The following is a 72089-nucleotide window of genomic DNA, read 5'->3' on the forward strand; positions in this document are numbered from 1 at the left end:
AAAACAGTTTGATACAGAATGGTATGGATCAGAATGATACATATGAGACCTGATAAGTATGACAATTATAAATATAAGCAATGATTGCATTTACTGAATGTGATTAAAATCTGTATATGTACAGAGTGAGTAGAGTTTGCATGAGGGTCACAATTACTACCAAAATTTCTGGCTTTGAGTTAAAAAGCAGAAGCTTTACATTCTAATCCACAGATTGATGAAACATTAATGTGGGAAGTTAATGCCTTAAAATATATAAAAAGTGATACATTAGAGAGCTTTTTAAAAACAGCATTTCAAATGATCTAAATGTAAATTAACCAGATATATGTGGATTACATCATTTTTTATAATACAAATGAGTTTCAAATGAAGAGAACACTGCTTTACAATAGGAAGCAATTCCATACGGATATGCTCTGGGCTTTCAAACATATGTTCGAACATCTGAAAATGGTGTGGATGATTTCACAGACTCTAATTGTGTCCAGAGTCACACATTCATCAATTTTAGCAATTCTGAATTTTGGCCGTTTTCAAGTGATTGCACAGTAACCTTTCTGGATATTCATACATAATGCCTTTTTATCACTTTTACACAAAGTGAATTATAACTCAATTAAACATGAAAAGATGTACAGTTCTCAAGTATCTACCTAGAAAGGGAACAGAAAAATATTTAAACTCAGTGTGTGAGAAAAGAAACTCACCTTGGTTTTTTGCCTTCTTTTTTCTCTTGTTTTAATTCTTTATATTTTCCAAAATTTTAACTCTGTTCTGGTTCTTCCCAGAATACAGTTTTGGCACTGCTTGTGGTAATTTGAATGAGTAAGTTCAGTTTAAGTGGTTCTTTTGCATATTACGCCAGGAAAATGTCAGACGTGCTGCACATCAGAACCCACAGCAGTTAGGGCTCTTAGATACCTTCTTAAACCAGGTGTTAGAAAGTGGTGATAAAGCAAAAAACATTGTTACAGAAAAGCTCACACTATAGAAAAGGTAAGCAGTTTATTTTGTGCGGTCATTAAAGTGTATCGCTTTTTAGTCACCACTTTCCATCTTTCTTTTACGACAGTAGAAAGAAATATGAGGACATAACCATCCATAAAAGCATATATTCTACAGGATGTACTTACACGCGTTCCACAGTATATGCACATGAAGTACATAGTAATTTTACACAGGTTGAAGATGTGGCTAATTAAGTTGAACTATAATAAGGGAGGAAACCCTGGTGGTGTCGTGAGCCCTGGGGGTATAGTGGTTAAGAGCTACAGCTGCAGTTCCAATCCATCAGCTGCTCCTTGGAAACTCCATGGATCATTTCTCCTCTGTCCTACAGGGTCGCTATGAGTCAGAATTGACTGAATGGCAACAGGTTTTTTTTTTTTTTTACAGGGTAGCATAGTGGTTAAGAGTTTGGGTGCTAACCAAAAGGTCAGCAATTTGAATCCTCCAGCTGCTCCTTGGAAACCCTATGGATCAGTTCTTCTCTGTCTGTCCTATAGGGTTGCTATGAGTCAGAATCAACTCAACGGCAATAGATTTGGTTTTGGGGTATGATAAAAAGATCCTCCAAATACAATTGACAATCAGCATTGCAGAATGAGGCATATATGGTCAGAACATCTTTATAGGGGATTACGTTTTTGGCAAGGAATTCAGAATTTATTAATGAAAGAATATTGGCAACAATGTTAATAAGCCCTTGACTCTGGAGTGATATGGCATTTTATATGCATGTTATAAAACCCAAAACCAAACCCACTGCTGTCGAGTCACTTATGACTCATAGCAACCCTATAGGACAGAGTAGAACTATCCAAGGCTGTAAATCTTTACAGAAGCAGATTGCCACATAGTTCTTCCACGGAGTGCCTGGTGGGTTCGAACTGTGGACCATTCTTGATTAGCAGCTGAGACTTAACCACTGTACCACCAGGGCTTCTTCATGTACGTGATACATACAATTACACCAATCAGGTAGAATTAATAAGTAAAATTTCTCCAAAATAATTAGAAAATTTACATTGTTGGCTTCATACTTCCATTCCAGTTCAAAAGATTGCAAGTCATTTTATTTCTCTTTTTCCTAAAATTCTGTTATAGAAATCTCTACAGGCTAATCTTCAATGGTTTATGATAATCCACTTGAGCTCAGGATTTGGTTGAGTTGCACAGAGAGTAATAAATATTTATGAAAATTAAGGGTTTTTCCCATTTATTCAGGACGGAGATTTTAGCAAAGGTCCAGAGATGTAGCAGAACTATTTAGTCTAACTCTTATACTGCCGTGCTTTAAATGCTATGATAGCCACAGGGAAGCTTCTTAGGAAAATTTTATTAGTTTTCCTTCAAGTCCATTTGCAACTATCATAGTCCACATATTTTATACCTTCTCTATAAAATAAGAAAAGGGTAAATGTAAGTGTTATGTTGAGTGCTGTGATAAGTTGAAGTTAGGAGAACTGTGGAATATTCACAGCACAGATTGAAAAGAATATAAAATTTGAAAAAAAAGTTTAAATTTAGAACTAGTTTGGGTAGGGGAAAAAGAAATCGTGCCTTCAATTTGTAGTGGAGGGAGACAATCCTAATAAGTTTTCATTTCTTTCTGAATACCACGGTATTTACCAAATACACCTATATAACTAAATAGCTATTAAAAAATAGTTTTCTTATTTAACAAGCAGTATTTGATTTCCTTCTATATCCTAGGTGCTGTGCTAGATGCCAGGGTTAGAAAGATATGAGAGAAAAGTATTCTTTTCAACATTTTACCATCTAGAAAGGAGACAAAAGTAAATATATTATGAAAAAAAAGACAGTAAATACAACATTAAGAATTGCACAGGATGCTGTAGGATCATAGGGTAGAACACCAAAAGCAGCTTAGGATGTGGGTACCGAGAGGCAGCTTACCAGAGGAAATGATAACTGACCTTAAGGAAGAAAAGTAGTTTATCAGGCCAAGAATAATACCCCATATGGGAAGAACATGGAAAGATATCGAACATAAGATATGGAATGTTGGGGAGTTATAAATCACACTGTATACCTGGATTATACATTTATATGGAAGAGATCGGAGGAAAACAAAGCTTGCTAAGTAAGCAGGCAACAGATCATGAAGAGCATTGTGTGTTAGGTAAAGAAATTCATTTGGAAGAAGTATCAAGAAGAGGCCCTTTGGAAATGAAGTCTATGAGTGAAAATACCTGTGGGTTGATAAGGGAAGCCTCAGGTTATCATATGCAAGAATAAATCATGCCAGACATGGAGTTCCTCCATTAAGAATTAAAAAAAAAACAAAACAGGGAGAATATGAACTTCAGGATATAATCTACAACCCCAAACATCTTCATTTCTCCCAAAGTCCTTTGTTTTTCAGAAGTTGTTCTGTAAGTATGGTCAAAGAAACACGTCAGAGAAGCCAAACTAACTCAGATACATTTTCAAATTACCAGGCAAGAAAAAACTAGGACATCCTCTTGTTTAATCTAAGAAAACACAAAACCGAAAACCAAACCCATTGCAGTCAAGTCGATTCCAACTCAGCAACCTGATAGGGCAGAAGAGAATTTCCCCATAGGGTTTCCAAGGAGTAGTTGGTGGATTTGAACTGCCAGCCTTTGGTTAGCAGCTATAGCTCGCCATAGCTCTTAACCACTGTACCACCAGGGCTCCAAGAAAACACAGGGAGTATATATATTGGTGTGGTAGATGCTTTAAGCAAGCAAATCCCAACCCTGCTGCCTTTCCTTCCGCTATGTGTGTTGATCTTGAGAGCACTCTCTAATAAATTTCCTGCAATACGAAATTTTCTGCCTCATATTCTGTTTCTCAGGGAAGCCAGCCGGCAACATTTGGGTAACAAAGTAAGACAAGAATCTGCCTTGCAAGCTTTCCTGGCAAGGTGAAGAGGCACCCTCATAGGTGAACCATAGCTTCATAGGTTGTTCACTCAGTCCAAAGTTCAGAGCAATGGCATGAATAGAACCTAAAAGGTTTCATGTTAGGAGACTCAACCTGAGCGTCAACAAATTTCAGAGATGAAATGTACTCTCAAATTGATTAAGTCCAACTCTACCACTTCAAAGACAGAGGAACCAAAGGTCAAAAAAGTCATGATTTCCTCAAAGCTACAAAGCTATTTAAGGCACGGACTGAGACTGAATTTCATATCTTCTCACTCCCAACCCACAGCTTTTTCCAGTAAATCCGTGCTTCTCAAATAGATGTATCCTTAGATCCACATTAGTATGTCAGATTTGCTTAGAGTCACAGCAGAAATCATCCTTCAAAATGATTCCAGTCACTGTTTACATTACAACATACATGTCGTAAAACGTAAAGAGTACGTGATTTTTAAGATTAAAAAAAAGGAAGCTCTCAAGATCTCTGGAATTCAGTTTTGTCTTTAGAGCCCTTTAGGTATGGTTGAATCTCTTCTGCCACTAGGGATATAGCAGTATAAATGTTTGAAAAGAACTGCAGGAGGAATACAATTACTCCTGGGTATCAAATTCATTTCCATCTTGAGTAAAACATATTCTAGTTTTCGGAATATGCTAACAGCATCTGTAGGAAGACCTTTTCTGTTTTCTCCAAATGTTAATTAAAATAGCTAAACAGCAGACAATGGGGGATAATTACCCATCTTCTAAAGAAAGGTATTAAGTATATCTAGGCATGCTAAGAGGAGACCAATTGGTCCAGTTACCATCACCCCAAAAATCTTTATGCAGAGAAAGCTAGAAATTTATCATAGAGGGGGATTCTTTGGAGGGAATTTAGAGGAATAAAAACATGTGGCAATTCTTGCCCTTATCCCAAATCAAGTGAGGAAGTCCCAAATAATACCACTAAGAAATTGAGGATACCTGGATACATGCCAGCTGAGCTGAAGCAATTTGTAGTAACCTCTTTAATCCTTTCTGTTCAGTGAGAGGAATTCATGGGAGAACATGGCATGTGTTCCTAGATTTGGGGGTAAGGAAATGGTTACTGGCCTCTGCCTCTTGCCGGGAGAATCCGGAAGACCATCAACTGGCCAAAGCAGCATGTGAAGACAGTAAGAAGAGGGAGAATTCACCCACGGTTTACCTGCATTTCTATTAGTTGTCAGGACAGTGATGTTTGAGATTTTCTAAGGTCCAATTGATGGTAAGGAAGGTAGCAAGTAAGCTGAAGCCATCTAGAAAGTACCTTGTCTAAGAAGGTGCCTATTGGGTCAGGTGTACCAGTCAAAAGAGGTTAGAGATACACTACCCCTGACAGCTAAAGGGAATTTGCAAGAAATCAGAGAAAAGTGCACATCCCACAGGAGGCAAAATTATTATGGGAAATCATTACCAAACCACTGATGCATCTGCAATGCCAGAAGGCACTTACTGCCAGACAGAATTAAATCAGCACTTGCTAAGGAACAAGACTTTAGATGTTTTCCTTCTGATTCTTACTATTTCTGATCAGACTGTAAAGACTAGTAGTGCTGGGGAGGAGTGGGAGCAAGGAGAGGGATAGAAGGATGCAGACAGCTTCAATTCGGGTGTGAGAGTTTTAAATTGGACTAGACTTTGTAGTACCTGCAAGTAACAAGCTAAGAGGTATGCCCAGGTTGTAAAAAGGCAAGGGAATAAGAAATCTGATGGAATATATCTAAAGTCAGTGCTGAGAGAAAATAATTCTTGAGTGTAACACACCAAGTCAGGCTGTTTAATAAACTAAATGCATTACTATGACAGTATAGATGGTATTGTCTCCATATCTATAATCTTGTTGTTGTTGTCATTTTTAAAGGGAGACTTTTTAATTGGAAACTATAGTGATTAAAAGAACGCCTTTTCACATCAAACACACCTTGGTTTGAGTTCTGCCTTTGCCAATCACTGAATCACTCGAGTAAATCACTTCCTCTATGGCCTAGTTTCCTCATCCGTAGAATGGGGATATTAGTAGTTGTAGTTCACACGTTTTGTGGTCTATTCCCAGCCCTCCATAATTCCGCCTCTTCTTGGGCAACTTTATCCTGATCCACAGATCAGAGAACAGTTGGTGTGAGGATGGGAAGAAAATATGCATAAAAAGATCTTAGCACTGTGTGTATCCTATGTGAAATGCTCAGTAATTACTACCTGTTAATATCTGTTGCTTTCTTAGTTACCACACCTGATGTTGCTCTACAGAAACATTGAGGCTACACCAAACCTTCATTCACCACTTTTAATCTACAGGCATCAATGGAATCTGCAGGCAAAGGATAACATACATGTGTGTAAAGACTGTTTTAAATTTTCATATCTCTTCATATTTATTCATATCCATATCTATGATCCTGGGGCAGGATAAAGAGACATCCACAGAGATATCCTAACAAAAAGAATTAACACAATTGAAATCATTTTAATATTTCAAAGATAGCTCAAAGAATAAATTTGCTTGCTCAGGTGGTTCTTCATTAATAAGATTGTATTTACAAATAAGGACATGATGTTGCCTTTTAAATACAAGTTCTGTTTTTTTCTTTTCTCCCAAAAGCTCATCACATGCTGAGAGAAATACTTGTCAGAAAATCAATTTCTAAGAGGCCACACATTTTGCCTTAATTAGCTCTGTTCATTACAGTTCTTTTGTTTTGCCATTGTGTAATTACATTATTGGACAGGTTAACATTAGCCTTATTTTCACTGTTGGTTTAGTCTCAGATCACCCAAAGTTATAGCCATCAACTGCTTGTACTGAATTCTTCTAGTTCACTGGAAAACAGTATTTAAAAAAAATTTTTTCTTGCCATTCTTTAACAAATAATTCAATATAAGTGTACTAGTGTAGCTTCTCTACCATTATTTAAAATGTTAAATGATATTAAGATAGAATTTAACCAAATCCAATTGATTCAATTATCTGGTAAGATATTATAATATGGAAAAGCTTAAAATTTTCTGAGAGTATGGGCTGTAGCAACAGAAAAATAGCCATTATATTTAACATTTGGACATAAAACTAATGTATTTCTTGAGACCAGAAACAATGGGTTCATTATAAATAGAAATAAATATCTTAGAGGATTTGTTTTTCTCTTTATTAGTTTATCTTAATCCCAAAATTAGTCTAAGAAAATTATTAGTAATTATAGTTTTCCATTAAAAGAGAACTTATTACAAAAAGTCTTTATTACATATTCATGTTCTTGGTAACATACTGTTCTCTTTGCCTGGAACGTACTCTCTTCTGCTTTTCAAAAGCCGAGTACCTTTTCAAAAGACTGGTTTTTGCTTAAATGGCATTTCCTCAGAGTGGATTTGTAAATAGGTCTCTTTTTGCCCAAATGCACCTGTTCTTCATTACAGTATCTTATTTGTTTCAGAGCTTGCTTACCAGTTTGAATTATATACTTGAGGATTTACATCTTTATTGGTTTATACCTCTTGTAAATGACAAAGGGCATGGAGAATGTCCATATTATTCTTCAATGTAGGCCCAGTGTTTAAGGTAACACTAAGCATATAGTAAGTGTGCAATGAATTCTTGGCAGATATACCAATGAATAACTCCATCTAATTTAATTTATAAATGAGTTAATATACTAATGTAAGAATGAGGGAGAATTTCCACAGAAGATTCACAACGCATTTTTGTTTGAAAGGCCCTGTTTAATACACAAGTGTAATACGCACGTGTGGCATGCAGCAAAATGTTAGGACTGGTTATATAAATTTAGCATTGCCAGGACTGGAAAAAATCAGCATATGGATGGTTCTTAAAGCTGCAAGATTGGATTGGATCACATCATATAATAGTTGTTTTTGTTGTTGTTTTGTGCCGTTGAGTCAATTCCAACTCAAGCAACCCTGTATGACAGAATAGAATTGCCCATAGAATTTTCTAGGCTGTAATCTTTATAGGAGGTCTTTTCTCCCATGGAGCTTCTGGGTGGGTTTGAACTGCTGACCTTTCAGTTAGCAGCTGAGTGCTTAACCATTGTGACATGAAGTCTCCTTCACCAAATAGTAGACAGATAAAATAAGCATGGATAGAAAAGAGAAGAGGAGAGAGATCAAAATGATCTCTCTAGGTTTTGCTAAATAAACTATTTTTTAATGCTCAGTATTTGTCTTAGAGTTCTCCAGAGAAACAGAACCAATTACACACACACACACACACACACACACACACACACGCACATTGGCTTATGCAACTGTAGATGGGCTAGCAAGTCCAAAATCTATAGGTCAGGTGATGATAGGCTGAAGACTCATGAAGGCTTGCATCCCCAAAATCCACAAAATCAAGCAAGGGAATAGTGAAGAATAAAAGTGTTCTGGCAAAGTGTCTATTTAATTTATAGTACGGAGGTAGAATACCCCTAGGGAAACCCTCCTTTTGTTCCTCAGAACTTCAAATAATTTGTTGAGGCCCATTCACATTATGGAAGATAATCTACTTTACTTAACGTCAACTGATTTAATCACACGTAACTACTTCATTGGTAGCCCAGTGGTAGAATTCCTGACTTCTATGCTGGAGACCTGGGTTCAATTACCAGCCAATGTACCTCCTGGGTAGTCATAACTTGTCAGTCAGTGGAGGCTTGTATGTTGCTATGATGCTTGTCTAAGGTTGGGTTCTCTAGAGTAGCAAAACCAGTAAAATGTATAAATACTTATAGAGATTTATATCAAGGAAATGGCTCCCACAGTTGTAAAGGCTGGAACACCCCAAGACTGTGGGTCAGGCTGGAGACTTCTCTTGAGTCACATAGCTGTGAAATGAGATTGGAAGGTCAGACAGCAGGGTTCTGGCTCACAGGCTGCAAAGACGAATGAATCCCAAGGTTGGCAGGCAAGATGGCAGACAAGCTGCTAGCTCAAGTCCCAAGAACTGGAGGTCAGATGAACAGGAGCCAGCTTCAGGATCCAGAGTGAGCAAAAGCCCTCCAGCCTTGCCAGAAAGTCTACCTATATTGGATGCAGGCCACACCCCCAAGGAAACATCTTTTCAACTGATTTTCATCTACTCACGGTAGATGCCATCATTATAACAAAGTCCTAGCATTAGAAGAATTTAGCACTGAAGTGAGAAATGTAAGATAAAGTACACTTTCCAGTGTGCACATATACATCAATTTACAAATGTTTAGCCAGCTGGTCATCCTGGCTTTGCTTGTAACCTCTTGTGGAATAAGTCTACATCTTTTGCTTTGGTAGCTATAATGTTTATTCCATGGTAAAGTTTTACTGCGAATGATCCTGCTTTTCTGTGGATAAGGGGGGCAGAAGGTGGTGCAAGAAAGGGTAGAGAAAGGCACATTTTGTGTGACTTGTATTTTATAACCACATCCCATGCTGCAATTTTTCTTTTTCACAAAATAATATACTAAGTGACATAAGCCTTGTAAATGTTTAATAAAAAATCTGTATAATACTACAACCGATGACTGCCCTGACAGGGAACACAACAGAGAACCCCTGAGGGAGCAGGAGAGCAGTGGGATACAGACTTCAAATTCTCATAGAAAGACCAGACAAAGCGGTCTGACTGAGACTGGAAGGACCCCGGTCGGTGGTCATGGCCCCCAGACCTTCTGTTGGCCCGGTACAGGAACCATTCCCGAAGCCAACTCTTCAAACATGGATTGGACTGGACAATGGATTGGAGAGAGATGCTGGCGAGTAGTGAGCTTCTTGGATCTGGTGGACATTTGAGACTATGTTGGCATCTCCCTCCTGGAGGGGAGTTTAGAAGGTAGAGGGGGTTAGAAGCTGGTGAAATGGACACAAAAAGAGAGAGTGGAGGGAGGGAGCAGGCTGTCTCATTAAGGGGAGAGTAACTGGGATTATGTAGCAAGGTGTATATAAGTTTTTGTGTGAGAGACTAACTTGATTTGTAAACTTCCACTTAAAACACAATAAAAATTATTTTTAAAAAATCTGTACAATATTCTGTCCAGAGAACACAAATATTTGCTATGCTTCCAAATTCTTAGGAAACATTGGGCTTAAAACAGTTTTCATCCTATTTTCTAACCTGTTGCAATTACTTCCCAATTGTTTTCCTTACTTCCTCCTCATTGTAATTCTTTCTGTATTCTTCTCTCAGATCCATCATTCTCACACACAACTCTGACCATTATGCCTTTCGCCTGACTGAAAGACATTGCTAATGAATTTAATATTTTTAATCTGTCATTTGAGGCTCTCTGTAGTATGTGTGGAGCTCCAGAGGCATAGTGGTTAAGCGCTTGGCTGCTAACCAAAAGACCAATGGTTCCAATCCACTAGCCACTCCTTGGAAACCCTGTGGGACAGTTCTATTCTGTACTATGGGGTTGCTATATGTTGGAACCGACTTGACAGCAATGTGTTTTGGGTAGTACGTGTGTTTCTTGAATTTCTAGCTGTACCTCACAACCCATGTATGCTCCTCTTAAGTCAAATGAGACAACTCTTTTCCTTCAAGTATTTGCTCATGCTAGTCCCCCAGACTCATCCTTTAAGTACCACCTTTGGCACTGCTTCATCTATCGGATGTTTTTCTTAATTGCCTCAATTGAATATAAGAGAGAAGACAGTACTTGTTTCTGAAAATATTTTGATAAGCTATTTAGAGTATGTTAGCAGAAGAAAAGGCAACAAGAGATTTTGCCAAACTACTCTGCAATCTAAATGAATAAAAACATCAGGAATTCAGGGAGAAAACAGAACAGGGGAGTGATGAGAAGAGAAAAACAGGTCCCTAGGAAGATCAGAAAATACCAGACAGATTTTAAGGAAAGGACTAATATTCACTTTTAAGGTTTGTATGGATGTTTGAACATCTGCATGCTGTGAAAGCCTTGTGCAAATGATTATTTTGTGTGGAAGTAAAAAAAAAAAAGGCCCATTGTGTGAAATCTTGGTAGTTTGCACGATCTCGTTGCTATTTTAGAAGCCTGAGGTAAAAGATGGCCCTCTTTTGTCCATCTCTTTCCACTCTTGCACAGACTGTATATAGTTGAGGTTTTGCCAATCAATGCCAATCAAGTGTCACTTGGAACTCTGAATCTTGAGCAAGAAACCCTGAACTTAGGGACATTTTGAACTCATGTTCAATGGTAGTAGTGCACGGAACAACACACTCCCAGATGAGCTTTGCTGCGGTCGCTGTTGCCTGGCCCTCTGGAGTACCTTTCAGAGTCCATTTTCCAAGCTGGTTCCATTTGCTTCCTTCAATTCTTTGAGTACCAGATATTTATGCGATAAATTTTCTCTTTTTTTTTTATGTGAACATATAATTCCCTTGAAAACTGACCAGAGGTCTGTGCCAGGCAGAATAATGACCTCCAAAGATGTGTATGTCCTAATCCCTGATACTTGTGGAGACTTTAGGTTACACGGCAAAAGGGGAATTGCAGTTGTGGACGAAATTAAGGTTGCTAATCAGCTGACCTTGAGAGAGGGAGATTTTTCTGGATTATCTAGGTGGGTTCTGTGTAATCACCAAGGTCCTTAAAAGTGGCAGAAGGAAGCAGGAGAGTAGGTCAGAGTTATGCGATGTGAGGAACGCTGGATCTGCCATTCATTGTTTGCTCTGAAAATACATGAAAGGGGCCATGAGCCAAGGAATGTGAAAACACCTAGAAGCTGGAAAAGGTAGGAAAATAGATCCTTTTCTACTGTCTACAGAAAGGAATGCACCATGCTGCCACCTTGATTTTTAATCCGGTGAGATACATGTCAGGCTTCTGATGACAACACTGTAAGATCATAAACATATTTGTATTGTTTAAGACACTAAGCTTGTGAAAATTTAATTAGTGAAACTGCAGAAAACTAATGCAGTCTTAAGTAAGGCATTGCTGGGTATCGTGGATTGAACTGTGTCCCCCCCAAACTGTGTCAACTCGACTAGGCTGTGACTCCCAGTGTTGTGTGACTGGCCATCATTTTGTCATCTGATGTGATTTTCCTATGTAGTGTAAATCCTATCTCTGTGATTTAATGAGGCAGGTTAGAGGCAGTTATGTTAATGAGGAAGAACTCAGTCTACAGGATTAGGTTGTATTTTAAATCAATCTCTTTTGAGATATAAAACAGAGAAGCAAGCAGTAGACAAAGGGACCTCATGCCACCAAGAATGAAGAACCAGGAGAGAAGAGTGTCCTTTGAACTGGAGTCCCTGCACTGAGAAGCTCCTAAGCCAGGTGAAGTTGATGACAAGGACCTTCTCCTGAGCCAATAGAGAGAGAAAGCCTTCTCCTGGAGCTGGAAACCTGAATTCGGACTTTTAGCCTCCTAGACTGTGAGAGAATCAATTTCTGTTTGTTAAAGCCACCCACTTGTGGCATTTCTGTTATACAACACTAGATAACTAAGACAGCGGAGGAGGATGTTGAGCTGAGATTACGTAGTTTTAAAGAGGCAAGTGGGAAACGGCATCTGATTTTTGTGTTATAGTTGTCTCCCCCTTTTTGTGTACCCGCCCCCAATAACTACTTGCAAGCTTCTAAGGATAAAGAAAAGCTTTATTCATCTCTGTACCACCTCTGGTACCAACCCTGGTGGCTTAGTGGTTAAGTGTTATGGCTGGTAACGAAGGGCCGGCAGTTCGAATCTGCCAGGCCCTCCTTGGAAACCCTGTGGGGCAGTTCTACTCTGTCTTAGAGGGTCGCTATGAGTCGGAATCGACTCGACGGCACTGGGTTTCTGGGCTGGGTACCACCTCTAATGATTAACTCCATGTGTTGTACATACTAGGTGCTCAACTGTTTACTTAATAGAATGTGTTGAATTATAGGCGACTAAAGGGATGTCAATTAAAGTAATAAAAAAGGGATGTCAATTAAAGAAATAAAGAAGGAAAATAAAATGAATGATACTTTTTTGGGGGGGACAGGGCTATATAATTTTTTTCTCTTTCTATGTGGAAATGTCAGGATTATTAACAATGTAAGTAGAGGGATCGATGGCCAACTAGTTTTTAGATACAAGTGCTGGGATGGGGAGGAGCTGTCATTTTCTATCAGCTGAACAGAGTGCTCCCTGCTGGAGAATAGCAGAGGAGGTTAGAACCCTCCAGCCTGCCCCTGCTGTCAAAAATAAAATCCTCTGTCTTTGATTATAGGTCATCTTTTCTCCTTTCAGCCTCTGTCCTTGACTTCAGTCCCCATTTATTTTCAATTTAACATCTTAATATTTCAGCAGTAGCCTTTTACTGATAAATGTGCAGCATTGCTATTCGATTTGAGAGACCGATTTTCAGACCCAAGTATTATGTTTGAAAAACAGACACCCATTTCTTGGTCCTTTTCTGATGATGTAGACCATCAGTTTTCAGGAGAGGAGATGAATCATTGTTTTAACAACCTAACTCTCTGTTTTTCTGTCTTCATAGTCCTGGGATGTCTGATATTCAGCCACCTAATCTTAAATTAACAAATAAATTCAGACTATTCTAATATGCCCTTAAAATGCATTCCAGTTATGGTGAAAGTAAAGGCAGACATCGCAGCAAGTCTTTTTTTTTTAAACAAGAAAAAATACCTAATAAAAATCTCTCATTTTTATCTTTAGGTTTGCAATTTACTCAGTACAGTTGACCTTTAAACATATATGGAATATACACACACAGGATATCAAATAAAATAAAAGATTTCTTGGTTTTAATGTATGGCATTTAAATACTCTTTTATTGCACTATTTATAAAATCATTTTATAGAACACTAAAAAGTATGGGGCTGTTAAAAATGTTAATCTTATAATTAATAGTCAGAGGCATACGCTTTCCCCCAGCACAAGGCACTGATATTCTAAATCTGTCATTCTGAACTTTACAGTAGGAGACAGCCATCTGCCTGCATGCAGCCATCTAAAACAAAGCAAGAATATATGCTCTTATGTTTTCCCTGGTGAGATGCAGAATCATTATGATAAAGTGGGCAGCAGGGTTTAGCTAATATGAATTAAGAGAATACATCTTAAGGAAAACAAAAAGAACATTAAATCAAGCTGATTATATAAGGCGGTGTTATTAGGTGATTGGATATGAATGATTTGATAAAGTAGATCATATGATGTAATGGCAAACAGACAGAAAATATGTGTATGGGTGACCCATTACTAAGTTCCATAGCCCTAAAAGCCCTTCCTCCGTGTTATTGAGCCGAGTGTTATTTTAGCTAAGACCTATGCTTTAATTTATACCTCCGTTTTATTGTGAAACATCAAAGTTGTTAAAATAAAATAACACTCTCTCACAGGTTAAGAATATTAACTGGAAGTAAAAGAAAAGAGCAAGGCTTGTGAATAAAAATCAATTTCCAGAATATCTTTATGTATCCTTATATCTTCCAGAATATCCAGAAAATCTCCACACATTTTTTTTTTCCAAGAATGATGTGCTTTAATCAACTATGTCTAGATTTTTTCTGAAATTTAAATCTTTTTCCATCTACTTTCTATATTTTAGTTTAGCTGAAGTCGTTATGGGACAATACTACTGTTCAGGTAGATTTCTTTTCAGGTTCCCAGTTATGCCTGCCAGGAGTCCCTAAGTGGCAAAAATGGTTAAGCACCTGGCTACTTATCAAAAGGTTGGCAGATTTGAATATACCCATAGGTGCCTCAGGAGAAAGGCCTGGCAATCCCCTTCCAAAAGGTCACAGCCATTGAGAACCCTAGGGAGCACAGCTCTACTCTGAAACATAAGGTGTCTCCATGAGGCAGAATTGACATGACACCAACTGTTTTTATGGATTTTGCCCTCCAGTTTAATTAACTGCCCCATAGAGTTTCCAAGGAGCGCCTGGCAGATTCGAACTGCCTACCCTTTGGTTAGCAGCCGTAGCACTTAACCACTATGCCACCAGGGCTTCCAGTTTAATTACTAGGTGGATAATTATAATTCTTTCTTTATTAAAATTTTATTAGATCATCATTAACTTCTTTTGGTTTTCTGATTTTCAGAAATTTTAATTTTCAGAGAAAAGTCTGTTTTCTTCCTAAAAAAAAAAGCCTCTTATAAACAGATAAAACAGTGTGACAACTAAAAATTCAACATCATGCCGTTTGTTAATTTTGAATTTCTAACTAGTGTGGCAATACAGTATGGTGGTTAAATGTGGAGTCTGAAGTCAACCAAAACTACTTCTAAGTCCATCTGTACCATGTGCAAGCTGTGTGACCTTGAGTGAGTAATGGAACTCTAGGCTTCAGATCGCTCATCTGTGAAAGGAGGTAATGTAGGGAATCCACTTCAGCGGGGCTGTCCTAAGGGCGAAGTGAAATCAGATGCAGGAACCACTCGGAGCGGTGTCTGATAAAATCTGATAAATCACAACTCTCAGCAATAATACTACGCAAATTTCAGGCCTGAAGCAAAAGTCCTCGTATTTTAAATGTTGCTTGTACTCAGTAGGGACTCCTTTAAGAAATTATTTTCCTAACAATCTGTCTATTCTATAGTCAATTACTTAGTATTTAATGGAGCATTATTATCGATTGATTATCCCTTAAACCATTATAGATTCCTAAGTGTTAGAATACTGAGAACATTTCTAAGAAATAAATCTTAAGAATATACAGAGATAGTATATTTAAAAAAAAAAAAATTTAGGGACTGTTTATTCAAACTAGGTTTGTATCGGTAATCCCCCTCCTCACCTCCCCTTAAAATATAGTTAAAGTATTTTAAAGCTGGTAAAAATCTTGTTTATTGAGATCTACATTTAAAAATTGTGGTTATCTGGCCAACTTGAATTATGCTATAAGAAGGTCACAGCATGGTACCAGATTCCTGAATCATGGCCCTTAGGTGGTAGTTATCAATCTGGATTCTAAAGCACATACTGTTCCAAATTGTATTAATTATATTCTGAATTAGAGCATTAAGTTGAAAATACAAACTTACTTTTGACCTTCTTCATGACAGAAAGTGTAAAGGTACTTTATTCAAATTTAGGTGGAAAATAGAAAAAAAAAATGGTTCAAAATATCATCTTTACATTTAGGAATAATATTCCCAATTTTGAAAATGCATATCTCATAACACTTTAAATGTTATATTGAAATATTTTGCCAAAAAATGAGGTAACAATAGGAACAAAAAAATTACAAGTGATGTCTATGATATCTAATAATCTAAATATGATATCTACTAATCTAAAAACAGTTTTATTGCATGAGTTTTATTCAGCATCTCAGATATTACAGACTAAAGGATTTTTACTAAAAATGAAATTCCTTAACTGATGATAATTCCTTACTCACAGTTTAATTTCTGAATATTAAGCACTCAGAAAGAAATATTCTATAGCAGATTATCTAGTGTTTAGAAAAGCATTGCCAACTGATTGAATAGCTTTTAAAATACTACAAATTCAACAGGAAAGACAGTTACAAATACAGAAGGTAGAAAGTGATTAATAATGTTGGCAAAAAATAAAATATTTTCAACTATGAATATAGGACCAAAAAAACCAAAACCAAACCCAGTGCTGTTGAGTTGATTCCGACTCATAGCGACCCTATAGAACAGAGTAGAACTGCCCCATAGAGTTTCCAAGGAGCACCTGGCAGATTTGAACTGCTGACCCTTTGGTTAGCAGCCGTAGCACTTAACCACTACACCACCAGGGTTTCCTGAGTACAGGGCAGTGAGCCCTAATTCTTTTCTTGAGGTCAATTTCCTACAAAACACCAAATATGATTAAACTTCAGTCAAGCCTTGGAGGTTTAACTCTAAATAAACCTGGATTTCTTTCTTTTTTTTTTTCTGGAGGGAAGTATACGTAACTATATGAAGTGTGAAAGCTAACAGATAAGGAGTTAAAGAAGAGAAAATTGGGGATAAAGCAGGGGCGAGAGAAGTGACGTCATAGGGGGTCATTTCTGGTCTAATATGTGTGTTGGACAGAGATAAACTTAATAACTAAGGAATCCTCATTTTACAACATCAATTTCACCATGGTCAGTAAATTTGGTATTTTATCTTAATTTTAAAATATCAAAGTATGTTTATAGGGTATGGTAAGGAAGATGTTCTTCTAAGACTCCACCTAGCACAAAATTAAAGAAAACTTTCTCTGCACTCATACTGCTCTCAATTAGAATTACAAATGATTGTGAATTTAAAAGATCTTTATAACCCAAATAACGTCCCTATACCTATATTTGCAGAAAGTAACATAAACTGTCTTAAAGTGTATCAGAAGAAAGCAAACCTCATGATATTTTGCAGACAAACAAAATATCCATCCAAAAATCAAGCCATAGTGATGTCTTCAAAAGTATTTTACAGCTTAAAAGTTACTCTTTGAAAGAAACTTACATGCTGTTTTATAATAAACATGCAAATAGACTGTGCTTCCATTTCTGTGCTTTTTATTTGTTTACTTAGTTGGCTGCATATTAAGACACTCATAGCAGTCTCATAAGGTCATTTGGGAAGAAAAGCTGAACAACATATGATTAAGGTGTGTCTCAGTGGTTTGTCAGTTTGAACCCACCCAGCTACTGCACAGGAGAAAGCCCTGGTGATCTGCTTCTGTAAAGATCCCTGCCAAGAACATTCTAGGAAGCAGTTCTATCCTGTAAAACATGGAGTCGCCACGAGACCTTTCTGACATTTTCTGACCTTTCAGAAGCAGAGTGCCAAGGCTTTCTTCTAAGGTGAGTCTGGGTAAGTTCAAACACTAATGACAACCTTTCGGTTGGTAGTTGAGTGTTAGTTAATAACTGTTTGCCCCAGTTGGAATTGACTAGAGGGCAACCGTTTTTTGGTTTTTCGGAAGGTGCATCTGACCCAAGCCATGGAATTTTCAGTCACCTCATATGTATGTGAAAGTTGGATATCAAACAGTAAAGCAGAAGAAGAAATGATGCGTTAGAACTGTGGTGTTCACAAAGAATATCGAATATTTCATGGACTGTCAAAAGAACAAACAAATCAGTCTTAGAAGAAACACAGGCAGAATGTTCATTAGAAGCAAATATGGCAAGACTGACTCACTTACTTTAGACATGTCATCAGGAAAGACCAATCGTTAGAAAATGACATCATGTTTCATAAAGTAGAGGGCCAAAAAAAATGAGAGAAACCCTCGATGAAGTGGAGTGACACAGTGGACACAACAATAGACTCACGCGTACCCAGGATCAGGAAGAGAGCTCGGGACTGGGCAATGCTTTGTTTTGTTTTGCATAAGGACACCATGAGTTGGAGCAGACTCTACGGCGACTAACAACAACCTCTGAATTAACTTTAAGAGGCTCTAAATGTTGGCACTGAAAAAAGGAATTATTTAAAACAATCCGGTAAATAATGGAAATTGTGTCCTCTTAATCTGAATCATTATCCAATAGTAACCTCCATCCCCAACTCCCTAATTTAGAACCAGTGATCAGTCTTATATAGACAAGAATGACACTTTCCAACGATTAGTATAGGCACATGCATTCAGTTTTGTGATGACCGAAGATGTCTGTAAACTGGCCAATGCATTTCTGGCTCTAGTTTCTACCCAGCACTGCCTTAATTAACTGAAAACCTCTTAGGAGGCTATTAGATGTTGACAATAGCAGAATGTTTGTTGATTCATAAATAGCTCTGTTAATGCTAAAATCATATTCTTAAGCATCAAAAAAGAATGTATTCTTCTTAAATGCCAAAGTAATTCATATATGGGCATCTACAAGTGAAATATGAAAATGTACTAATTCAATTAGCAATTAAGCAATAAAAATAGTATTAATAAGAATCTAATTGCAACTATGGTGACAAAGGATAAAAAAATAGCTTCATCATAATTTTAGAGGTAACTACATAAGTAACACTCCATTTCAATTTTAATTCCGATTTTATGTGGTAATTGAAAATATATTTTGAATAGTTATCTTAACGCAGAAGACAAAAAACTTAAGTTTGCTTCTACAATACTGAGCTGAAAGAGTTCTATCTGAATTCATTTAAAAAAATTATACAGATGTTTCTTACTTGTGCTAGTATTCATCAAAACGTTTACAATATGTTTCATTTCTCTTCTTCCTCTGGAGAATTTAAAAAAAGAGAGAGAAATACAGAGGGTAATGAAGATTAATTACCTTTCTCACAGAAATGGCCAGTGAAATGCAGGGGACAGTCACACCGAAACGAGGCTGTACCACTTGAGAGGAAGATGGGATGACAGGTGCCTCCATTGTGGCACACATCCTCCTGGCACAGGGATGGGGCTGGAGGAGAGGGGCTGTGGGAAGTCCACAGAGAGTCAGCCCCTTCTGTCACACCAGAAGGAGCAAGGAAGGAGGCTGTCGGAGACAGAGTAGAATCCTGGGATCTGTGATTTGTAAACGCAACAGAAAACAAAATATAAGTAACAGTATCAGGAACGCTAATAAAAATAATAGAAATTTTTGTTTAAAATAAGGGGGAATAAAAATACTATAATCCAAGGCTTAACGGAGGGCAAATAGAATTATAATGTTTGTTTTGCATTTTGGGGATTTTTAAATACTAAAAATGTCTAGCCACGTATTGTGACCCTTGGTGAATCATGAAGTGTAGTCAATCTACATGGCTCAGAAAAACTAAATCAATTTTTTGAAAGTAGTATGAAGCTTGGATGAATTAGCCTTTATGACTCTAAAAGTCAGTTCTCTTATGTAAAGGTATTAAAATGTTGGCGTAACATAGTTCTGCTTTGGTTATTTTAAACCTCATGAGCCTAAGACCAAGAAATCAGACTGTAACATTTAATGGTAAAACTGCTTGCACTTGAATTATTTCTTGACTGAATGCTTGAAATATGCACTCAGAGTGACTTGCATCCATTTCTAGTAGTTTTCCAAGAGATAACTTAGCAATGCCCACAAAAGACTTCTTAAATTTTTTGACACTTTTTTACTACCAGTTGAATTTTTTTCTTCTTTAATAAATAATGAATGAAGAAATTCTCTCTGAATTAAGTTGAAATTCTTTACTCTGGCATTTAAAGGTGCTTGACAATGTAATTTCTCCCCGCTTTTCCAGTCTATTCTATCATTATCCTAATAAAAAAAAATAAGGGCCTTAAATTCTCTCAAACCAAATGAGTTTACTCTTCTCTAAGAACCCAGAGCTTTCCAAACTTTGGAAGCTTGTTCAAGCCACTTTCTATGCATTTTTGTTCTTCTCTTACTTCTGAATTTTATGTATAGTGCCAAGTTCTTGCTGATATTACTTCCTCCACGTAGCCTTTTTTGTTTCCCCTAGACCATGAAGATCTTTCTCTCATATATAAAATTCCATCATATGTCATGTATAGAATATTTATGATATAGTACAGATATTATTTTATGTGCAATCTCCCCTTAGTAAGCTCTTCAGAGATCCTTGTTTTCCCATACTCCTTCATACACAGATTCCTCACGTTGGCAGAATTCCTTTTTCGGATTAAACACGTTGTAAATATTTGTTGAACAAATGTCTTCGGTGTACTCCAGAGTATTCAATACTGATTGGGAAGCAGTACTATTGAAATTTTATGTACTATAATCATGAGATAACTACTTTTTAGAAAATTATCTTATTTTTGTTGTTGTTGAGAATATAAAAAGAAAAAAAATAACACAGCAAAAAATATATACCAATTCAAGTTTCTACATGTGCATTTCAGTGATGCTGATTACATTCTTCAAGTTATACAACCATTCTCATGCTCTTTTTCTGAGTTGTTCACCTCTCGTTAACATAACCTCACTTCCCCCTAAGGTTCATATCTAATCTTTTGAGTTTCTGCTGTCAATTTGATCCTATATAGATAGATCATAAAAGAACATAATACTCAAGGCATACATTCTTTACTAATTAAGCTAAAGTATTGTTTGGGTTGAAGAAGCCTTCAGTGGGTAATTTTGGTTTAAGGTTTAAAGATTATCTTTGGCAATAGTTTAGGGGAGAGATAATTACCTTTTTAGTGTAAAAAAAAAATGCTGCAATAAAAAAATCTAACAATTTAACCATTAAGTAAGTTTTAATTCTGTATTTGGTCATAAAGATAAAACTTTGGCGAAAGGAGTCAGTTCCAAGATATTTTTTGACTGTCCTTAGAAGCTTGAGTACCTATCTTTGTATCTACTATGTATAAAAACTAATACCAAACCCAATGCCGTCGAGTCGATTCTGACTCATAGCGACCCTATAGGACAGAGTAGAACTGCCCCATAGAGTTTCCAAGGAGCGCCTGGTGGATTCGAACTGCCGACCCTTTGGTTAGCAGCGGTAACACTTAACCACTACGTCACCAGGGTTTCCTCTATGTATATTGATGTCAATTTATTAGAAGAAGAGGTGAAGAAAGTGAGAAATGTAATAATTTATGGAAACACTTCACCCTCAAAATATTAATGTTCAGTTCATTCTTTTTGTTTTACGGTCCTTTTATAACTTGAAATTATTTTTTATCATGTTACTTACAAGTTGTTACCATATATATATATATTTTTTTACCATATATACATATATCTTTATGATTGTTTAAATTTGACTTCCTTCTCTCTCCTCTGGGCTGCAATCTCCATATAGGGAAGATTATGTCTGTTCTTTTTTCATTGTGTCCCTAACAACAATGTTTGGCCCTAGTAGGTTTTCCAATTAATATGTTACATATGAATTTGAATTGTTTGTGTAAACATGCAACATACCACACTACTAACAAGAAAAGAGCCAATAAAAATAATATTGTTACCCCAAGGTCAATTTCATATCTCAATTATATAGTTCTTTAACTTAATAAATAATAAAAAAAAATAACACTTGATGCAATCTTAACTTTCTCTGATTTTCTGCTATTAGATTAGCTTAGTTTTTCGCATTTGTACTCGTAACACAAGTTTGTTCTTTATAATAACTTTCATCAAATTAAATGATAATACAAATCTGAATTGCATGGAATTTATTACTCAGCATTCTGTATTCTAATTTAATTTTTAGTTTTGGTATTTCTGAATGATTTCACCATTTCATTTAACACTTGCCATGGACTTCATGAACTGCAGTCAACCACTTTTTTCCTCAGGAATAAATTAGACTGAACTAAATGTCACTACCTCTTTCTCCTACTGTAGCTGCTAAGGACACCTACGTCTTATCTGAAAAAATCAATATGTTACACATTTTAGATGCTGATTATGCAAAAATAATTACTATCAACTGATTCATCATTTAAAACATCAGGATCATAAACCAAATTTTGAAAACAGCATTAATTAGATATATTCCAAGTTAAGGAAGATCAAATTTTTTAACTGATGTGTAATTAATAACACTTTACTTTCAATATTTGCATATTTACTCATTACAAACTATGTGTTATGAATTTACCTATTTTAGAATTTGGAATTAAGATAAACAAAAGTTATTCAGTTTGCTATATATTTAGAAAGAAATAGGAATTACTCTGGAATGCTAAAATTTTCTTTTCTTTTCATATAAAATGTTAAAAATATCAAGTGAATATGTACATTTGTTAAATACAACTAAATGATGGTCATATTAATACATTAACAATGTAAAAACAGAGCGTTAAAGTTACAATTCCTTTTTCTTCTAAAAAATAGTGAATTATGAGCTTAGAAAGGAAGGCTCACAGTTTTCAAAATTGTTTTTCAAAACAACATTATAAAAAGTAGACCTCTTTGCTTTTTTATATAAATGCTTGATTTACTATCTGCTCAAAGGACAAAATAATAAGAGTGGAGAATCTACTTGATGCTGCTTGGGTAACCTTGTACAAGGATACAGTGATGAACCAGCCACTCTTACAGTAAGTAGTAAGCCCTCAAAACTTTGTCTTAATGAATCAATTACTAAATAACATATGCTAATTTTATTCAAAAGACAAGCCTAGTCCTTAGAGAAAGACACTCTAACATGACAGTGATTTCCAGTTACGTGGGACACACTCTAGGTGCAACAGGAAAAGGAGGAAACGCATTGTCTATTTCCAGCCACTATCCCTCCAAGCACTTAACCACTACGCCACCTGGGTTTCTTTTTTTTTTTTTTTTTGTATCCCTCCAGGGAGTCCTAAAGAGTCTGTGGGGATGTAGCCAACAAGTGGTATGAAAATCAAACTATCAAGCTAAGATTTCACATTGCTACTCTCTGAGGGTTTTGCTTTTTGTCTGTTGACTTAATCAAGGTTCAAAGGCACTCGTCTGTCCTCACCATCTTAGAAGGAGGAGTGGCTCACTCAGATGTGTGGATCCTGGAAACACAGCTGCACAAGCAGAGAAGTTAGAAATTTTTAGGATGATGCTGAAGGTTTAAAAAGAAATGAAGAAACACTGGTAAAGGAATCTTGACTCTGGCTTCTTAATAGTGTAGGAGAAGAAAAGTTTCAAAAATCTTTGCAATTAGATTAAAAAGAAAGAAGTAACATAAATGTGTTATAATCTAGGTATCAAAAACATGTATTCCATGGGCAAGTAACATGTAGATATGTTATTTTTTATTTAAAAATTATTTATTGTATACTATATACTATGGAATAGTATATACTAAAATATATGTGCTAGATATAATATATATAGTATATATAATATTAATACAAATTCTCCATTCTATGTTTGCCTACTAAAATATGCTGTTCTGCTCTTTGTTTTTTCATTTAAAAATAGTTCTTAGCAGGCTACACACATGGGTAAGTGGAGTTCTTCATCTTTTTAAACACTAATGTTTTATTGTTTGAATATACCGCTATTGATTCTATCAGTTCTCAATTAATTATCTTCAATCTGTACCAAGGTTTTTTTTTTTTTTCCCCCATTATCTGGATCTTGAATTCATTTGTAATAGCTATATTGAGATATAATTTACATACATATAGGTCACTCATTTGAAATGCACAATTCAATAATTTTTAGTGTATCACGGGGTCATACAACCATCACCACGATCCAATTTGATAATATTTTTGTTAGTCCCAAAAAAACCCTGTACCCATGAGTAGTCACTCCCTGTCCCTGCCTCCTGCCCTAGACAACCACTAATTTACTTCTTGTCTCTATAGATTGGCCTGTCTGGGGCACTTCATGTAAATGGAATCATACAGTCTGAGATCTTTTGTAACTGAATTTTTTCACTTAGCATAATGATTTCAAGGCTCATCTATGTTGCAGCATGTATCAGCACTTCATTCCTTTTTTATTGCCAATAATATTCTATGAGTAATTTTATGGATGCACCATACTGTATTTATCCATTCCACAGCTGATGGACGTTTATATTGTTCCTACTTTTTGTATTCACTTAATGTGAATAATGCTGCTACAAACAATGATGCACAAGTTTTTGTGTGGACATATGTTTTTTTCTTTTCCCTTCTGCCCCTTTTATGTACTGCCATTTCATTGGCCAAACACAACTGGGAGTCAGAGGTCAAGGGTAGCTGGGGAGCTGTGGCCTATATTGGTTAGCCTCCCAGCGCACCAATCAAGATGGAGAAGGATGGAATGTGGGTCTGGAGGTGAAACAGAATATCCAGCCCAGGGAGAAGGAGAGAAAAGAGTAGGTGATTCTCAGCTTTGGATTTGGACAAATGGATAAACTGTTGATGTGGAAGACATAAATCTCAGGCTAGGCAAAAATTCTCTCAATCTGCTCCTGACTGGATGATATTACAAAAATCCCTATAAAAACCCCAAAAAGTCATGTCAATAGTACCCATTCCTTTTTCCAGAAACCATTTTTAATATATATTTATATAAATATATATTTAATAATTTAGTAATATATTTAAACATATTTAAAACAAAAATATTTCTTAAGTAATCTGGAAGAGAAGAAACTTGAACAGCTGCACTTACATCAACACCTTGCATGAGAAGTCAGTAAAATGTATCTTTTATAAATAAACAGTGATCCACTTTAATAATATCTTGCTCAGTTGAGTCATAAAATCTCAACCCTGCACATCATCATTCACCTGGGGTCAGCTAGCAGAATTGCAGGCAACCGTGGCCAGGGGAAATAATCATTTCCCCAAAGAAAAAGAACATGCAGTTTTTACAAATGTCTACTGAATCAGGAGAATGATTTAAAAAGCTTTATTTTCACAGATTAAGCCTAACAAAATAGAGCCACAAATAGCTAAGGCTTTGATGAAGAAAATGTTCACTTCAAAATTCAAAAGATTAAAGAAAAATATTAGACATAGTAGTTTTGCTTTCAAAATATGATAGCTTACATTGAAGAACAGTCATTGGTTCTGACTACTGTAAGGAACCTGATAAATTAGTTTGGGATCTTAGAAAAGTATGCACACAGAAAAGTAAACTAAAAAATGCAAAATCATGACATAAAATTCTATTACAAAGAGCAAACTCTGGCATTCACTGCATTAAATCAATTTCCATGTATTTTCTTAGGAAAGATCCAAATATAGCTATATATTTCTTTAAATTTATAAATGTTTGGCATACTATTTTTCCTTTATACATATCTTGGAGTAGAAGAGAACTTTAAGTTATTTGTGTAGATTAATCTTTTTTAAGAATACATTAATCTGAGAAAACAAAGAAGTAGATCAAAAGGTGCCGAAGCAAGGGATAACCAAGGACATTAAAGCAGTGTTATCTATCTTGACTTGCTCCGAAACACCCAATATTACATTACTAAAGCAATGGATTTTGCTTTGTTTGATATGAGCATCTATTGTAGGTCTGCCTGTAAGAAACTGGGCAATTGGCCTTAACCGCCATGTCCTGAAAACAGTAGAGACAGTGTGTATACTCTCACTTTCTATGCATTAAGTAGTGATGTCTTAAAACAGCCTTTATAAACTTTCAGCTTATGTCAAGAAAAGTAGATTTGTTTAATAGCCTTTTCAATGGCTCAACTTCAGAATGTCTGTGAATTTTATCATATTTCAGAGAACTACCAAGCAAGAATAAATTGACCCCAGAGAATTCGTCTGTAGCACTATTCAATAACCAAAAAGAAGCAAGGGTTGTCTGTGATATCTATACAAGCTATTTTATTTTATTGAGTGCATTAAAGTATCTTTGTGAATATCAAGGGAAATCCATCTAAAGGAGGACAAGTGACATCAGCCCAGTGGCACTATGCAAGAGATTACAGAAAACGAAACTCTCAGTCATTACTTCTAGTCAAGAAAGAAAGCAGTTATGTAGTTCAAGCCCAGTAAAACTGTTAGTCATTTCCTTTATTTGTTCTTTCTGTATAACTCTCTGGAAACCCTGGTGGCGTAGTGCTTAAGTGCTATGGCTGCTAATTGAGAGGTCAGCAGTTTGAATCTGCCAGGCGCTCCTTGGAAACTCTACGGGGCAGTTCTACTCTGTCCTATAGGGTCGCTATGAGTCGGAATCGACTCGACAACAGTGGGTTTTTTGGTATATAACTCTCTAAGGGTATGTTTTGAAGAAATAGTAATGTTTTCTCATCAATTCCATTTATTCAATAAATATTGAGTGCCTACTATGTGCCAGGTAGTGAGTATGCAAAAATTACTAAATTTGGTTAAGAAGCCAGGTGAGCTGAGTCAGACCTATCGACAAATATGTTAGGATTAGCTTCAAAATGGGAGAGGTGCTATGCCAACATTCAGAGGAAGAAATTAAGTCTGCATGAGAAGATCTTAAGAAGGTCTCACAGAGAGGTCAACTGATGTAAGTCCTGAAGAAGAGAGATTTCCGAGTGGCAAAGGTTATCATGAGCTGAAGAAACAGCATGTGAAAAAGTGGGAAACATTTCCAATTATTTGATCTAGTTGGAGAATTTTATGCATTTTAAAGAATGGATTTGGGAGTCATAAGTAGAAATTCAGATAGAATTATACTTTGGATATTCTTACTTTTTTATTGTGCTTTAAGTGAAAGATTACAAGACAGTTCCTCATACAAAAACTTAAACTCACATTTTTATGTGATCCTAGTTGCTCTCCCCTCAATTTGACAGCATTCGCCTTTTCTCCACTCTGTATTCCCCATGTCCATTCAACCAGCAGCTATTGCCCTCTGCCTTCTCATCTCACCTCCAGACACGAGCTGGCCACATAGTCTCATTTGTCTACTTGAGCTAAGAAGCATACTCCTCACCACTATCATTTTATTTTATGTATTATAGTCCAGTCTAATCTTTGAAAAGTTGGCCTTAGGAATGGTTTTAGTTTTGGGCTAACAGAGATTTTGGGGGCCATGACCCCTGGTGTCCCTCCAGTCTCAGTCAGACCATTAAGTCTGATCTTTTTACTAGAATATGAGACCTGCATCCCACTTTTCTCCTACTCTATCAGGGATTCTCGGTTGTGTTCCCTGCCATGGCAGTCATTCATGGTAGTCAGGTACCATCTAGTTCTCCCGGTCTCAGGCTGATGGAGTCTCCGGTTTATGTGGCCCTTTCTGTATCTTTGGTTCATATTTTCTATGTGTTCGTGGTGTTCTTCATTCTCCTTTGCTCCACGTGGGTTGAGACCAATTGATGCATCTTTAGATGGCTGCTTGATAGCGTTTAAGAACCCAGACACCACTCACCAAAGTGGGATACAAAATGTTTTCTTAATACACTTTGTTATGCCAGTTGGCCTAGATGTCCCCTGAAACCATGGTCCCCAGACCTCTGGGCCCTGCCACTCTGTCATTCAAAGTGTTTGGTTGTATTCAGGAAACAGCTTTTGGTTTAATCCAGTTGAGTTCCCCTGTATTGTGTGTTGACCTTTCCTTCACCTAAAATAATTCTTGTCTACTAATTAGTAAATACCCCTCTCCCTCCCTCCCCACTCTCATAACCATCAAAGAATGTTTTCGTCTGTGTTTAAACCTTTTCTTGAGTTCCTATAATAGCGGGATCATACAATATTTGTCCTTTTGCAACTAACTTCCAGGTTCATTTATGTTATGAGATGTTTCACAGATTCATTGTTGTTCTTTACCGTTATGTAGTATTCCATTAGGTGAATATACCATAATTTGTTTATCCATTCATCTGTTGATGGGCATCTTGGTTGTTTCCATCTTTTGGCTATTGTAAATAGTGCTGCAATCAACATGGTTCTATTTCTAGCTTTTTAAGGAAGCCTCAAATCGATTTTCAAAGTGGTTGTATCATTTTACATTCCCACCAGCAGTATATAAATGTTCCAGTCTCTCCACAACCTCTCCATCATTTACTATTTTGTGTTTTCTGGATTAATGCCAGCCTTGTTGGGGTGAAATCGTATCTCATTGTATCTTTGATTTGCATTTCTCTAATGGCTGATGATTGTGAGTATTTCTTCAAGTATCTGTTAGCTACCTGAATGTCTTCTTTTGTGAAGTGCCTGTTCATATCCTTTGCCCACTTTTTAATTGAGTTACTTGTCCTTTTGTTGTTGAGGTTTTGCAGTATCTTGTAGATTTTAGAGATTAGATGCTGATTGGATTTGTTGTAGCCAAAGATTTTTTTCCCAGTCTATAGGTTGCCTTTTTACTCTTTTGGTGAAGCCTTGGATGAGCATAAGTGTTTGATTTTTAGAAGCCGCCAGTTTCCCTTCTGGTGTTTGTGCACTGTTAGTAATATTTTATATACTGTTTATGCCACACATTAGGGCTCTTAGCACTGTCCCTATTTTTTCTTCCATGATCTTCATCATTTTAGAATTAATATTTAGGTCTTTGATCTATTTTTAGTTCATTTTTGTGCATGGTGTGAGGGATGGGTCTTGTTTCATTTTTTTTGCAGATGGATATCCAGTTATGCCAGCACCATTTCTTAAAAAGACTGCCTTTTCCCCATGTAACGGACTTTGGGCCTTTGTTAAATATCAGTTGCTCATAAGTGGATGAATTTACATTTGGATTCTCAATTCTGTTCCATTGGTCTATGTATCTGTTGTACAAGTGTACAAGTACCAGGCTGTTTTGATTACTGTGGTGGTATAATAGGTTCTAAAATCAGGTAGTGTGAGGCCTCCCACTTTGTTCTTCTTCAATAATGCTGGAGAATTGGAACAGAATTGAGAATCTGAATGTAAATTCATCCACTTATGAGCAACTGATATTTAACAAAGGCCCAAAGTCCATTAAATGGGGAAATGACAATCTGGATAAGTATATCCAGGGCCTCTTCCCTTTCCATTCGAAGTTGGTGATTTGTTTCTCCATCTCATTAAAAAATGCCACTGGAATTTGGATCAGGATTGCATTGTATCTATAGATTGCTTTGGGTAGAATAGACATTTTCACAAAGCTGAGTCTTCCTATCCATGAGCAAGGCATGTTCTTCCACTTATGTAGGTCTATTTTAGTTTCTTGCAGTAGTGTCTTGTAGTTTTCTTTTTACAGGTCTTTTACGCCTCTGGTTAGATTTGTTCCTAAGTATTTTATCGTCTTGGGGCTATTGTAAATGGTATTGATTTGATGATTTCATCTTCGACATTCTCTTTTTTGTTGCAGAGGAATCCAACTGATTTTTGTATATTTATCTTGTATGCTAATACTGTGCTGAACTCTTCTACTAGTTTCAGTCATTTTCTTGAGGATTCTTTAAGGTTTTCTGTGTATAAGATCATGTCATCTGCAAATAGCGATATTTTACTTCTTCCTTACCAATCTGGATGCCCTTTATTTCTTTTTCTAGCCTAATTGCGCTGGCTAGAACCTCCAGCACAATGTTGAATAAGAGTGGTGATAAAGGGCATCCTTGTTTGGTTCCCCTTCTCAAGGGGAATCTTTCAGGCTCTCTCCATTGAGGATGATGTTGGCTGTTGGCTTTGTATAAGTGCCCTTTATTACGTTGAGGAATTTCCCTTTTATTCCTATTTTGTTGGAAGTGTGTATCATGAACGGGTGTTAGACTTCGTCAAATGCCGTTTCTTCATCAATTGATAAGATCATGTGTTTCTTGTCTTTTGTTTAATTTATGTGATGGATTACAGTGATTGTTTTTCTAATGTTAAACCATCCCTGGAAACCCAATATGAATCCTACTTGGCCTTGGTGAATAATTTTTTGATATGTTGTTGAATTCTATTGGCTAGAATTTAGTTGCAGATGTTTGCGTCTAACTTCGTGAGGGATATTGGTTTGTAATTTTCTTTTTTTGTGGTGTCTACCTGGTTTGGGTATCAGGGTTATACTAGCTTCATAGAATGAGTTTGGGAGTATTCCATTCTTTTCTGTGCTCTGAAATACCTTTAATAGTGGTGGTGTTAACTCTTCTCTGAATCTTTGGTGGGATTCTCCAGAGAAGCTGTCAAGGCCAGGGATTTTTGCTGTTGTTGGAGTTTTTTAAATTATCTTTTCAATCTCTTCTTTTGTTATAGGTTTATTTTGTTGTTCTACCTCTGTTTGTGTTAGCTTAGGTAGGTAGTGTGTTTCTAGAGATTTGTTCCTTTCCTCTAGGTTTTCAAATTTGTTCGAGTATACTATTTCATAGTATTCTGTTATGATTCTTTTAGTTTCAGTTGGGTCTGTTGTGACATCTCCCATCTCATTTCTTATTCAGGTTATTTGCTTCCTCTCCTGTTTTCCTTTTGTCAGTTTGGCTAATGGCTTATCAATTTTATTGCTGTTTTCAAAGAACCAGCTAATGGACTTGTTAACTCTTTCAATTGTTTTCCTGTTCTCTGTTTCATTTAATTCTGCTCTTATTTTTATTACTTGCTTTCTTCTGGTGCCCGAGGACTTCTTTTGCTGTTCTCTTTCTATTTTTTCAAGTTGTAGGGTTAATTCTTTGATTTTGGCCCTTTCTTCTTTTCAGATGTCTGTATTTATTCACAGAAATTCACCTCTGAGCACTGCTTTTGCTGTGTCCTAAAGGTTCTGATAGAAAGTGTTTTCATTCTCACTGGATTCTACGAATTTCTTTATTCCATCCTTAATGTCTTCTATAACCCAGTAGTTTTTGAGCAAGGTGTTGTTTGGTTTCCATGTGTTTGATTTTTTTTTCCTTGCTTTTTCTGTTACTGATTTCTACTTTTATGGCTTTACGATCAGAAAAGATGCTTTATAATATTTCAATGTTTTGGATTCTGTTAAGGCTTGCTTTATGACCTAATACGTGGTCTATTCTAGAGAATGTCTATGCGTGTTGGAAAAGAAAGTATACTTGGCTGCTGTTGGGTGGAGGGCTTTATATACGTCTAAGAGGTCGAGTTGGTTGATTTAGACCTTCCATGTCTTTATTAAGCTTCTTTCTGTATGATCTGTCCTTCACCAAAAGTGGTGTGTGGAAGACTCCTGGTATTTCTTTGGAGCTGTCTATCTCACTTTTCTTTAGGGTCTCTGTGAGTTGGAATCGATTTGACGGTAATGAATTTATCTCACTTTTCAATTTGGTTAGAGTTTGTTTTATGTATTTTGGATCCCTGTCATTGGGTGCATAAATATTTATTATGGTTACATTCTCCCGGTATATTGACCGTTTAATCGTTATATAGTATCCTTTCTTATCCTTTGTGGTAGATTTTACTTTAAAGACTATTTTGTCAGAAATTAATATTGCTACTTCTGCTTTTTTTTGATTGTTGTTTGCTTAATATTTTTTTTTTTCATCCTTTGAGTTTTACTTTGTTTTTAATCTTTAAGTCTAAGGTGTGTCTCTTGTAGGCAGAATATAGACAGGTTGTGTTTTTTTATCCATTCTGCCACTCTCTGTCTCTTTACTGGTGCATTTAGTCCATTTAAATTCAGCGTAATTATTTATAGGTATGCATTTAGTGCTGTCATTGTGATGTCTTTTTGTGTGTGTGTGTGTTGTCGATAGTTTCTTTTTTCCACTTAATTTTCTGTGCTGAATAGCTTTTCTTTATATATTGCCTTCCTCTTTTTCATTATTGTTGTTTTTGTATTTGCTGAGTCTTTATGTTTTTCTTGTTTTTTTATTTCGATGTGTAGGATAGTTAGTTTCCTTTGTGATTACCTTAACATTTACCCCTATTTTTCTAAGTTTAAACCAAACTTTTATTTCTTTGTATCGCTTTGACATCCTCTCCATATGAAAGATCTATGACTACATTATTTTTTGTTCCCTCTTTCTTGATTTAATGTTGTCCTCTTTTACATAATGACATCGCTATTTCCCTGTTTTGAGCATTTTAGCTTTATTTTTGTAATTTCCCTGCCTGGGTTGATATCTGGTTGCTCTGTGCTGTGTGTTACTCTTGGGTTTTTATCTGATTTTCTAACCAGAGGACTCCCTTTAGTATTTCTTGTAATTTTGGTTTGTTTTTTGCAAATTCCCTAAACTTCTGTTTATTTGGAAATGTCGTAATTCTGCCTTCAGATTTGAAAGACCGTTTTTTTTGGATATATAATTCTTCACTGGCAATTTTTTTCCTTCAAGGCTTTTTATATGTTGTCCCATTGCCTTCTTGCCTGCGTGGTTTCTGCTGAGTAGTCCAAGCTTAGTCTTATTGACTCTTCTTTGTAGGCGACTTTTCATTTATCCCTAAAAAAATCCCTAGCTGCTCTTAAAATCCTCTTTTTATCTTTGGTTTTGGCAAGTTTGATTATAATATGTCTTGGTGACTTTTCTTTTGGATCTACCTTGTGTGGGATTCAATGAGCATCTTAGATAGATATCTTCTCAACTTTCATGATATCAGGGAAATTTTCTGCGAACAGATATTCAACAATTCTCTCTGTATTTTCTGTTATCCACGCCTGTTCTGGTGCTCCAATCACTCATCGGTTGTTTCTCTTGATAGGGTCTCACATAATTCTTAGGGTTCCTTCATTTTTTTAAATTCTTTTATCTGATTCTTCTTAAAATATGTTTGTGTCAAGTGCTTTATCATCGATCTCACCACTTCTGAACTTCCGTTTCCTCAATTTTGCTCCTCTTTTTACTGGGTTGTTTAATTCTGAAATTTTATTATTAATCTTCTGAATTTCTCTTTGCTGTCTCTCTATAGGTTCTTGCAGCCTATTAAATTTGTCATTGTGTTCCTCTCTAACCTGCTTAAGTTCCTCTAGTGCTATGTCTGTGTGTTCCTTGGCTTGTTCTGCATTTTGCCTGATCTCTTGAAGAGTTCTGTACATTAATCTTTTGCATTCTACCTCTGGTAGTTCATGAAGTTATCTTCATCTGGAAGATTTCTTGATTCTTTGTTTTGGTAACTTGCTGATGCCATTGTGGCCTGCCTCTTTATGTGATTTTATATTGACCATTGTCTCCGAGCCATCAATAAGTTATTGTATTTATTTTATGTTTGCTTACTGTGCCCTAGGTTATTGTTTTATTTTGTTTTGATATGCCCAAATAGGCTGCTTCAGTGAGTTAGTTTGATTACTGGCACCTTTGACTCTCTAACTTCCTGTCATCAGGTGGTTAGAGCTGTTACTAGGTATATGAGCCCAAGAGTTTGTTTACTTTTCTTGTATGAATTTAGCTCAGGTGTCCAGGTAGTTAGTCACCAAGTATGTGGTGTAGGCTCTCAACTACACTCCTAGATGAGCAGGGGCGATTGGTTTAGGCACAGGTATCTGGCAGCAGTAGGGGGTCACGCACTGAGCAAGGCAAGGGGCTTACAACTGCCCCTGAGAGTGTGTGAAGAAAGCATTCCCTTCTTCTCTACAACATGTAGGTGGGTGGTTTTTGCAGCTGGACTATGAGCATCCAGTACTGTTGGCTGTAAAGACTGGGAGGCACCACTTATCCTTGGATCCCTGTCAAGGGTGGCTAGGTGATGTGGGTGAAGGCACCAGTTCTCAGGCCCCTGATATGGGTAGGTGAGGACGCTGCTTAATAGGCAGAGCAGTGTCAAACTTCATGAACCTGCCTCTCCACCATACAGTTGAAACAGTTGAAGTTAGACTTAAGGTATATACCCTGTTGTACTGTGCTAATGAGGGCCTATGCTGCTGAAATGGGCCCACACAGGTCTATGCAGGGGTGAAATGCATTCAAAGTCCGTGGACCACTTATGCCTGTGCCGAGGCAAAGGAACTGTTTCCACCCTGAGTTCCCAGCTTAGGGGAGCCAGCAGGTTATTTTTTTCCCCTGTTTGTTAATTTATTCCTTCTCTGAAGCTGTGAGGATGGCTCAGGGCCAGCAACGTGTCCTACTTCCAGCTCAGGAAAAGAGGCTGTCACTAAAGCTGGCTTGGGACCTGGTGCAGAGTAGCAAGAGGTCAGTTAAATGGAAGAGATTTTTTTTCTAAAGGGGTGTTTTTCAGGCCATGCAGTAGATTAAATGCAAATACTTATCTTTTGCCAAGAGGGCCACTTTTCACTGATTCTGGAGGCATGCATGAACTCTCAGCTGCTCGGTCTCTCCCAATGTGGAAAACACACCCTGAACACCACTGATTGCTTCACTGGGCTCGCACCAGCGGATCTGACCTGTGGGCTCCTGTTCCTTCTGAGTCAGGTCTGGCAACTCCTCACTGCTTCTGAACCATCTCTCACTACCCCTGCTGCTCAGTTCAATCCCTCAAGTTTGCATTTGATGTTCAGGGCTCCTAGATTTTCGTATGTAATTGATTCATTTGTTTTTTCAGGTCTTTGTTGTAAGGAGGACAACCAGAAGTGTCTGCCTTGCCCTGCCTCCCAGTTTGAATATTCTTAAATCCAATTTTTAAATGTTTTATCATACGTTGTTGTTGTTGTTGTTAGGTGCCATCCAGTTGGTTTTAACTCATGGCCACCCTATGTACAACAGAACATTGCCTGGTCCTGCGCTGTTCTCACAGCCATTGCTGTTTGAGCTCAGTGTTGTAGCCATTGTCCTCTAGGGGTTGAAAACCCCCAATTTCTCTTTAGAGTTTCAGGTCAGGTTCTTACATGCAATTCTACAACTCCTTTTGGATGTCCCATTGACAACTGAGCTCTCCTCTCTACCCTCTCCATCCCCAAAACCTCATTTTCTTTCGTGGATGGCTCTGACCAAAAGCTCAAATTAGGAAATGGAACATAACCCTTTTTCCTCCTTCTGCCTAAGGTCACACATCTACTCCATATATCTAGATGCAACTCATGTTTTACCATCACCTCTTCTTTCCTCGATGATTGCAAAAACAATCTAATCGGTCTTCTTACCTCCAGCCTTGATCCTGTTAATCTATTTCTCAAAGAGCAGTCAGAGTGATCATGTTAAAATGTTAGTCTGGTCATATTAATTCCCTTCTTGAACATTCAGAGACTCCCTGTTGCTCTTAGTATCAAGTTTAAACTCCCTACCATGGCTTTCAAAACCAATCACAAGCTGGTTCTATCTCCTGAGGTGTCTAATCACCAATCTCCCAGCCTTCAAACAATGTTCTCCTTTGCTTTGTTCTACTTTCCCTGATTGATGCCTATTCATACTTCATTCTTAACCTAGAAGATAGTTCTTCTAGGAAGACTTGCCTGACACTCTTCAAATCTGAGCTAGACACACATCCTATAAATTTAGTCCATTGTACTTCCATTAGAAGTCTTATCACTCTTACTGAAATAGCCTTTTTTATCTGTATCTTCCCTCTAGAGTCTAAGCTGTAACTTGAGGGGTTTTGTCTATTTCTTCCCTCCTCATTCTATTACAAGCATCTAACACAGTCCCTTAAACTATGATAAAAAAAAAAAAATAGGACTCAATAAATAGTTGAGGAGTAGTTGAATAAATGAATAATATGTGGGGTCTTGATCAGAAAGGCCATTATATCCCATGTTGAGGAGCTTGGACTGAATTCTATAAACCAGTGTTTTTAAATATATGCCAGAAAGTACTGGAATCTTAGGACAAATATGGGGCAGTTTCTAAGACCATCAATATTCCACAAAGTTGATTAATGTATCATTTAGATATTTTAATTAAGTTAATATTTAATATTTGCATGGCTTAATAAAATAAAACATAACATTTCCATGAAATTTTGTTTGCACTCTGCTACTAGGGTAGGACACAAGATATCTGTATTTGTTTACTCTCGATAGCTATTAATTACACGTAGGGGAAACTCTTGAGAAACACTGTTGTAGGTGTTGGTGAGTTTTGTGTAAAGTGGAATGATATACCTACATTTAAATGTAAGTGTTTGAAAGTCATATTTGGTGAGTAATAAAAACACAAAACCATTGCTGCTGAGTCAATTCTGACTCATGGTGAACCCATGTGTTACAGACTAGAATTGCTCCATAGTGTTTTCTCGGCTGTAATCTTTATGAAAGCAGATTGCCAGGTCTTTCTTCTGTGGTGCTGCTGGGTGGATTGGAATCACCAACCTTTAGGTTAGCAGCGCAGCACAAACCAATTATTCCACTTATACTTTTTGCAGAGTAGCTTTCTTGTGATTCCGCCCCTCTCCCCCAGGCACATCTACCTAAGAAGAACCACTGTACATGCACCCTGAACCAGCTTTAGCTCTGGCTTCCTCAGGGTTCGACTACAGAGGACAGTGAGGCAACTTGTCAGTGCAGGGGAGTTAATTTCATGGGGACAGTCTTTATCCAGCAGAAGTCAGGGACTAGAAGACGGCCAGTACATAAATTCCCCTCTTCCTCCCCAGGAATAGTGCATCAGCTTCTCTTAAGATGCCTCATGAAGCTAAGCAATCAGTTGAGATTGTCTGATTGTGTGTGTGTGTGTGTTGTTTGTCTGTGTGGTTAAAAAGCAGAAATATAACAAAAAGGGCAAATGATGGTTGTTCTTATATATCAGCTTTGCTAGGCTATAGTGTTCAGTTCTTTGGGTCAAACATTAGTCTAGTAATGGCTATGAATGTATTTTGTAGATGTTATTAACAGATATAACCAGCTGACTTTACTTAAAAGAGATTATACTCAATAATGTGGGTGGGGTTTATCCTGTCATTTTAAGGCCTTAAGTACAAAAACTGAGGTTTCCCAGAAGAGAAGGAATTTTGCATGAAGCCTGCAGTATAAAATCCTAATTTCCAGGCTGCAGACCTGACCTATAGATTTTGGACTCAAGACTGCAATGACAATTCTTGTCTCAGTTTCCAGCATGCTGGTTTGCCCTGTAGATTTTGGATTTACTAGACCCCAAAATCACAAGAGCCAATTCCTTAAAATCTCTCTCTCTATGTTTATAACCCTAACTGGTACAGGGCATTCTGTTTTCAATCTAAGTTAGTATACCAGCTATTTCAGTTAGTTTGCCCTTCCAGACCACTCTGCAACTTGCTCTACCATGATGTATACCCAGGAAGCTGATTTATAAGGCTACATCAGCAAGGCTCCTGTAGATCCCCTCTAGCTTTCAGTTTATTTTGCCCAGTTGGGAGCCCCAGAAGGAGTTGAGAAGGAGGTAGGACACTGCGTTCTGAGTGATACTTATTTCTCTACTTTCCTGTTATGGATTGAACTCTGTCCCCCCAAAATGTGTATCACCTTGGCTAGGCCATGATTCCCAGTATTGAGTGGTTGTCCACCACTTTGTGATCTGATGTGATTATTCGATATGTTTTATGCAAATCCTAAATTCTATGATGTTATTGAGGCAGGACTAGAGGCAGTTATGTTAATGAGGTTGTATCTTGAGTCAATCTCTTTTGAGATATAAAAGAGAATTGAACAGAGAGGAGTGGGACCTCATTACCACCAACTAAGAAGAGCCAGGAGCATGTGCATCCTTTGGATGCAGAGCTCTTGTGCTGAGGAGCTCTTAGATCAGGGGAAGGTTGATGACAAAGACCTTCCCCAAGAGTCCACAGTGAGAGAGCTCACAGGTCCCGTGGAGCTGGCACCTGAGTTTAGGCTTCTAGCCTCCTAACCTGTGAGAGAATAAATTTCTCTTTGTTGAAGCCATCCACCTGTAGTATTTCTGTTACAGCAGCACTAGATAACTAAGACAATTCCTTTCTCTAAAATCATATCAAACTGACTGTGTTCCTTGATGGAAGCCACTGCTTCCCCATAGCCTTCTCCTACCCTGTCCGTTTGGGCATGGGGTAGTAATAGTTTGTTAGCTCCTTGCTTGGGTTTCCTGCACTGTCTGTCCTTGGGGTTCTACCACACTCCATGGCTCCTGAGTTATTAGACTCTCATAAATAAACCCTGCTTGAATTATTGTAATTTTTTGTGCCTCTGTTTAGTACATGGATCTTGACTGATACACTTGACAATAGCATTTGAAAAAATGACTTTGCAGAAGTCATGTAAGGCATAGGAATTTATGAGATTACATATAGGAAGCAAAAGGAAAAGGGACTAAGGGTAAAGTTTGGGAACTACAAGATTTAAAGAAAAATTGTTGTAAAAGATGACTTGACCAAGACAGAGAAGAAATGGCAAAAAAGCAGGGTAAAACTTGGAGAGGATTAAATCAAGAGTAAAGTATTGACAGACAAAAAAATATATATATATATATTTTTTGGCTGTTAAATGCTACAGAGATGGAAGGAATTGAGGCTTGAAAAGTGTTCACTGGATTTTTAGCATTTAGCTCATCATCGTTCACCACGATGATGGCAATTTCAGTAGAGGTGGTTGAGCCAAAACCAGTCAGTCATAGACTGTGTTGTGAGCAGGAGGTGTGGAAGTTAACAGAAACAGAGGAATACGCTCCTGCCAAAAGCCTAAACATCTATAAGAAGTAAAAAAAAATTCATGAAATTATTAGGACACTCAGATTCTTGCTAGAAACACCCCCAGCTGAAATGATGCGTACCCAGTTTGTCTTTTATCATTTTCTTTCTCCATCTGCCTAATTTTATTTTTGTAATTTTTCTAACTTTTCTATTAAATGTTGTTGTTAGGTACCTTCGAATCAGTTCCGACTCATAGCAACTCTACGTACAACAGAATGAAACACTGCCCAATCCTCAGCCATTCTCACAATCCTTGTTATGCTTAAACCCATTGTTTCAGTCACTGTGTCAGTTCATCTCGTTAAGGGTCTCCCTCCAATTCAATGACCCTCTACTTTACCAAACATGATGTCCTTCTCCAGGGACTGATCCCTCCTGATAACAGGTCCAAAGTATGTGATATGTAGTCTCACCATTCTTGATTCTAAGAAGCATTCTCGTTTTACTTCCTGCAAGACAGGTTTGTTCCTTCTTTGCAGTCTGTCGTATAATCAATATTCTTCACCAACACCGTAATTTAAAGGCGTCAGTTCTTCTTCGGGTTACTTATTCATCATCCAGCTTTTGCATGCATATGAGGCAATTGAAAACACCATGGCTTGGGTCAGGCTCATCTTAGTCTTCAAGGTGACATATTTGCTTTTCAACACTTGAAAGAGGTCTTTTGCCGCAGATTTGCCCAATGCAATGCGTCTTTTGATTTCTTGACTGCTGCTTCTGTGGGTGCTGATCGTGGATCCAAGTAAAATGAAATCCTTGACAACTTTAATCTTTCCTCCATTTATCATGATGTGGCTTTTTGGTCCAGTTGTAAGAATTTTTGTTTTCTTTATGTTGAAGTGTAATCCATACAGAAGGCTGTGGTCTTTGATCTTCATCAGTATGTGCTTTCTCTTTCACTTTCATCAAGCAAGGTTGTGTCATCTGCATCACACAGGTTATCGATGAGTCTTCCTCCAATCCTGATGCCCTGTTCTTCTTCGTGTAGTCCAGCTTCTTGGATTATCTGCTCAGATTGAATGGGTATGGTGAAAGGATACTACACTGACGCACACCTTTCCTGACTTTAAACCACGTGGTATCCCCTTGTTCTGTTTGGACAACTTTCTCTTGATCTATGTACCAGTTCCTCATGAGCACAATTATATGTTCCGGAAATTCCTTTCTTCACAATGTTATCCATAATTTGTTATGATCCACACAGTAAAATGCCTTTGCATACTCAATAAAATACAGGTATTCTCTGCTTTTAGCCAAGATCTACCTGACATTCACAATGATATCCCTGCCTCCATGTCCTCTTCTGAATCTGGATTGAATTTCTTGTAGTTCCCTGTCAATATCCTGCTGTAGCCTCTTTTGAATGATCTTATTGTTCAGTAATTGGTTGGATTACCTTTCTCGGGACTAGGCATAAAAGTGGATCTCTTCCAGTTGGTTGGCCAGGTAGCTCTCTTCCAAATTTCGTGGCATAGATGAGTGAGCACTTCTAATGCTGCATCCATTTGTGGAAACATCTCAATTGGTATTCTGTCAATACCTGGAGCCCTGTTTTTCGCCAATACCTTTAGTGCACCTTGGACTTCTTTCTTCAGTACCATTGGCTCCTAATCATATGCTATCACCTGAAATGGTCTGAACGTCGACCAATTCTTTTTGGTGCAGTGACTCTATGTATTCCTTCCATCTTTTGATGCTTCCTGGGTCGTTTAACATTTTCTCCTTAGAATCCTTCAACATTGCAACTTGAGGCTCGAATTTTTTCTTCAGTTCTTTTAGCTTGAGAAATGCCGAGCATGTTCTTCTCTTTTAGTTTTCTAACTCCAGGTCTTTGCATATGTCATTATAATATTTTACTTTGTCTTCTCAAGCTGCCCTTTGAAATTTTCTGTTCAACAATTTCACTTCATCATTTCTTCTTTCTGCTTTAGGAACTCTATGTTTAAGAGCAAGTTTCGGAGTCTCTCCTAACATCCATTTTGGTCTTTTCTTTCTTTTCTGTCTTTTTAATGACCTCTCGCTTTCTTCATGTATGATGTCCTTCATGTCATTCCACAATTCATCTGGTCTTCCATCATTTGTATTTTATGCATCAAATCTATACTTGAGATGGTCTCTAAATTCAGGTGTGATGTACGCAAGGTTGACTTTGGCTCTTGTGGACTTGTTCTAATTTTCTTCAGTTTTAGCTTGAGCAATTGATGGTCTGTTCTGCAGTAAGCCCCTGGCCTTGTTCTGACTGATGATATTGAGCTTTTCCATTGCCTCTTTCCACAGATGTAGTTTATTTGATCCCTGTGTATTCCACCTGGTGAGATCCATGTGTACAGTCACTATTTATGTTGTTGAAAAAAGGTATTTGCAATGAAGAAGTCGTTGGTCTTGCAAAATTCTATCATGCAATCTCTGGCATCGTTTCTATCACCAATGCCATATTTTCCAACTACCAATCCTTCTTCTTTGTTTCCAGCTTTCCCAAACCAATCACCAGTGATTATCAATGCATCCTGTTTGCATGTTCTACCAACTTCAGACTGCAGAAGTTGGTAAAAATCTTCATTTCTTCATCTTTGACCTTAGTGATTGGTGGTAAATTTCAATAATAGTAATTGGTGTTCCTTGTAGGCATATGGGTATTCTCCTGTCACTGACAGTGTTGTATTTCAGGATATTTTGAAATGTTCTTTTTGATGATGAATGAAATGATCTTCCTCTTCAAGTTGTCATTTCCAGCATAGTAGGCCACATTATTGTCTGATTCAAAATAGCCAATAGCTTACTAATGCCTAGGATATTGATGTTTAAGCATTCCATTTCATTTTTTAAGATTTCCAATTTTCCTAGATTTATACTTCGTACATTCCGGGTTCCAATTATTAATGGATGTTTGCAGCTGTTTCTTCTCATTTTCAGTCATGCCACATCAGGAAATGAAGGTCCCTAAAGCCTGGCTCAGCCACATCATTAAAGTTAACTCTACTTTGAGGAGGCAGCTCTTCCCCACTCATATTTTGAGTGTTTCCAACCTTCCCGCACTATATCAAACAATGTTCTGCGGCTATTCATAAGATTTTCACTGGCCAGTTCTTTTCAGATGTGGACCCCTGGGTTCTTCTTCCTAGTCTTTTTTAGCCTGGAAGCTCAGCTGAAACCTCTCTGCCATGGGTGGCCCTGCTGGTATTTGAATACTGGGGGCATAGCTTTCAGCATCTCAGCAACATGCAAGCCCCCACAGGATGATAAACTGACAGATGCATGGCGGTTCTATTAAATAAATAAGTGAAATTCATTGTAAATATTATGAGTTACTGGCATCAAAATATTTAATGATTCAAAATCAGCATTGTACAATATTCTTTCTGATTACATGTAGCATTTAAAAATGATTCATGGCATTTTGATTTCATTCTAATTGAATTAAACAAGGGACCTTTAATATAGTAAAGAGGAGTTATTGCTGGTTTAACTCAACCTTTTCATCTCAAAGAATATTATCTAGTCTATTCTAGGAGTTAATTCAATCATACCATTTAAATAGTCAAGTGTGTGTTTAAAATGTTTACATGTATGTGTTTGTAGGGTATGTGTGCTTGGATACATATGCAGTTGGATACATATATATATATATATATTTGTCCATTACACAAATTTATCATGAAAATTTTTGTACTGTTTTCCACTTTCTGTCTTCATTTTCCTCTATCTCAAGTATCTATGCTATTAGCACTTAATATAAAAAGCTCACTGGTCTCCCAGATGATTGGTAGAAATTAATATTTTATATATTCCTATGTATGACTGGGAAACCCTGGTGGAATACTGGATAAAAGCTACAGCTGCTAACCAAAGGTTGGCAGTTTGACTCCATCAGGTGCTCCTTGGAAACTTTATGGGGCAGTTCTACTCTGTCCTATGGGGCCACTATGAGTCAGAATCAACTGCACGGCAACAGGTTTGGTTTTTTTTTGGATGTATGACTGGGAGAAGAAGCCTTGGTGGCAGAGTGGTTAAAGGACTTAGCCACTAACTGAAAGGTCAGAAGTTTGAACTTATCAGCCTCTCTGCAGGAGAAGATGTGGCAGTCTGTTTCCATAAGGGTTTACAGCATTGGAAACCCTATGGAGACAGTTCTACTCTGTCCTATAGGGTCACTATGAGTTGGAATCAACTCACTGGCCATGGGCTTTTTGGTTTTTATGTATGACTGTAACAGCTACTTATTCAATAGTGAAAATCTGAGAAATCATTTACTGAAAATGACATATTCCAAAATAATTCTCTAAGTATCATTAATATAATCATACTCTTATCCTTGATAAATATCAATATATTAAATTTATTCACTTTTGCCAAAAGATTCAGTTTTATAATTTTCCATTCCATATCTGACTTGTCCTTCATATATTTAGGATATATATAATTTAAATTTTTCAAGGCAGTTGAATACAAACAACAGAGAAGTGCTTAATCCATTTGCTTTCAGGACATTTCTCATACAACTGGCCTTAGATGTAGAGCTGTAGATCTGTCCAATTCATTGAATACTTTGGTTCAGTCTAGTGGGGGCTCACAATCAATGGTTATATGGAAACCACTTATACTGAGGAGCTAGTGCCTGATATTTTATTTAAGAGGCTCCTGTGGCTATGACTTCAATTTCCTTTTACCCCTCCAGTTTTCTTTTTATTGCTAAGCTTCAAAGAAAAAAAGACAATGGAGGAGAAAAAAAGGGAAGTCTCACTTGACCATACTGAGAATTTGCTGAGGTTCATGTGTCCTACGGCAAAGTTATTAAGGAGTCTGTATGATGTCCATCCACAAAGGAACACATGGTCATCAATTGCAACAGTAGTAATTAGATTTTCCATTATAAACTACCAAGTGTAAAGGAATGAAAGGCAGCTAGGGAACATAATCTACCATTTAGGGGCTTAACAATAAATGTTGCCTTTGATCCATGTGCCAATAGGGCCAGAGCGATCAACGTAATTATAGCTATGCAAATAGTAGCATCGGGGCTAGGAATAAGAAATGAATCTATCTCTCTCAGCTGACAATTCCCAATTCTACTTCTCCTCTGGCTCTATAGAGTTTCAGTGCCCTATCTCTTCTCCCTTGAAGGTCATTTTCTTCTGCTATCTAGTCAACACCTCGCTTGCTATTATCTTTAAATCAAATACATTTTTTCCTTTCAAAGCTCTCATTTTCTCAGACTGAAAATCTTTGTGACATCTTTGTCATTTCAGCCTAAACTCCTGTAAGAGTGGACTATTGATATAATTTCCCAACTGTTCCTATAATGTTCAGAGTCCCTTTCAACTTACACAACAAAATATATTAAATTTAATTCCTCTAAAAAAGTCCAGGAAACTCCTCTACTCCAAACACCCTGTGAATGTCCTTAATTCCCTAGAGAATCAAACATTATCCAGTTCTACCAGCCAGTAGTCACTTTTAAAACTCAACATCTATACAGGGCTTTGAGTTCACTGATAGCTTGGGTTTATATTCTGATTTTTTTTTTCATTTCTCACATATGCATAATATGTTACATATTGTAGATTTTGTGGGTATTTAATGAAATTAAGTACAAAAATCCCCAGAAAGTTACCTGGTAGCAAAATGGTTTCTGTATTTCTTATTTCCACTGTAGCAAAACATGTCTATTCATCATTTCATAAACATATTCTAAACAGAATGGCTCTGTTCTTTGCACTAGGTTCAAGATCCATCCATTCTATGAGTCTTTTCAAATATCCGTACCTACAGAAATTCCTCCTTCGTTTATTTAGTAGTTGATAGTTGCTTCTTAGTATCATCGTTTCTCCTAAAAGTATCTAAAAAGAATAAAAACCTACTTTTTTCTATATTTTTATCTATTTATCCCTACTCATTCTTCAAGGGTCAGCTCAAGCTCAGTTTTCAAGCTTATCTGAATTCCCTCCTTTGTGCCCCCATAGTGCTTATCATATAATGTTTGAATTGTCTCTTTGTATCTGTCTCACTTTCTAAACTACAAAGATTAAGGCAGGCTCATGCTATGTACCTTTGTATCTCCAGCATCAAGCTAAATGCCAGCACCAGTAGATACTCAATACATTTTGTCCATCAGAAAAATATGTATACTATAGCCTTTACCCAACTCCCAATTAAGAAGTGACATGTAATTGACCTGTCATGAGTCGTAATCAACTCGACGGCACTGGGTTTGGTTTTTTGGTTTAACGCCTCTTAAGGAATGGTTATACCCCAGGCCTGCAACAAATGGTTTGGACAATGATGATGCTAGTGATGACAGCAACAGTAATCAACTATTCCAATTGTACAGGATAACAATAGAAAAAAAAAAAAAAAAAACTACACATACAGGTTTCCAAGACCTCATTTAATTGTTGGTAACTAGAAAGATCCTAGTTCTGTCATGTAGAAAGGGTCCATGGAAAATTTAGAATTCAGGGTCCTTTTTTTAAATCATTATTTTTACCCTCTTCAAACTGGTACCAAATCTTGACTCGGCACCTGCACCACAGGAAGCCCATTGGTATTCATAGGCTGCCTAATGACATGTGATACAATGTGACACAGGTACAAGATGTAACATGTATCTATTCCTTTCTCCAATCAATGTGCTTCACATTTTCCTATACAGCAGGGATTAGATTCAAATACTATATTTGAGAGTAAGCACAGATATAGCTTGAAAGCACACAAGTTTCTAATTGTCAAGAGTCATGAATCGATTTGTTGTAAAAGGGAGTTCAGTAGGGTTCTTTTGCAGTGGTAAGTTGGAGAGCACTGAAGTAACTGGAGAGTTAACCCCCCAGGCCAGTCTAATGAGAATGACAGGAACATAAATCTTTACTAACTGGGAAGGAAATGTGCCACAGAATCTTTCCACATTGTTCTCTGCAAACGCAGAGAGGTCTTTTGTTTTTCCATGCTAATTCAGAGGATAAGGCGGATAAATGAAAACAAACTAGGGGAAAAAGTATAACTCTCGAATCCAGGGTTACAAATTTAAAGACAAAACTGATCCTAACAGCAGTAATAAGCCAGATAGGGTAATAAGAGCGTTGCCTTTTTTCAAAGTCAGCGCAAATATCATACAAAGGAAAGACAGTATAATAGCATTTTCCTCAGGCACTAAATCACTGCATTAAGGTATATAGATTTCAACATACAAAGATAAGTAATTCTAGGCTGCTCACATTCTGGAATTAAAAAAAAAATTAAGTTCATTATACCGGTACCATTGTCATCAAGCTGATTCTGACTCACAGCGACTCCGTGTGTGTCACGGTAGACAACTGTGCTCCACAGGGTTTTCAATGGCTGATTCTTTGGAAGTAGACTGGCAGGACTTTCTTCTGACTTACCTCTAGGTGGGCTCAAATCACCAAGCTTGTGGTTTGCATTAGCTGTCTGCACCACCCAGGGACTCCAAGTTCATTACAGTTACCTGCTGAGCATTTAGACATTTGCTTGTACTATCTTCCCCAACATCCAACACCCAACACACTGCCCTAATAGTATACAATATCAGTACCTTTCTCTGCCACGTATCTGGATGGAATTCCACTAGATCAATATTCTAAGTCGCTTGGACCTAAAATCTGAGCATGTCTATAGTAATAGCATTTTACATCACAAAAGGAAGTAATCCTCCAGGGTGCTTGCCTTCTGAATACCCATAAACCCAACCCATTGCTGGTGAGCCGATTTCTTCTGAGTACAGAGCCCTAATATTTGTGTCCATCACCTCTCTGTTTGTAGTACCTGGCTTGTACGTTGCTGGAAGCTTTGCCGCAGGTATTTCAAATACCAGCAGAATCACTCACAGTGGAGAGGTTTCAGCAGACTTTCTAGAATAAGACCTACTAGGAAGAAAGCCTTGGTGATCTACTTCTGAAAATTAGCCAGTGAAAACCCTATGGATCACCACAGAGCATTGTCCAGTGTAGTGCTAGAAGATGACCCCCCGTGGGCAGCAACAATGGACTCGAGCATATCGATAATCTGAAGATGGCTCAGGACCCAGCAATGTTTCGTTCTGTTGTATGTGGGGCTTTCATGAGTCTGAGCTGAATCAAATCTATAGTAAGGACCTAAAATTGCCAGGGCATTATCCTGCCTCTTTCTCAAGCCAAAAGATTATCTAGGAGAGTCATCTACTGCAGATTCTTCCCAGGTATATACAGGGAGGAAATAATGTAAACAGAAGTTACAGAAGCTGGGGCCTGGGGTAGCAATTTTACCATCCTAAAATTAATTGCTCAACCAATTACCCCACTGGCTGCTTTTCTCCCAACTCCATTATATCTGGAATTAAGGAAAATTTCCTTTTTTGAAAATACAGAGTTATAATTCTCACCTCTATTGTTTTTCCAACAAAACCCAAAATGAAAACAAAACAAAAAATCCTCTGTTTTACCTATTCCAGAAGTACTTCAATACTTTTATCACTTACCATACCTATGGAAGAAACTGCAGGCTTCCCTTTAATATTCTCTTCTGACTCTTTCCTTACTAAAGAAGCCCCATATTTACTGAGGCATGTAGCCATCGGGAGTAAAGATTCCCTTTAGTATGCCAATGTGACTACATTTTGGCCGATAAGAAATAGTACGTGGAATTCTGGGAGGAGTTCTTAAAGGGAAAACACTGTAAGGGGTGTTCCTAAAGCATTCTATTTCTCATCTTTTTCATCTCACTGCTTGTTGGAATGCAGCTAGCATCTATGGAGTTCAGTCAGCTATCTTAAACCACAAGGTGGAAGCATCCTTGTAAGGATAAAACAAAAAAACAGAAAACAAAACAGTTGCTGCCAATTCGATTTCACATATGGAGGCCAGATGTGTGTCCGAGTAGTACTGTCTTCTGTAAGGTTTTTAATGGCTGATTTTTGAGAAATAGATGGTCAGACCTTTGTTCCAAGGTGCCTCTAGGTGGACTGGAACCTCCAGCCTTTCAGTTAGCCTTTTGTACCACTCAGGGACTCTACAGTGAGGATACATGCCATTGCCATAAAGTCAATTCCAACTGATAGAAACCCTCCAGGACAGAGTAGAACTGCCCCATAGGGTTTCCAAAATTGTAAATCTTTGGGGAAGGAGACTGCCACATCTTTCTGCTGCAGAGAAGCTGGTGGGTAGGAACACTGGACCTTTTAATTACCAGTCAAATGTTTTATCCACTGAGCCACCAGTGAGGATAGCAGACCATTAAGTTAAAAAAAGCTACCATACTTGCCAGGTACTGTCTGTGTTTTCAGGTAAAACAGACTTCTGCCTTGCTCTGGCTACTTGCTTTGCTTGTTTTATGCCATTCACAGATAAACTTAATCCTAATTGATATTAGTGCCATTCCTAGACTTCCAGCTTTGCTACAAAGTAGTTATTATACATCCATGGTAATTACAATGGACTTTTAGGAAGACAATGAGATGCGTATCTGTGCTTAGTCTTCAGTTTTCAAATGAAGATACTGTTGGAATATTAACTGGATTTGAGTATTTGTGATATTCAATTTTCCTGTTTCCTTCCATTTACTCGACTCTTTTTATAACTATTAGCAATACCTTACCAATTTCTTTCAGGCGTTCCACTTGTGAAGGTTATTCATAGAAACATTATACTTTTGGTTTTATTGTCATTTAGTCTTTTCTACAATATAATATCCTTTAACTGATTAGTAATAATATAAATGATTAATTTGTGAATCATCATTTAATTGAATTTATATTAATTCTGATATATTGGAGACTGATATATTTCACCTAAGACATTTGTGCTGCAAGTAATGAAAACTCTGTTGTTGTTGTTAGGTGCCGTTGAGTCAGTTCCGACTCATAGTGACCCTATGCACAACAGAACAAAACACTGCCTGGTCCTGCACCATCCTTACAATCGTTGTTATGCTTGAGCTCTTTGTTGCAGCCACTGTGTCAATCCACCTTGTTGAGGGTCTTCCTCTTTTCCGCTGACCCTGTACTCTGCCAAGCATGATGTCCTTCTCCAGGGACTGATCCCTCCTGACAACATGTCCAAAGTATGTAAGACGCAGTCTCTCCATCCCTGCCTCTAAGGAGCATCCTGGCTGCATTTCTTCCAAGACAGATTTGTTCATTCTTTTGGCAGTCCGTGGTATACTCAATATTCTTCGCCAACACCGCAGTTCAAAGGCGTCAACTCTTCTTTGGTTTTCCTTATTCATTGTGCAGCTTTCACATGCATATGATGCGATTGAAAAGACCATGGCTTGGGTCAGGCGAACCTTAGTCTTCAGGGTGACATCTTTGCTCTTCAACACTTTGAAGAGGTCCTTTGCAGCAGATTTGCCCAATGCAATGTGTCTTTTGATTCCTTGACTGCTGCTTCCATGGCTGTTTGTGGATCCAAGTAAAATGAAATCCTTGACAACTTCAATCTTTTTTTCTGTTTATCATGATGTTGCTTATTGGTCCAGTTGTGAGGATTTTTGTTTTCTTTATGTTGAGGCTTAATCCATACTGAAGGCTGTGGTCTTTGATCTTCATTAGTAAGTGCTTCAAGTCCTCTTCACTTTCAGCAAGGTAGGTTGTGTCATTTGCATAACGCAGGTTGTTAATGAGTCTTCCTCCAATCCTGATGCCCTGTTCTTCTTCATATAGTCCAGCTTCTTGGATTATTTGTTCAGCATACAGATTAAATAGGTATGGTGAAAGAATACAACCCTGACGCACACCTTTTCTGACTTTAAACCACTCAGTATCCCCTCGTTCTGTCCGAACAACTGCCTCTTGATCTATGTAAAGGTTCCTCATAAGCACAATTAAGTGTTCTGGAATTCCCATTCTTCGCAGTGTTATCCATAGTTTGTTATGATCCACACAGACCAATGCCTTTGCATTGTCAATAAAACACAGGTAAACATCCTTCTGGTATTCTCTGCTTTCAGCCAGGATCCATCTGACATCAGCAATGATATCCCTGGTTCCATGTCCTCTTCTGAAACTGGCCTGAATTTCTGGCAGTTCCCTGTCGACATACTGCTGTAGCTGTTTTTGAATGATCTTCAGCAAAATTTTGCTTGCATGTGATATTAATGATATTGTTCTATAATTTCCACATTCAGTTGGATCACCTTTCTTGGGAATAGGCATAAATATGGATCTCTTCCAGTCAGTTGGCCAGGAAGCTGTCTTCCATATTTCTTGGCATAGACGAGTGAGCACCTCCAGCACTGCATCTGTTTGTTGATACATCTCAGTTGATATTCCATCAATTCCTGGAGCCTTGTTTTTCACCAATGCCTTCAGAGCAGCTTGGGCTTCTTCCTTCAGTACCATCGGTTCCTGATCATATGCCACCTCTTGAAATGGTTGAATGTCGACTAATTCTTTTTGGTATAATGACTCTGCGTATTCCTTCCATCTTCTTTTGATGCTTCCTGCGTTGTGTAATATTTTCCCCATGGACTGCTTCACTATTGCAACTCGAGGCTTGAATCTTTTCTTCAGTTCTTTCAGCTTGAGAAACGCCAAGCATGTTCTCCCCTTTTGGTTTTCCATCTCCAACTCTTTGCACATGTCATTATAATACTGTACTTTGTCTTCTCGAGATGCCCTTTGAAATCTTCTGTTCAGTTCCTTTACTTCATCAATTCTGCCTTTTGCTTTAGCTGCTTGATGCTCAAAAACAAGTTTCAGAGTCTCCTCTGACATCCATCTTGTCCTTTTCTTTCTTTCCTGTCTTTTCAGTGACCTCTTGCTTTCCTCATGGGTGATGTCCTTGATGTCATTCCACAGCTCAGCCGGTAGTGTTCAATGCATCAAATCTATTCTTCAGATGGTCTCTAAATTCAGGTGGGATATACTCAAGGTCATATTTTGGCTTTCATGGACTTGCTCTGATTTTCTTTAGTTTCAGCTTAAACTTGCATATGAGCAATTGATGTTCTCTTCCACAGTCGGCCCCTGGCCTTGTTCTGACTGAGATATTGAGCTTTCCCATCGTCTCTTTCCACAGATGTAGTTAATTTGATTTCTGTGTGTTCCATCTGGCGAGGTCCATGTGTATAGTCACCGTTTATGTTGGTGAAAGAAGGTATTCGTAATGAAGAAGTCGTTGGTCTTGCACTATCATTCGATCTCCAGCATTGTTTCTATCACCAAGGCCATAGTTTCCAACTACTGATCCTTCTTCTTTGTTTCCAACTTTCGCATTCCAATCGCCAGTAATTATCAATGCATCTTGATTGCATGTTGGATCAATTTGAGACTGCAGCAGCTGATAAAAATCTTCTATTTCTTCATCTTTGGCCCTAGTGGTTGGTGTGTAAATTTGAATAATAGTCGTATTAACTGGTCTTCCTTGTAGGCGTATGGATATTATCCTACCACTGGCAATGTTGTACTTCAGGATAGATATTGAAACATTCTTTTCGATGATGAATGCAACACCATTCCTCTTTGAGTTGTCATTCCCAGCATAGTAGACTATATGATTATCCGATTCAAAGTGGCCAATACCAGTCCATTTCAGCTCACTAATGCCTAGGTGTTTATGCATTCCATTTCATTTTTGATAATTTCTAATTTTCCTGGATTCATACTTCATACATTCCAGGTTCCTATTATTAATGGATGTTTGCAGCTGTTTCTTCTCATTTTGAGTCATGCCACATCAGCAAATGAAGGTCCCGAAAGCTTTACTCCATCAATGTCATTAAGGTCGACTCTACTTTGAGGAGGCAGCTCTTCCCCAGTCATCTTTTGAGTGCCTTCCAACCTGGGGGTTCATCTTCCAGCACTATATCAGACAATGTTCTGCTGCTATTCATAAGGTTTTCACTGGCTAATTCTTTTCAGAAGTAGACTGCCGGGTCCTTCTTCCTGGTCTGTGTTAGTCTGGAAGCTCAGCTTAAACCTGTCCTCCATGGGTGACCCTGCTGGTATCTGAATACTGGTGGCATAGCTTCCAGCATCACAGCAACACACAAGCTCCCACAGTACGACCAACTGACAGACACGTGGGGGATGAAAACTCTACCTTGTATTTATTTTACCATTTATGTTTTTGTCTTATTTCATTGGCCAGGGCTTTCAAAACAATGTTAAATGGTAATGAAAACAGAGTTCTCTTCTTATTCACATTTCAGTAGCACTTTTTCATATCTGGTTAGCATCTTATCACTATGGTTTTTGTCCTTATAGTCTTAATCATTAAGTATTGTTCCATACTAGTTTCTAGAGGTTTTAATCAAAAGGATTTTAGTAACATGGACTGCATTGTTTTAGCATCCGTTAAGATGAAATTGTCTACTATATTTTTCTTGTTGGACCTATTGATAGAATATATACCTAAAGTCAGGTCATTTTTGATTACGTATATAAATATTGGAGTCATGGTGGTGCAGTGGTTAAGAGCTATGGTGAGCTATGGCTGCTAACCAAAAGGTTGGTGGTTTGAATTCACTAGCTGCTCCTTGGAAACTCTATCGGGCAGTTCTTCTCTGTCCTACAGGGCCTCTGTGAGTCAGAATCATCTCGACGGCAACATTTTATTTTTATTTTTTTAAATATACATAAATATTATCAACTAAAAACCCAAAGCCAAACCCATTGCCGTTCCTTTTGATTCCGACTCATAGTGACTCTACAGGACAGAGTAGAACTGCCCCATATTTTCCAAGGAGCACCTGGTGGGTTTGAACCGCCAAGTTTTCAGTTAGTAGCCATAGCACTTAACCACTATGCCACCGGGATTTCTAAATATTATTAGGTAAGATGAATTATCCAGTGTCTGGCTAAGTTAACTTTTCTGATACTTTACCTAAGATGTTTGCATTTATTTCATGAGTGTGTTTGGATTATTTCATTTCTCCCTTTATTTGATAAGCAATCCTATTGCTTTTCCCCATACCTATTTTCAACACATGACTCATTCCATTTATAAATATAATCTGAGGTTTGAAATCTTAAATATTATTCAATTATTTTTATATTATACACATTCATTTTCAGAGTTATTTTTGTCATTTGAATCCATATTTATAATAATATTTACAGTATATTTTACATTTAAATAGTTTCAACATTAGCACTATTCTTTTGAAATCACAAGATTCTCATTCTTAGTTGACGGAGACACATCTTCAGGTATATTGTTCAAGTACGTATGAGTGGTTAAGAGTTTGGCTGCTAACCAAAATGTTGCCAGTTCGAATTCACCAGCCTTTCTCTGGAAACCCTGTAAGGGAGTTCTGCTGTGTCCTACATGGTCGCTATGAGCCGGAATCGACTGGATGGTGAGGGGTTTGGCTTTGTTACGTTATATAAGTAGTATATTTTCTGAGACTATATTTTAACATATGGTTATATTTCATTAATGCATATGAATGAAAATTTGCCAGAATTTTTGACACATTTTCCCCTTACCTTTTTTTTTCCTTTGCTTTGCTCCATTTTCTTTTGGCATTTAATGTTGCAGAAAAAAATTCTAAGTGTGTGTGATTTGAAGGTAGTGATCTATTTTTATTTTGTTGTATTTATTTTGTTTGCTGCCTGGTTCTTCTAGCATTCTAAACTCCTCCTTTCAATATGAGCAATTTTTCCTAGATTTCTTTAGTATAGCTCTCTTTTTATTAACTTTGCAAGAATCCTGTAAATTCTTTTGATCTGCTTATACAAGGCTCTTTTTCAGCAGCACATATTTTTCTTTTTGATGCCTTTTCATTCTTCACACTCACACACCAAAAAATAAAATAAAATGAAATAAAACAAAGAGGGGAGGGGTGGTCACTATCACACACGTACTAAGAGTCTAACCTCTGGAGTCAGGCTGTCTGGGTTAAAATTCTACCTCAACTGTTTCAACCTCTGGAGTCTAGGGATACTTCCATAAATTCACTTTGCCTCAGTTTTCTGTTAGCTGTAAAGTGATGAGAATAAATAATAGTACAAAAATGTGGGGTTATTCTGAGAATAAATAATTGTATATTATTCAAAAAACAATCTGGCACAGGGTAAAAGCTTAATAAATGTTGACTGTTACAATCATCTAGTGTCTTTTCTCTTTTTCCTCCTCATCCTGGGGACACATCTGAAAGTTTTTCTCTATTCATTTGATTTTCTCAAGTCACTAACTTTCCTCAGTAAATTCAATGTATATTTTACTCACACTTCAGCAATTTTAGTTTTATTGCAATCCTTTCTGATCTCACTAGATCCTTTCTCATCCCAGTTTGTAGGCTTTCTATCTCATCTTCTTGTCCCTTTAAGCCAGCCTGTTCTTTCCTTATGACATTATTGTCTTATTTCATATTTTTTTAATTCAATTTAATATAGCATCTTTTCCTGGGTCTTAAGTAAACCACTTTTTTAGAGGTATGTCCTTTTCCTTTCGTGATGGTGTTTGCTTTCTCATGCATTTTTATAATTTTTCATGAAAGCTATGTTAGTTTTTTGTTTTTAATTTCTCATTATTCATATCCCAATAAAGAAAGTCATGGCTATAGGCTATCATAAGTATTTTCTATTCCGCAGGATATGCTAATTCTCCTTGGCTCTGACCATTGTCCTTGGACATATTGGTCTGACAAACAGTCTATTAAATCTAGATCCAGAAGGTAATGTGATGCCTAAACCTACCAACCCAAAACTTGGCATCTGTAAACTGCTCTGCTTTTGTGGCTCTACAAAGAATGAGACTACACCTTTTATGAACAAAAGGAAAAAAAAAAAAAACAGTTGCTGGAGAATTGACTCCAACTGATGGCACTCCCATGTGTGTGATTGTAACTGTGCTCTGTGGGATTTTGGAGGACTTGGTTAAAACTGCAAACTTGAATATGCACTGCTATGAAAGCTCTTCTTGCTGTAGTCTTTAGCAAGTACTTTAGTTTGGAGAACTATATTTACCCAGGTAGATTTTATTCTCTCATTCTACATCTACATATTTTCATTTTTTTTATTTACAACTAAAGATTAACAACTGGTATAGATGTATTAGAAAGAAGATTCTGTACTCCAGTGAGTTAAAAAATCTGAAACTGTATAGGTAATGGGAAAAGTATTTAGTTTTCAGATTCAAGGGAAAACCTTAAGACCCTGAACAAGCTAATAGTGGTTGTATTTGTTAGTTAATGCCATGCAGTAAATCACTCCAAAACAATAAACATTTATTTAGCTCACTATCATGTAGGTTGATAATCTGGGCTAGGCTCAGCTGGGCAGTTCTTGTCTCACCTAGGCTTAGTCAAGCTTTTCAGACAGCTTCTGCTTCTGTTAAGGTTCAAATGGTATAATATGGCCTCAGTTGGGACAACTCATTTCTATTTCATGTGTTTTCTCTTTGGACTAAAGAGTTGCTATTAAGTTGATTCCAGCTCATGGCAACCCCGTGTGTATAAGAGTAGAACTGTGCTCCACAGGGTTTTCAATGGCTGATCTTTCAGACCAGGTCTTTCTTCTGAGGACTAGAACTTTCAACCTTTTAGTTAACCGCAGAGCATGTTAACCGTTTGCACCACCCAGGGACTCCAGGCTAGCAAATGCTTGTTCACGTGGTAGTCACAGGAGAATCAAGGGAACGATGGAACTGTTCATTCTTCTTCAGGCTTAGACGCTGAACTGGCACAGCACTTCCGTTGCATGCTATGGGTAAAAGCAAGTCACAAGGCCAATCTAGGTGCAAAAGGTGGGAAAACAGACTTCTCTTCCTGATGGGAAGAGCTGTGAAGTCACATTGCCATGGGCGTGGATTCAGGGAGGAGCAGAGAATTGAGGACATTTTTACAGTTCATCTATCACAGCAGTGAAGCAAAGAAATATTTTCTAACTTTTTACTGTTAATTATCAAAATTAAGTTGACTATTCTCAGTCCAGCTTTGTCATTCCTAGAGTTATTTTTTTCCCCCAAATTCAATCTATAATTCATTATTGTTATTTTGCTTTTTATTATTCTGTATTATCTTGGAAAATTTAATGGGATGGTTTATGACAGATGTTGATAACCACATGGAGTCTAAAATCACACACAAAAGTACCAATCTAGATTTTTTTTTCCATGTGTGGATACACTGCTATAGGAGTCCCTGTTTTTCACAATAAATTGACAGCTGAGAAGAAAAAGTTAAGGATGTGCTGACCAAACGCTAAATATAGTCTTGCTTAACCTTGGATATATATCACTTGATCACAATAGACTTTGCTTATTTACAGTCTTTTTTTTTTTTTTTTTAAGTGTCCTGGCCTGAGGATGAGTTATTGAAACTTTGAATTGAGCCTCTTGGGCTTCTTCAAAACCTGAATTTGATCTCAATGATCCTAAACATCTTCAAGAGAGAAATTTCTAGAACATGATGTGGTCTCATCAATCTCTGACAAACTTATTTTGACCAGCTAGTGATCCAAAAACCAAAACCAAATCCAGTGCCGTCGAGTTGATTCTGACTCATAACGACACTATAGGACAGAGTAGAGCTGCCCCATAGAGTTTCCAAGGAGCACCTGGTGGGTTCGAACTGCCGACCCTTTGGTTAGCAGCCGTAGCGCTTAACCACTACACCACCAGGGTTTCCAGCTAGTGACCAGAAGTTGAAAATAAAGTATAATTTATCCAAGGTTGTACTTATGAATCATAACTAGAAAAACAACAAGCAACCAACCAAACAAAAAACAAGAACATATCTGAGGACTTTTCATTACCAAAATGAATTTTGGTAAGCTAATTAACCTTTCTGACAATGTATTCCACATTTGAAAATGCTTTTCTGAGAATTAATGGGATTTGTACATAAAGTGATTATTATAGTGTCTTGATCATAGTAGGTATTCACTGAAAAATAGCTCTTCTTTTTCTAAGTGTTGCCTTAGTCGGAACTTCCTGGAGTCAGCATAATCAAAAGCTATGTAATTATATCCATACCCCTAAGTTCTTCCCTTTCACATTTCCTTTTAGTTGGTTTAATCACTCAATTATGGGTGGGAATAGTTGTTAGATCCAGGTACTCATAGCATTAGAAGAATGTTTTTTTCAAAACACATGATGAATAATTAGTAGATAAACAAAGCCGATTGTCTTAATTTATGGTGAACACTTTGTAATACATGTTCTTCTGACTGTTTTAATAATATATTGCTACAGATTCTGTAATACATGCATACTTTCATTACTGATATCTCACTTTAGAATTTATATCTTAAGATTTTAACATGAGTAGTTTCCTACATAAATAGTAGGTAAATGTTATGATGATAGTTTTATTCCCATTATCTCATTTGATTCTTAGAAATAAAACTTGCAAAATTATCAGAGTAGAAGTTATTATACCTATTTTTAATAATATTTCATTGTGATTTAAATGAAAATTTACAGAGCAAATTAGTTTCCCATTCAACAGTTTCCACACAGCTTGTTTTCTGACATTGTTCACAATCCCCTCAATGTGCCAGAATTCTCTCCTCTCCTTTCTGGGTTCCTTGTTTCCATTTGCCCATCTTTTCTGTCCCTACCTGCCATCTGAACTTTGCTTTTGGATAAATGGTGCCCTTTTGGTCTCATGTGGTTGATTGTTGTGAGGTGCACATTCTTCTCAGGTGTTGTTGTTCATTTTATAGGCCTGTCTACTGTTTGGAAACCCTGGTGGCATAGTGGTTCAGTGCTACGGCTGCTAACCAAGAGGTCAGCAGTCTGAATCTGCCAGGCACTCCTTGGAAACTCTATGGGGCAGTTCTACTTTGTCCTATAGGGTTGCTATGAGTCGGAATCGACTCCGCGGCAGTGGGTTTGGTTTTGATCTATTGTGTGGCTATAATGTGATCACTGGGAGTAGGTTCAGTTCCAAGTCTGAGTGATATTTAAGGGCCATAGTGTCAGGGGTTCCACCAAGCCCTAACAGATTGGTAAGTTAAGTCCTATTTATGAATTTGAGTTTTGTTCTGCATTTTTCTCCCACTCTGTTCAGGACCTATCGTGATTCCAGTCAGAGTGGTAGGTATGTATCTATTTTTGAGATGAGCCAACAAAGGCTTATATAATCTCTATGACCTTGTGTATGCTGTTGAGAAAAATTCAAAAACAACTCCGCTTCAAACTTATACCCCTTTGCACCATGTCACATTCTCTTTTTCCATTTAGAGGTAGCTGAGTTATACCAAAGGAGCCCTGGTGGTACAGTGGTTAAACATTTAACTGTTAACTGAAAAGTTGGTGGTTCAAACCTGCCAGCTTCTCCACAGGAGAAAGATGTGACAATCTTTGTAAAGATTATAGCCTTGGAAACCCTATGGGGCAGTTCTACTCTGTTCTATAGGGTCACCGTGAGTCATAAGCCACTTGATGGCAATAGGTTAATGGAGTTAACTCCAGACTTGAAAACTAGGGACAGGCACTGTCTTTTTTTCACCTTTGTATTCTGAGAAAAGAGTAGTTCAGTAAAATAATGTTAAATATAAGGATGGTATGCATATTTTTGCAAGAACTTCATCATATACATAATTTCCAAATGATTATACATTAAAATGAGATCAAGAGGAAATAACTATTACAAAGAGTTAATAAAACTCTAAGATAATCAGTTTGCATTAACTGTTTCAGCTTCTAATTTTGTTTCTTAAAATTGTAAGTGTATAACACCTAGATACTAAATACTCAATTAGTTCATTAGTGACTGGGTGTTTCAATTAAAATATGATTATGTTCTAGCTCGGCATTAACATATCAGTAACACCTAAGCAACAGTGATTTAAGTTTGGGTGAGAGGTTAATGAAATATTCCTGCTGAAAAGCAAAACAATAAAGAGTTCTTAGTTTCAAAAATCAAAACAAGACCGAGTAGGCAAAGTTTTACCAGTCAGCAAAAGTGTAACAAAATTATATTCCTTAGGGTGGAACTGCCTTCAGTTCAGTGAGTTTACAGTTCCATTATTACAATGCACTTTTTCAAGAGTGTTACTGAACTGATTCTGATTTAAGATCTTAAATCCCAACTTTGGTTTTAAAGAAAGACAAGACAGTTAAGGACAAATCTGATAAAATATCAGAGTGACACTTCACTTACGTGGAGGTTAGATTTATGGCAACCTCAACTCATCCAGAACACAGTTGTGATCAGGGAATTAGTGAGCAAGGCCTCTGTGCAGTCATGTCAGTAAGAAGAGTCACTCATGTCACTTTCTAGGGGACATGGAGCTAACTCAAAGTTCTTAATCAAACATTAGGGTATTCTATAAGACTCCACCAAATTAGATGCAATACAATAGGCTGACAGCAGCAAAAGAAGTTAAAAGAGCTATAGAGATGAAGGCACAGCGATCAGTGACCACCAAGGCTATCCCTGCATAATACTTGATGTTTGTAAGAAAACATTTGCTAATGCGCTGTATATTTTGTTTAAGAAAGCAAGAAAAAATGAAAATGGTCACACTTTGCATGTTTTAAGTATTCAATTTTCAAAAAATAGTGGAATATGCTCTTGGGGCTGCTGAAAAAAATGAGGTGCTGTTTTATTTATATGGCACATTTAATTCTTGAAGAATCTGAAGACAGACAAGTAAAGGTTTTCTGTATGCTCCCATGAAATTTATTTATCCCACCTTTTATTTTTTGAGGGGAAATGTTGCATGAAATTAACACTACAACACTCAGTGGAATCCGAAATGCTCTATCAGAATGGGACTGGTATTCAGTCAAGCTAGGGTCATATAGGGAAAGTAGCTGTCTTTTGTATATCAGAATTATTCCTGATACAAAGGGTAACATAGGGCTCTGTGCCCCTTATTCCTGCTCTGTCCTCTCTTTCCCTTTATACCGACTTCTGCTACCACTGCTTCTCTGTCTTCCTGTCCTCTCTAGCCAGTTTCTCGTCCATTATCCTTGATGACGACCTCTCCAATGCCTATATTTAAACTGTGCTTTTTCCTGGCATCCTGGACTAGATGTATCCATATAGCAAAAAAAATTCCAGTTGAAGTAAAGACCTTAAAGTAAGAAATAAAATAAAACTATGAGGACATAAGAAGACTCTATGAATATTTAAAGAAGTATCTCGGTATAGGGAAAACCTTTGTAAAGCTAATTACAAAACAAGAAGCCAGAAGCCAGAGATAGCTAGAAGTCTTTGTTTTTCCTAAAAATCTCCTTAGAGGTGTGTATAATTTGTCTCTCTCTTTTTTCTTTGCACTTTTTTTTTTTTGCATAGGAATCTGTAGATTTTATTTTTTAACTTAGTCATCTTGTAAGGTTCTAAATTCTTCTAAGGTTCTAGTATCCTGAAGTCCTATGGGCATATTTTCCTTAGAGCCCTTTCTCTTTCAGGGACACAGTTTGATTCTTTCCTAAGGTATTGAAAGTCTCATACATGCTAGATTATATTTTCAATGCCTGATTTAGTTGTCCTAATCCTGCTGGAATGAGCTGAGGTTGTGGGTCTGGGCAGCTGGGAAACTTTATTTGCATGCCTTTTACTTTTGTTGAAAGCAATGTATCAAATTACAGTTCTAAAAAATTTGAAAAGTCTCTTTTCCTGATGGGAAGGTAAACTTGAGAATTCAATGTATTTCCTCTCCTTAGGGTGAGATGGCCATGTTTGTATAACGTCGAGTTATCAAACTCTCAAGTCTTTATGATTTTTTGGTGGGATCGAGTATAATTCTGCTTATGAAGATATTTTGTTGCCATTTGACTGGATTTCAGGCAATGACTTCCAGCAGTTTTCCCTGTCATTCTTCAAATCTATTTCTGTCTCCAGATAGTACCCTGTTCAGATCACAATGTTCCCACCCCTGTCCAGTGATTTTAAATAAATGTGTATCAGAAAATATGGTTTCCCTGCTTAAAACTCAAACAGCTGGCCTCAACAATTTACTGTCAGAACCTATTTGATCTGCCCATGCCTGCCCACCCTGTTCTTCTACCTCTCTCATTTACTCCAAACCAGCTACACTGGTGTTCTTTCTGACTTACAAAAATTTCAAGTTAGAGCACATCAAGACCTTTTCCCCCATTGTTCTTGATGTATATTTTAATTCATTGTTTATAGTTAGGTTTTGCTTTGTGATCCAATCTAAGGATCTTTTTTTTTTTTAAATCATTTTCTTTTTTTATTGCCCTTTAGATGCAGGTTTACAGAACAAACTAGTTTCTCATTAAACAGTTAGTACACATATTGTTTTGTGAAATTGTTTAACAACCCCACGACATGTCAACACTCTCCCTTCTCAACCTTGGGTTCCCTATTACCAGCTTTCCTGTCCTCTCCTGCCTTCTTGTCTTTACCCCTGGGCTGGTGTGCCCCTTTAGTCTTGTTTTGTTTTATGGACCTGTTTAATCTTTAGCTGAAGGGTGAACCTCAGGGGTGACTTCATTACTGGTGTCTGGGGGCCATAATCTCAGGGTTTCTCCAGTCTCTGTTAGGCCAGTAAGTCTGGTCTTTCTTTTTAAGTAAGAAATTTGTTCTACATTTTTCTCCAGCTCCATCCAGGACCCTCTACTGTGATCCTTGTCAGAGCAGTCAGTGGTGCTAGCCCAGGCATCATCTAGTTGTACTGGACTCCGTCTTGGTGGAGGCCTTGGTGGTTGTGGTCCATTAGTACTTTGGACTAATCTTTCCTTTGTATCTTTAGTTTTCTCCATTCTTTATTGCTCCCAAATGGGTGAGACCAGTAGAGTATTCTGGATGACTGCTCACTGGCGTTTAAGACTCCTAGGCACTACTCATCAAAGTAGAACGTAGAACATTTTCTTTATAACTATGTTATGCCAATTGAGCTAGATGTTCCCTGAGACCATGGTCCCCACAGCCCTCAGCCCAGCAATTCAGTCCCTCGGGGAGTTTGAATGTGACTGTGGAGCTTTCATGACCTTGCCTACATCAAGGCTTTTGTAAAAGCTTCTCTTTCATCTTGGAATGGAGTAAACATCTTTTCCTTTATTCAGATTTCAAATCAAAATCCCAGTTTAAAAGAAAAGTTCCCTAATTCTTCTCTACAAACTAAGTCCTATGCTGTTCTGCCTGTAGTTATTTAATGCCATGACTGCACTGTTTTCATGAAGTTATTTTTTTTGCTGTCTATGTGGAATGTAGGTTCAGTGAAAAGAAGAACCTGATCAGGTTCACTGCCATATCTATGCCTGGCCATCGTAGATTTATTGTTGGTTAAGTGCTAAGTTTCTTAAAAATTCTTAACTATGTGTCCATCTAATATAATTTTGTACCTTTGAAAGACTTCCTCTAATTAGATACAAGTCCACTATATTCTAAGAAAAGCATCCATACCTTCTTTTATTTCCATTCATATATGGGTTATAAACTAGAAAATCTGTTACTGCCATTTTAAATCAACTCCACCCATCAATTCCAATTTTATAAAAAAAAAAAAAATGAGTTCTGTCATAGTTCAAACTTAACCTATACAAAAATAAAATCTACCTTAATTCAACCTGAATCATGTAGTTAATTATTTTAAAAAATCTAGAAGCAGCAAGAGGAATTGTTACTCTGGACTTAAATCACAACTATGAAGGAGAAAAATGAGCTGAATGGAAAACTATGAGAACATTGGGAGAGACTCAACCAGCCACCTTAACATCCTACTATAAATAAAAGGAAAGAAAAGTAATTCTAGACATGTAACAAAGGAGATTTCCACAAGTTATAGTGCTGAAGTTATAAGTGTGATTATATGCATGATTCAAAGACCTGAAATACTAAAATTGGTCAATGAAGAAGAAAACCTCATTACCATAGAAACAGGATGACAAAGACATTCCTCTATGACAATAACAGTTTTATTTGCCAAAACCTAATCACGATCTCAATAATAAAAACAAAAACCTAACCTGTTGACATGAAGTCGATTCCAACTCACAGTGACTCTATAGAAAAATAATAGAACGCCCCAGGTGTTTCCAATGAGTGGAGGCTCGAACTACTGACATTTTGGTCAGCAGCTGAGCTCTTAACCGTCATGCCACCAGGGCACCCATGACCTCAAAAAAAAAAAAAAAAATAGTATAGGTTTATTCTAATTATTGTCACAAGAATGAATTAATATCAAAGATTCTAAAATTAGAATTAACTGTGAAGATATTCTGCAAAACGTCAAATAACTCCATAAATCAGGTCTATTAATTTGGTACTCATGAATACATATGACAGCTAATTTACTGAGGCAATTTTTCTCAGACTCTATGTAAATCAAACCAATATATTCCATGGTAGCATTTCTGAGATATTTCTCTTACTATGGTTGGCATCTATTTAACCTGTAATAGATATTCTCAAAAGTCATTTTCTGTATTGTCCTTATATAGAGCACTGTGGACTTATTAAGCTCATTCACGCACTGACAAGTACAAGGACACTTTGCTAACTCTTGTCCTCAAAATAAAAATCACGGGAAGTTCAAAACTAGCTTTGTGGAACACACTCTTGCCATTTCCACAGGACTGTTGAACATATCATCCAGTGTCATGTATATGAGTGTATAGATGGATCACCAAACAGTCCAATGATTCAGTTTCAATTAATCTCAATGAGAAAATTAATTTGTCTGTACCCAAGAAGGATTTATATTTAAGGGCACACATGCTAATGTCACATAAACCTCTGAGATAAGAAGCATGGAAAGAGCTGAGATTTATAAAAATATTCAAGAATACAAAATGCTTTGTTTTCTAAATTTAGAGAAAGAAGAAAGAGGTAGGACTGCCCCTGGTGACTGGGTAGATGAGATAACATTGATGGATTCCAGAAAGAAACTATACAACTCTTACCTGTCACCATAAAAAAGAATTGAAGTGAATATGCTGAGGTTGGAAACGACCTGCAATATAAATATCTCAGTATTTTGAAAAATCAAGAAAAATGAGGAAACAAAGTATTTGGATTAACTCAAAAATTCTAATGCAACCTAGGACTGAATTCTGAGCACCTGAAGTTCAGATGTCATTTGAAAAATTTGGTTCTGGGTGCCAAAACTAAATAATAGATGATGAATTATATCAAGTAAAAAGGAGAAAAAAGAACTGAAGATGCAGATATCATGCAATTTGAGAACAGGAAGTGTTGATATTTGACATGAAATCTTTAGTACAGGCCTTATGGTCTTTAAGAAATTGAAAGGCTGGCGTGCAGAAAACAATTACACGAAATCGGGGGAGCTATAGCTGGAGATTTTAGCATAATGGTATTATTGTTCTTATAGCAGTTGAAACCGTTTTAGCAGTTGAAACCGTAGTTGGCTGCCTTATGAGGTGTTAAACTCCACATCAAATCTTTAAGGAGAGCATGGATGACCACCTGACAAAGATTCCTTAGAGAGTGTTTCCGAATTAGGTGGAAAATTTAGCTATATAATTGCTAAATACTCCTCTAATTTATGAATGTCATTTGCAGTGGATTGGATCATTGCTTGTTGGAATATAATACCATGATCATATATTAATAATACTTTTTAATGAAATATTTTTAAGAAGCATTGTAATAAGGAAATTATCCATTCTCTTTTAAAAAATGTACTTTATAAGACCTGAAATATTTGATAATTATCCTTTTGCTATTTTATTTCATGAAAAATAATCAAACTTAGAAGACTCAGATTTTGGGGGTTTCTTTTAATTTTAATAGAAAACCTTCTTCAGTCCAGCCTCAGGAAAATTGTTTTTCTATAATTCAGAAACCAAAAAAGATACACCTTTAAAATATTACACTGCCCAAAAGTTGCAGTTATTCTTGACAACTTGGAAAACTCAAAAGTCATGCCCTGCTGTCTCTTTTACATTTTTACTTTGGTATTATTATTTTTAATAATGCCCTGCTTTCAGCATTGTCAAAATGTTTTGTATAGTTACGCTGGCCAAAATCTTTTACTAACAAACCTTTACTACTACAAAAACATCTTTTTAACAATCTGTTGTGCCATCTCTCAACCTTTTATTCTTCCCTTTAATTCTTCTATTAACTTATACTTAAAACTTCATATTTGTTTTTGAGTTTGGTAATGTCAAAAATTAAGAAAAATAGCAGCACTACCTATGACTTCATGTACAGTTATTAGGCTTTTCTTTAATAAACACATTAAATATAAAGAAACATTAATGGCTTGAAATGAGTTTATGAAAAAGGCTGCTGGTTTTGCTCTGCAAGAATATTTTTGATATGTACACTGTTGGTTCCCAAGGGAAAAAGGCAGCATTTTAACACAAGCATGAAGCTTACATCAGCCTGAAGCCAAACAAATAGATCTCTCTTTTTTTTGTTAAACAGAAAATTTACAGCCAGAGTTGAGGAAAAAAAGGCCATATAAGTAAGTAACATTACTGAATTCCTATTTACTACAGCTTCTTCCCACACCCTCCTAGAGACCTCTCTTTCCACCTGTGAGGGCAGTGGGCAAGTGATGGTTAGTCACCTTATGAAAGATAGTAGAAACATGGCTCTCAGCTCCATTTCCTACAGGTTGAGATTATCTGACTTCCAGGCATGCACTATCGTATTAACAGGCAGAACAACAAAGGATGGGTAGTTGTTCTTTTTTTTTTTTTAATGACTAATAATTAGTCCTTAGAAGTGAGACTGCTGAAGGAGTATCTTAGATCAAACTAGTCTCTCTTTTGTCAACAGAGAATTGCCATGTTGTTCCTTTTTCATTTTTTTCTATTTGTCTTTATATTTCTCTCTTCGTCTCTTTACTTTTCCTTCTCTACAACCTAAGTGGCTTGTATTTCTGTACCAAGGTCCAAGAGACATGCATTGGGAATACAGTTTGTTTCTACATCAAATTAAAGAACTGAAGTGATTTGGGGCTAGTATTTACTTACTTGCTTTTATTTTTTGTTTCTTTGGGTAAATTGGATTTTATTCTAAACATTGTTAAGTGATGATAGAAATGTTGTAAGGACTTATTCTTAAATAGTTAATAAAAAACCCATTGCTGTCGAGTTGATTCCTTCTCACAGCAACCCTATAGCACACAGCAGAACTGCCCCATGAGGTTTCCAAGGAGTGGCTGGTGGATTTGAACTGCTGACCTTTGGTTAGCAACTGAGCTCTTAACCACACAGCCACCAGGGCTCCTAAACAGTGAGTAGTATACAGTAATTAGGAATGTATATGCCATTACTAAGAAATACATTTACTATTAAGTACAAGATTGGTGTTAGTGTTTTCAATTAGTGAACATGCTGTGCACAAACACACTGCTCTGATTTCATTGTAAATCTGGTTGTGTGACTGCAGGCAGGTGACTTAACCACACCCAGGGGAGCATGTAGGCCTAGTTGAGCTCCAATGTATTTTCTGGTTTAAAAGTCTATTATCTTTATGACTTGTAGAATATGCCATAAACAAGATATTTACGATATGTTATAAATATCATAAATGTGTTTAAGACCATTTACATCAACTAGGTAGATGTGTGATTCCATTCATATTTGGGAATGAAGATAAAATCTAAATCATGTGCATAAAGAGAAACTCTGTAACAAGTACATATAGATAGTTCTATTTGTACACCATCCTGTATGCTATAACCTATAGAAAAACACTTTAAATGAAACATAACCCTGTGGATATGATTTTCTAGTTACCACTGCATTATTCTCTAGATTATAGGAAAAAAAGTCTTTGAACATTAATCACTGCTTCTGTAGTACTAATCAAGTAAATCAGCTACAAAATGTTAATTGGTAAGATCATCTAGCTCTAGGGGGCGCTGCTGTACTGTGCATCAAATGTAGTTTATTGACAAAGGCTTAAGCAAGATTTCATTAAAAGAGTTCTGCAGGTTTCAGATACAGAAAAAGCACATAAACTATTTATAATCAATTTAAATTTTGAGAAAATTAGGTAACTGTGTAAAATATTTATATGCAGCTTTTGGAAATGAATGTTTCTTTTGTTGGTAAGAGTATCCGTCTTTCTGCAGCAACTAACTATGCTTGTGGATAAGAAGGTTTTTATTAACTTTTGCCATCAAGGTCTCATGAAGGACAATATATATTTCTGCTAAGGAATTACTTAAAGAATTCTGCTTTAAAATTCCAAATGAAAACACAAATAGCCTAGTTGGTGCCTGGACACTGAGATCTTGGAATTGGCTCTGTCATTGGTATATTCAGTTAATCTCTAATGAGAAGACTTTTGTATAATTATGTTAACTCTGTGACTTAAGGCAGCTTTTAAAAATAAAGAACCTCAAAATCAGTCCCAGTTCAAAATAATCCCAATGATAAGTAACCAAATGTATCCTATTAAACTGTGAGAAATAAAGACTGTCAAGGTGAGAGTCAAGTACAGAAGTGAAGATCAGCAGTCTTATACATTTTAAAATCATATTAAAAAAAAAACCTTGAGAAATGAGAAATACCATGTGTTATTTAAACTACTATATATTGGTTATAGATGCCTAACAAAATTTGTAAATTCAATTAAAAAGTCCAAATCAGGGTATTAATATGTTTATTTGGGGCCTATAAAACATTTTGAGAGAGTAACTCCTAGTTGAAACAAAGCAATAAAAAAATACAGTTTCCAGTCCTGTTTAGTATTAAAGGCTGTGTCCATGTACTTCTTGACAGATGACAGTCTTAAGTATAGGAAAGATTCATAAGATATTGTGAGCTAGTAAAGTCATTTCAAGACTGACAGAAATTTTTATACCTATTTCCAAGTTTGGCTCAACTACCATTCACTGTTAAAGCACTAAGAAAGTTGATATTTTTTAAGCTATTTAAGTAGAAGTGACTTCCAATTGCCAAAAATATTTACATTAAAATTAGCATTCTCTTTAGATGGGGGTAATATCTGGTCATTTTCTATGGCACCATATGAATGATTTAGATTTTCCCATTAGTTATTGTACATATATGGCATGATTTTCAGTTTACTCCACTATCACAGTAATGTAGAAGAAAAGGGATTCAGAGGGACCAATAGAGAAGGTGAGAACATTGTCTGAAGATTTTGCAATAATTCTGAACTAAGGCCAAACCAAAATCAAACCCATTGCCCACTGTGACCCTATAGGACAGAGTAGACCTACCCTATAGAGTTTCCAAGGAATGCCTGGTGGATTTGAACTGTTGACCTTTTGATCAGCAGCCGTAGCACTTTACCACTATGCCACCAGGGTTTCCTGAACTAAGACAGTAGACTCAAATTTGGAGATGTAAGGGTAAGGAACAATTTGAGATATATTTAGGATACATAATTGATAGAATTTACTGGCTAGATGATAGAATGGTTTGACTATTATTGTATGGGATAGTGGAGGCATTCACAGAGAGGCATCTCTACATCCTGATGTCTGGGCTGGCACATTAACATGTACTTCTGAAAATGACTAACCTGTGAAATAAGTGAACCCATCATATAAATTGTTCTCAATCTATTTATGTCATAAGAAAATAGATGGACAGCTTGAGGTTGGGATTGTCCAAATACCTACCTTAATTAATTAGGTGGGTAATAAACTAATAATCATTCTTACCTGCAAAAAAAAAAAAAAAAAAAGGCAACAGGTCTTAACACAGATAAGTAGCAATTCTGAGATGGGCTCTTTTCCCCTTCTCCTATGCTTCCATATCGAAGGCAACCTTTTGTGAATTCTCACAAGAGTTCAATACTTGAAGGGACATGAAGACAAAGCCCCATCACTAGTGAGATATAATGAAATCATCTAAGACTCAGAATATGAATTAATTCCAATCTACAAAGTTAACTTGAAATGAATTTAGAATCAATTGCTGGAAATGTGAGTGAATGTGCCTTTAGATGATTTCAGTCTCTAGCCTCCAAGTCTTCCATCTGAGGTTCTGCACATTTTAGAGGGGAACACGCCATCTCTAGTGTGCTCTGTTGGAATTTTCGACCCACAGAATTTGTATGCACAATAAATGGTTGCGTTACACAACTAAGTTTTGGGGTAATTTGTTACTGAGTCTTAGTAATTGGAACACAATCCTAGGTCAAGACCATTATTCTGTGCCTGAACTACTGACAATAAACTTACTTTCAACTCACTTCAATGCCATTCAATCCATCACCAAGTTCATTGCTTCTACATTTAAAATACATCACTAATCTGGTGACTGTTCACCTAATTTTACTCCTGTTCCTTGCCGTCTTTTCCACACAGTAAAAAAAAGTTATATACAGTCACATACATTTAACATGTATATTACATCACATCACGCCTTTGCTCAAAATTCAAATTATTTCCCAGACACACTTAAATGGACACGTAGTAAGTACTCTAAACTATGGGATAAATGAACACAGATATACGAATGAGTGAATCTTCCTGGGAAGGGGAGAACCACAAGTTTGTCATCTCATTTATCTCTTAGTAAGAGCTCACAAGGTGGAATGAAACCCTGGCTCCACCTCATAATGGCAGTATATTTTGGCATATGTTTCTAAACCTCTCTTGCCTCAGTTTTCTTATCTATAAAATGGACAAGTGGACAAACAATGGGAAGTTCCTCAGACATTATTTTAATGTAAGATAAAGTATTCAGCACAGTGCTTGCAACATAGTGGGCTTCCAGCAAATATGAGTTTCCTTTCCCAAAGTGAGATTCATGGCCCACACATCCCAGTTAACTCTCACAGCATCTCAGATGTTCTGTCTCCACTACTGCCTTACCCTAAGCCCTGGAGTAGTGCACTGTGACCAGGAGGAGCCTTCTAGCTTTGCCAAAGAGCATGCATTTTATCCAAAAGCCAATATGGAACTGAAAGTGTTAACACATGCCCCTAACGAACGGGGTGAAATGATGCAATTAATACTGTGGTGCCTAATTTTCATTTCTTGTCAGTTATCTAAGTCTTCCTGGTGGCACAGTGGTTAAAGCACTCAACTGTGGATCAAAAGACCAGTGGTTCAAACTCACTAACCGCTCAGCAGGAAAAAGATGTGACAGTCTGCTTCTGTAAAGATTTACAGCATTGGAAACCCTATGGGGCAGCTCTACTCTCTCCTTATAGGGCTTCTATAAGTCGGAATCGACTCAACAGTGGGTTTGGTTTTTGTTTTGATCAGTTACCTACACTGGAAATGTAACTTTCAGATTCAATAGAGTAGTGGTCATGTGTAAACAGAGTCTGCATTAGAAAATGTATACCAAGAGAGATATTTATGTAGTAGTCCTTGAATGTGACAAATGCAGTGGTATCATTAAAACTAGGCCACTTTCAGCTGCCCTGCTTTGCATCGATATTGCAGCATCTTCATAATAGGAAAAGATGTTATGTGTGAATATTTGAATTGGAAAATAGGATCTTAAATCATCTTGTCCATCGCACTGTCAAGATAGGCTTTCTTTAACATGCTCTATGAGTCAAAACATAGAAATGTAAAGAAGAAATATTTTTGACTATTATTGTTTTATTATTTCAGGGAATAAGACTTAGTATGTGTTTCATTTGACAGTTTTAGTACTTTCACATTTATATAGGCCTGCCTTTGATTAAATTCTTCCATCAGTTTCTCTTTAGTGAATGAATTCTTTTTAATATGCTTAGAATGTACATTTTTACAAATTTTCTGTACTTTTTTTTTTTATAGTAATGCCATGTGGTATAATAATGACTATAGGTAAAATAGATTCCTTTCAGTACAGAATCTAGAAATGTCGGAAGCCTGGAAATGTACTAATAGTACATATATACACATATACACAGAGCCACCAACCATTGTTTCCATTTTTAAATAATTTAAATAACAAAGGTTAGTGCCCAAGCTCAATAGTTTTTTGTTCAAACTATAAACATGAAAAGTGACATTTGAAAAGCCAGGTATTTTTCACTCTATTTTCCTTAATTAAATCACTGTCTTTAGCCACTGTTTCAATGACAGCCAAAAAAGGACTGTGCAATTTTTCTCCAGTATTAGTGGCAAAATAATCCATGAGCCATTCAGAAATTGACAACCATGATCATGTTCTCTGAATTTATATAACTTTTTTTTGTCCAAGCATATAAAGCTTTTTCAGAATAATAAAACTATACTATATTTAATGTTTGGGATTATAGTCTAGAACTTTTAGCAATGATTTCAAATGCCAGCAGTGTCATCTATAGTTGACAGGTTTCAGTGGAACTTCCAGACTTCTGGAGGTCTTCTTCTGAAAAAGTGGCCGGTGAAAACCTTATGAATAACAGGGCAATATTGTCTGATATGAAGCCCTGGTGGCACAATGGTTAAGAGCTACGGCAAGCTACAGTTGCTAACCAAAAGGTCCACAGTTCAAATTCACCAGCTGCTCCTTAGAAACAGTTTTACTCTGTCCTTGAGAGTTGCTATGAGTCAGAATCGACTTGACAGCAATAGGTTCTATTGTCTGATATAGTGCCTGAAGATGAGCCCCTGAGGTTGAAAAAAAAAAAAAAAATTTTTTTTTTTTTAAGGCACTCAAAATATGACTGGGGAAGAGCTACTTTCTCAAAGTAAAGTAGAACTGAATGATGATGGAGTCAAGTTTTGGGGACGTATATTTGCTGATATGCAAGACTCAAAATAAGAAGAAACAACTGCAAACATCCATTAATAATCAGAACATGGAATGTACAAAGTATGAATCTAGGAAAACTGGAAATCAACAAAAATGAAAGGGAACTCTTGAAGATAGATATTAGGCATTACTGAGTTGAAATGGACTGATATTGGTCATTTTGAATCATGTAATCATATGGTCTACTATGCCAGGAATGAAAACTTGAAGGAGAATGGTTCACATTAATTGTCAAAATGAATATTTCAAGGTCTATCCTGAAGTACAACCCTCTCAGTGAAAGGATAATATCCATATGCCTACCAGGAAGACCAGTTAATATGACCATTATTCAAATAACCACTAATGCCAAAGATGAAGAAACTGAAGATTTTTACCCACTTCTACAGTCTGAATTGATCAAACATGCAATAAGGATGACTGATAATTACTGATGATTGGAATTCAAAAGTTGGAAGCAAAGAAGAATAATCAGTAGTTGGAAAATATAGACTTGGTGAAAAAAATGATGCCTGGGATTGCATGACAAAATTTTCTAAGATGAAAGACTTATTCATTGGAAATATCTTTTTTCAATAGCATAAACAGAAACTATACACACGGACCTCAACAGATGAAATACACAGGAATCAAATCAAGTACATCTATGGAAAGAGATGATGGAAAACCTTAGTATCATCAGTCACAACAAGGCCAGAGGCCAACTGCAGAAAAGACCATCAACTGATCATATGGAAGCTCAAGTTGAAGCTGAAGAAAATATTAAAAAGTACATAAGAATCAAAATACAAACTTGAATATATCCCACCTGGATTTGGAGACCATCTCAAGAATAGATTTGACTCCTTGAAATGATAATGACCGAAGACCAGACGAGTTGTGGGATGACATCAAGGACATCATACGTGAAGAAACCAAAAGATCATTAAAAAGACAAAAAAGAAAGAAAAGATCAAAATGGATGTTGGAAGAGACTCTGAAACTTGTTCTTGAACGGTGAATAGCTAAAGCGAAAGGAAGAAATGATGAAGTAAAAAAGTGGACAGAAGATTTCAACGGGTGGCTCAAGAAGACAAAGTAAAGTATTAATAATGAAATGTGCAAAGACCTG

Source organism: Loxodonta africana, chromosome 1 (genome assembly GCF_030014295.1).
Source record: "Loxodonta africana isolate mLoxAfr1 chromosome 1, mLoxAfr1.hap2, whole genome shotgun sequence".
NCBI lineage: Eukaryota > Metazoa > Chordata > Mammalia > Proboscidea > Elephantidae > Loxodonta > Loxodonta africana.